The following is a 70690-nucleotide window of genomic DNA, read 5'->3' on the forward strand; positions in this document are numbered from 1 at the left end:
GCATGCGGAAGTGCAAGCCAAGAAAGCGGGGACAGCACAGGATGTATTGCTTACGCCCTGCGCCCTCACTAGCTCTAGTGCTCCCAACGTTCACCTTGAGGGAGCTGACTGTTTTGATTTTGGTGCTTGGCCTGACCAGCTGTATGAACTTAAGCAAGTCCCTTTTCTCTCTGGGTGCCACTTAACTGACCAATAGGAAAGCCTGGCTCCAACTGGTCCCCAGGCTAATCCTCTTCCTGCCACCCAGCACCTGTTGAAAGGCTGCTCTGAGCCTTGTCAAGCAGCTCTGCCCCTAGCGGGAGTTAGAAGCATGAAACTTGCTTTCAGAAAGACGGGGTTAGAGCCACACCACCTGCTCCCACAGCATCTGTCTGTCTTCAGCCTCCAGGAGCATCTTCACAGTCAGCCATGGGTGAGACCGGGGCCCAGCTGATGCACCTGTCAGGGCATTGGTGACATTGTGGCTTGGGGATTTCTGACGAGCAGGGCGGGGGGTGGGAGGGGAAATCCTTAGGCTTGGATCCAACCCTTATTGGAAGAAGGGGATTGTGTGTAGCAGTGTGGTTGTATATCTGTGTGTCTGTACCAGTACCCGTCCATGTGTATGTGTGTGTGTGTGTGTGTGTGCCATGCCCAGTATAACTCTGCATAAGAGTGTCTGTTAGTAGATTCATGTGTGGCACTGCTTCTGTGGGTGACTATATCAAGGCACAGGTCTGTCACGGTGTTGGTGTGGAGCAGTGTAGTAGCTGGTGGCAGAGCCCTGAGTGTGTAGGCAAGGAGGTAGTGCCAGTGTATTTGTCTGCAGGGTAGTGATTCCATGTGTAACTATTTCAGACAGTGTGTGTGCATAAGGATGTGTGTTTCAGTGTCTAGCTTGGCAGGGAACAGTGATCCAAGTGCGTCTGACTGTATATTGGTATCAGAGTGCTGCAAACTGTGTGGCAGTGTGTATACGTGTGCCTGTCACAGTGTCCCAGGTTGTTTCTGAGTGAGTGGGACAGAGCCCAGGGTGTGTGAGAGTCTGCGAAGCAGTGCTTCTGTGTGTTTGTATCAGACCGTGCGCCTGTCCCTGTGTGGTTGTATCTGAGTGAGTGTGGCGATGTGCTGCCTTGTGTGGTAGTGCGCAGTGTGGTGTGGCTACGTGTGTCTCGGTGTGAACGCCAATGCATTCTCCTGGTGTGTGTATTACAGCGAGTGAGGCTGTGTGTGTGCGTGCATGTGCGCGTATGAGACTGGGTGTCAGGGTCCTTGCTTGGCACGCGGCTTCGCGGTGGGCTCCTCCGGCGGGCCAGGGCAGGTTGTGGGCCCCAGCGCAGCGAGCCGCGACCTCTCCCACGCGCGGGCAGGAGGGCGGCGGCGCAGGCGCCTCTAGGACCCGGCGGCGGCCGGCCGCTGTCCCCAGGCCGCGCGAGTGAGCATGTGCAGAGCCGGGTGCCCGCTAGCCCTCCGCCCGCCCGCTCGCCGCCCGCTTGGCGCCCGCTGGCTCTGGGGCCGCGGCTGAGCGCAGACGTCCCCAGTCCCGCGGAGCCCCGCAGCGGCGCCGTGTGCCCGGGCCGCGTCAGGCCGCTCGCCGCGGACGGCCCGGAGGAGTGCGGGCGCCAGGGGCGCTTGGCTCCGGGCACTGCGGGGCTGCGGGCTCGCCGTCCCGGGGAGGCAGGCGCGTGGCCGCCAGAGCGGGCTCCGCAGCCGGCCGCGATCGCGGGTGAGTCCTATCTCCCGGGTGCCCCAGCCGGGACATCCGCGCGGGCTGCGGGCAGGGTTTTTCCCCGGCCGGCCGTGGGCGAACAAGTTTGTGCAGACGCGGAGGGAGCGCGGTGGGACTGCACCTGCTTCGGCTTCCGGGCGGGCTGGCAGGGGGCGCCGTTCGGGGGCACAGTGTGAGCGTGTGAGCGTGGCGGGAGCGCTCCAAAATGATCGGGCTGGGGCGGGTGCGCCAGGCAGTTGCCGATGCTGATTCCCTGTCCTGGAATACTGAGAAAACGTCCGCTTCCCCGGAGGGAGCTGCAGATCTGGTACCGGGAAGAGGGGCGAGGACATAATTTGGGGTGCGCCTCTCCTAAGAGGAGACGTTCACCCGGCAGCTGCCCCCTCTCGTTCCGCTACCGAGCCACGCTTCCGGTCAGCGGAGGGTTTTCTCCAGCTCTTGGTGAACTTGAGCAAAGGCAGAGGCAGAGGCTAAAACGAAACGTACGTATTTTGTCCCGAAATCTACCCCAAGTAGAGCTTTGCATCTTCCCAGTTGTGGACAGAAACTCGGGACTGAGGGCTGCTGGTCGCATTTTTCTTTTTTATAGAGACGCCTTCGGGAGCACCCTGCCTCTGGGTAAGCTCGGGGTTGTCTTTTCCTGGGCATCTGTGCCCTCGGATGATGCCTGCTCATTGCAGGCTCGCCCCGAGGAGGCGGGGGCAGAGAGGGGACCTCTGTCCCTTGGCTGAGCCTGAGCCTTGGGAAGGTTGGATGGAAGCGTTCCAGCCGCCACAGCCCTGCCCTGGGACCCAGCTGCTGCCCACACTCACCAGGTCCCCAGCTGCTCCCAAGATAGACAGACTCGGAACTCCACTGCACTTTTCTATCAACAGTAGATGTCATCGTCCCTCATGTCGTCCCTCCTGTCACTGGAACAGCATGGTTCAGGTTATGGAGGCACTTGAGTTGTCCCAGGTTGGGACACCAGAGATCGGGAGATGGGGTCTTTCATTTCCTTCTTTGAATTGCCTAGCTTATTAGGCACAGAAAGTGAGGGCTGGTGGGGAGTGAAGCACGAAGGGGAAACCTGGCTCCTGCTGCCCTGTCTGCAGCAGCTCCCCCACCTGATGCTCACAGGTGCTGAAAAGAGGGCAAGGGGGAGGGAGTGTCTCTCAATGATGTCTCTCACTACCTTATATACCCTTAGCTTGGCCCTCAGAGTCCTGTGGAGAAGGCACCCTGGTGGGCCATCAGAGCCTAGGGGTCCATTCTACAAGGAGGAGCAGCTATGCTGCTGTGTGGGAGGGCATGTTGGTCTCCCAAGCACACTGGCTAAAAGGAGCTTGGTGAGCTGGGCTGGTGGACTGGTGGGCTGAGCCTGGCAGCTTCCTCTTCTCCAGGAAGAACCCCCTGGTCCTTACCCGTGCTGCACCCTCCAGTCCTCGGCAGGACCATTTCCACAGCTCCTCTGAAAGGAAGAATGCCTTATTTGGGGATTTAGTGGGCGTGGGAACCCTGTGGAGTGCTGCCCTGTGGCCCACGGCATGTCTGCTGGAAGTAAGGAGAAGCATGGATTAGGTAGAAAGCTGGCCCCTGTCCCCTCCCTCCTGTCTGCCTACCAGTCAGAAGTGGCTATTCTGGGCCACCAGTTGGTCAGCTGCTAAAACCTGAGCCTCCAGCGGAGTCAGCTAAGGCCCAGCACTGAGCAGTAAGTCTCAGAGCTGGTTCCTTAGAGAGTCGCCTGAACAGGCAACCCCGAGCCTGTAGGCCAGATCGAATCATGTCTAAACAGGACCTCTAGGGAATGGGTACTTCCCTTTGTAGACCCTCCTGGTTTGTGCTCCCGTCTGGCTCAGGTCCTGGTCCCCTGACTCTCCCTCTGGCACTACACTGAGGTCAAGGCCAAGGACTTGGGAGCAGATCAGTGTTTAGGCCTTCAGAGTCTTTACCTGTAAGATGTGCTTGATTATTAAACCCTCCAGCAGGAGCAGAGCTGGGCTAGAGGCAGGCCCTGCTCATCTGGGGAGCGAGTGCATGAACATGGCCTTTGGCTACCTTTTCCTTGGGGCTCAATGTCTTGTTTTCACACTGGTTCTTCTAATCTCTCCACGTGGCTTTAATAATCCATGTTGACATATTGCCTGCGAAATTCTCAGAAGTGTGGCGCTTCTGGAGAACGTGGTTAGGGCAGAGCTCTGCCTCCCAGTATGGATGTGAGAAGTAGAGGAAAGAATGAACTAGATTAATTCTATAAGCTATAAAATACTGTACAGCTATTGGTGGCTGCTAAGGTCTCTCCCCTCCACTTCTCTTGCTGCTGGAAGCCAGAGGGTAGCTGTCTTGGCATGAGGGTGCCAAGAGGGAGGGTTCTGATGATAGGAATGCCAAAGGTGTCTTGGGTGCCCTCCCCAAGCATGAGTCCCTCATCCCAGTGACTGTAGGCACCGCAGGCAGAGGGCAAGGCTGACTTTGGTTGGGTACTCCACTCACTTGCCCAGGTTTGTCCAGATCACTCAATGGGGTCTAGGCAACCCGCAAGAGTTCACCACTGAGTGGGAGGAACATACAGACAAAACAGGGTTCTATAGAAGGGGTGACCTAGAGGTGGCCCCGAAGAGGATATGACTAGCTCTTTCAAGATCAACCAATTAAAAAAGGAAAATCGCCAGTCCCCAGAGTGGTATTCTGTCATTCTTTGCAGCCCTGGGCCCTGGCATGGTTCCTCGAAGAACCGACATCTCTGGTGTTGAACAACAAAAGGCTGTGTGATATGGTACATGATACCACAGATTTAGAATCAGAAAACTTGAGATCAGTCTAGCAATAGCTATTTGTCTTTTGTCAAGTTTACTGGCCCTCTTTCAGCCTCGAATACTGCATCTCTAAAGTGGGGATGATAATGATTGTGAATTCACAAGTTTATGGACGGTCCCTCATTTGTTTGTTGATTTGTTCATTTGTTCAACACAAGGCCCTCCCCTTCCTCCCCATTCCCTCCCCTCCCTCCCTTCCTCTCGTCTCCTCTCCTTCTCCTTTCCCCTTTTATCGCTTCCTCTCCCCTTCCCTTCCCTTCCTCTCTTTCCCTCCCCTCCTCTCCTCTCCTCTCCCTGCTGCTGCCATCTGCCCCCCCTCACCTGCTCAGTTTCCCAGACCCCCAAACCTAGGTGAGAGGCAGGTGCCACCTGCCCAATACTCCCTCTTCTTCATGTTCAGCATCCATCTAGCACCCAGATAACAACGAGGTAACAGAAGAAGGCTCAGGTTGTCTGAGTCCCTACCTGAGCTAGGCCCCTGCTCCCACCTGAGGCCGCCAGAAGCCCCTTTGCCCTATTATTCTTCTCTCGTTCCTGAGAGGGAACTCAAGGTCTTCATCCCTCAGGCCCTGCCTTCTCTGGGTTGACACTTGGTCTCAGAAGGTGTCCAACTTTGTCCAGCCTGAGACTCTACTCAGCCCTGGCACCCACTTCCAGCAAGGCCTGAGCCTCAGTGACAGGTGGAGCCCCCCACCCCCAGCACCCCCCTGACGCCCTTCCCATGGTTCCAAGAAGGGCAGTACCACAAGAGAAGCACGGCTTAGGGAGAAATGATCCAGACTTCCAGAAGGGGTGGGCCCCAGGGGGCCGGAGCACTTACCCAGGTGGCAGTGTCTGGGAGGTGCTGCACCATCTCTGGGAGCTCTGGCCTGGCATGTCTCCACAAAGGCGCCGACGGAGGCACACTGTACCACTTTCGAGAATAAATCCTGCCTTGTGTGAAGCCGGAGCTGGTGTGGGGAGACAGGAAGCGCAGTGGGCCCAGGGTCGGCTCTGAAGCCGTTGGCCTCAGTCTGAGTGCTGGCCCTGTTCTTCTGACCGTGAGCAATGTACTCCACCCAGCTGCCTGTCAGAGGCCCCGGCTCTCAGTGGGGTAACCAGGGCACCTGCCTCAGTGGGTTGAGTGAACAAGGCGGTGCAGGTAATGTATCCAGGGCAGTCTTGCCCGTTTATTAACACTGCAACTGCTTAATAAACAGTGATGAGGAAAAATGAGGCAATTGCTCACAGCCATCTTAGCATGGGACCAGCTCCAAGTAAGAATGGGTACTAGGTGCAGCCCAGGGCGTGGCGGGCTAAGAGAAGGTGAGGGTGACTGATCCCCCGCAGGGCACAGCCGCTGCAGGCCTGCCCTCCAGTGTTTCCCTGTTTGCCTCTCTGCTTCATGACCGATGTGTAGGTAGAGGAAGTTTTGCTCCCTGACTCAACCCCACAGCAATGCCGACTTACCCCGTTTGACAGATCAGGAGCCTGAGGCTCTGCCCTGGGCAACGATTTTCCCAAGTCAGATTTGCTTTCATGGAGAGCCCCTGGCTTTGGGCGCAGTGGGCACCGCTGATGGGCTCCCGACCCAGGCGTTGGCAAGTTCTGAGTACGATTGACCTCAGGCTAGGCTGTGAGCCCTCGTGTGGATGCTTCCTGTTACCCTGCCCCGTCAGGTTCAGTCACTCAACAAACAGTTGCCAACCCTGCCTTGCAGGATGTGTGCTGGGATCTGGCAATCAATTGTGTGTGATCTGTGCCCTAGAGGGGCTGCCAGCTGAGAGGAGAGGTGGGCATGGCAGAGAGTGGGGGGCAATTGCAAATATAATATTGGTGGGAAGTGTGGTAAAAGTCCTGGGCAGGGGGGCAAGTTCCTAATGCTTTGGGAAGGCAGCCCCCAGCAGCCCATGGCAGGCATTCTGGGCTTTGTGACTTTAAGAGTTTGGAGTGGCAGCCTGCTTTATAGGCAGCCTGGGTCATTGAGTTCTGGCCTGAAAGTGGCTGATCCCTGCCTTCATGCCCAGTATTGCCCTCCCCAGACCAGGGGAAGCCCCTCGGGGGACTTTGGAAGGCCTTGGGGACCTTGGGTGTGATCCATCCCATCCTCACTGGAGCCCTGACCGTGGCCCACCCACTATCGGCCACCCCAGCTTGTAGCGCATGTCCAAACCCCATAATAAAACGTGCGTGGGATCTATGCTGCGTCCTCAAAGCTCTGAACTGTTCATCCATTGCCCACATTTCTGCTCTATCTTATCAGGACCTTTCTTTCCACAGCAGGAGTCCTTCCTTCTCCCCTTTTACTTAATTTTATAGAACTTTTTGCTGATAGAATCCTAGTGTTGTGACCAGAAGCCCTTTGTGGGCAGCCCTGAAACCACCTCTTTGTGGAATTAAGTTGAGAAGGGGTAGCATATAAACCTCATGTGTCCATGTGTCCAGAAGCCCTCGGCTGTGTTAAGCTGCTGTCCTTAATTGCGCCCAGGCCTTGCCCTGCGCCGCCTACTTGTCAGGCTGAGCTCCCACGGCGCGGGATGAGTGGAATGGGAGAGCTCACTGCCTGAAGACCCCACAGGAGCCGGTTTCTGATATCACGATTTTCCTGTCAATTTATCTTATCACTCATCTTTAAAAATGTATTCAGAAATGCATCACTGGGCATCTGCACTGCCGGGCCTCACACGGGGCCAGAGCTACCGAAACAAATAGGGTTTGACCTCTAGCCTTGAGTCGATCGCAGTCCTCCCAGGATGATTGACAAGGAGACGGACAATCAAAGTCCTCCAGAATGTGAGTGCTGGGTTAGGGGTCAGCTGTGAGCTGTGGGAAGACAGAGGGCTCTAGGCCAGTGGGTGGCTGGTGGTCAGGGGAAGCTTCTCACAGGAAGTAACTCCCAGGCTGAGTCTTGGAGGAAACATAGGGATTCCTTAGGCAAAGGGGGAGGAAAAGACATGAAGGGCAGTGTGTGCAAAGGCTCCAAGACAGATGTGCTGTGGTAGTTGTGCTGGACCATGGTGTGTGTTTTTGTCTCTGTGTGTTTATGTATGTGTATGTATACACATGTGTGTGCACACACAAGAATGCATGATAGGGGAGCTGAAGGCAAGGGCCTGGAAAGAGGTGAGTGGGATGGGCAGAATCACGGAGGGGCCTTGCGTGCTGTGCTAAGGAGCTTGGAGTTGATCCCGAAAGCCACGGGGAGCTATTGAAAGGGGTTTTAAGCAGGGGAGTGCTGTGATCAGATTTGCATGTTAGGAGGATCACCCTGGCAGCCCTGTGGAGGATGGATTGGAGGGGCCAAAGCCGGAGACAGGGAGATCAGTCAGGATTTCTTGGGATTTTCTCCATGGTTTTACACATCTGACGAGCCAGCTGGGGTGGGCCTGGCACACGCAAGCTTAAAAAATAAAAGCTCTGGAAGCCCATCTGACATGGCTTCCCGGCTCAGAGTTTAATTCCACCTTCATTTGCTAATTAATTACCCGGCCTTCCACCCCCACTCCAGCCTAAAGGACCAGCTGCCCTGTACTCCCAGACCCCTGTCCTCCCCAGAGGCCTCAGGACCTGGCAGCTGTCGGCGTTTAATCAGAAAGGGTCATGCTGGTCTGGGCTCCTCTGGACCTTCGCTCCCGGAATGCCAGGCCACAGAGCCCAAACATTGTCTTTCCTCTCACACCCGGCCGGCAGCTCCCAGCACACAGAGCAGCCATTGAGGGGCCGTGCAGGTCTGGCGGGGGTCCCGGGCCATGTTAGTTACAGGCAGCGGCTTAGTCACGCTTCTCAGAGCCTTTCTTCTTGGGACAAGCGTGTCCTTGTGCTAAGGGCCTTCCTCATGCAGGAGCCTGGCTCGAGGCAGCTGCAGAACCCTCTGCCAGCCCCTAGAGCACACTTCAGAGGCCCCGCTAATGGGAACCAAAGCTCAGCCTGAGAGCCGAGCCCTGGAAGTAGAGGGCCACCCTGGAAGGCTGCTCCAAGAGCCCTCCTGCCTTCTCTGCGTCAGGGGCCCCAGCCTCCGTTCGCGGGGGGCAGGGCCTGGGGCTGTCCCGTCCTTCTGGCCTGTAGTCTTCAGGACACCTGCGAACACTGTGCAGGTCCTCTCCTTCCCCATACCCACTCCTGTGTTCAAGCTGACCAGCCTCTGCAAAGCAGTTTCCGAAGCGCAGTCTGCAGTGCCAGTGTGCCCTGGGAGCTGGCAGATTGCACACCTGTGTTGGGCACCCACTGTGTCCTGATGCCCTGGTGCACTCACATGGGGCAGTGTCCCGCTGTAGGCTGGGCCATCTGTGTGGTTCAGAGTACAGGGCTCTGAGTGCAGACTGCTCCAAACCTCAGCCCCTCTGTTTACCAGCCGTGCAGCTGGGAAAGTTTCTTTGCCTCCTTTTGCCCCAGGTCCTTCACCTGTAGTGTGGGGATATTATAGTATCTACCCCGCTGGTTCGGTGGGAAGCTTAAATGAGAAAATACATAGAGCGTTTAGCAGAGTGCCTGACACTGAGTAAAGGTTCAGTCCAGAGCTGCTGCTGCTCTCCCTCTTCCATGCCTCTGTCCTTACTGCCTCTTCACTACTGTTCAGGGGCAGTGTCATTTCCATTTAATAGTTGAGGAAGCTGAGGCCCAGGTAGTTAAGTTGCTTGCCCAATGTCACACAGCTGGCCAGGGGCAGAGCTGAGATTTGAACCCGGGTCTGTCTAGAGCGGCTGCCACACAGCAGTCCCTTTGGTAAACAGAGCCAGCCGTGAGGGGCTCCTGCCCCTGGAGCAGTGGGAGAGGTGGACCCTCCTATCCCCTCTAAGTGCCTTTCCTCTGCTTTTCCAGATCTCTGAGCCAGGAGATGAGGGTCAACAGAGCTCTGGGATGGCGAAGGTTGTGACGCTTGGCCCCGGTGGCTGGAGATAAGTGATGGTGTCATCTGAGCACCTACCAGCTGCGGGGCAGGAGGGGCAGTCACCCCAGGAGCGCGCAGGCTGGCTCCACAATGCAGAGATGACGCCTCCGGAGGCCCAGGCCTCCCTCCCGCCCGGGCGCTAGGAGCCGTCCCCAGGCTCCAGCCAGGAGCCCTGCCTCCCAGGGGCATGGCCAAACCTCTCTTCCGACTCCAGAAGTTTCTCCGCCGAACACAGTTTCTGCTGTTCTTTCTCACGGCTGCCTACCTGATGACCGGCAGCCTCCTGCTGCTGCAGCGGGCCCGAGTGGCCATGCCACAGGGTCCCCGGGCACCTGGTCCCCTGCAGGCCTTGCCCGTGGCCGCCATGGCTCTGGGCGTGGGCCTGCTGGACAGCAGAGCCCTGCAGGACCCTCGTGTCAGCTCGGAGCTGCTGCTCGGTGTGGACATGCTGCAGAGTCCCCTGGCCCGGCCCCGGCCTGGACCCCGCTGGCTCCGGAGCCGCAACTCGGAGCTGCGCCAGCTGCGGCGCCGCTGGTTCCACCACTTCATGGGTGACCCCCAGGGGCTGCCTGCCCTGGGCCCCGAGGCTCCCAGGCCAGCGGCCAGCAGCAGAGGTAGGTGCTCAGCCCCGGCTCCCCTGGTGTGCTTCAGAGCTGCTCTCAGAAGCCCTGCTCAGGGTCACAGAACCGGTGGCCCCTTTCTCTGGCCCTTGGGGCAGCTGACAAGCAGGCACTGAAGGCCCATGGCCTTCACAGACTGTTTGTTCCCTCCTGCTCTGCAGGACACAGGAAGGGCCTGTGGTGGGAAGCCCTTTGGAGTTTGCTCATTCACCAGCTGGACTTCCACATGGCTCAAGGTCAAGGTGTGTGAGTAGGTCACTGAGAGCTCAGGCTTTGGGTTCAGACAATTCTCATCTTGAATCTTGGCTTAGCCACAAACTTGGTGGGTAACCTTGAACATGCTGTGTAGTTTCTCCAGGTCCCTCTGAAATGGAGAGAGAGATACCTACCCCATGGTTACGATAAGGATTAAACATGATCATGCAGAGCAGTGGTTTGCAAAGTGGGGGCCCAGACCAGCAGCTCCAGCATCGATGGCGAGCTGGCTACAAATGCAGGTTCTCAGGTTCTCCCAGACCTGCTGAGCCTGAACTCTGGGGCAGGGGCCACAGTCTGTGCAGCGGCACTCTGCCGGAGATGCTGATGCACATCTAAGCTGAGGACCCCTGGGCTAGAAGAGTTAGTATATTATTTGACATTCAGTGACTGACAGCTCTTATTATTTGGTAACAGTAGCTAACTCATATGACATTTACTGTGCACCTGTAAATGTGCTACTTACGTGCACAATTATTATATTCCAATACTACAGATGAAGAAAATGAGGCACAAAGAAGTTCAGTGAATTCCCAAGGTCGTTCTTTTAGTTTGGGTTTCTACAAGCAAACCCTGAAGCCAGGATTCTGATGCACGTGGTATATTTGTGATGTGATCCCAGGGACATTGCTGGGGAGTGAGAGGAAGATGGGGAAAAGAGGACAGCCAACAAAAGATGTGTTATGGAGTAGGTGGGGTCTCAGAACATGGGTAGAGCATGTATCTCAGTGCAGCCTGGAAGCAGCAAGGCCTGGGGGACATGGGCAGGCACTGATTACACCTGCCATAGTTGCCCTGCTGAGATTCCAGCATGGGGACAGCCCAGCTTCAGGTCGGGACTCTTCACACTGAGTTCTATAGGCTCTGTGCAGGGCCCACTCATGGAGGCTACATCTGATGAGCACGCAGAAAGTGTCTGGCTGTTGTTGGGTGGTGACAGCTCAGTCAGCATCTCAGCATCCCTGTCACCACCCCATGTGGTCCTGTACCCTGGATAACAAGGGGAATTGCTCTCTTAACTATAAAAAGCATGGTTGGAGAATAGAGCACTCAGTGCAGGATATAGAAAGAGAAGAGACAAGAAGCGTATCTTAGAGCTTGGGCTCTGGGCGCAGGTCTGGCACTTGGGTCGGGGAAGGTGTGAGGGCCATGCCTAGGATCTTGGCTTTATTCCGAGGATACTGAGACGGTTTCAGGGAAGGGAAAGAGCCCAAGCTTCCCTCGCCTTAAGAGGATGACCGTAGTGACTCAGTAAAATGTAAACTGGAGGACTGGGCATTGTGGTCTGCATGGAAGGAAGTTTCTTCTAAAATCATCTTGGTCAAAGCCGTCATTGTGGGATTCCTCAGCAAGGCTTTCATGGGAGAAATGAGGAACTGATTCTGCAGCTCATTTTATAGATAGGATTTCTGTGAACTCTCCTCAACATACCTGGAAATGAAGTCTCTCTATGCAGGTTGCACCAGTGCAACTCATTTAGGCTAAAGTATAAATGACTGGCAAGGTCAACATGGATTTCTTGAGAGGAAGCCATAGGAAGAGTACAAGTTTGAAAACAGACCTGAGTTCCTCTCTTGGTATTGCCAGTCCTGGGCTCTGGGACCTTGGACAAATGGGCTGCAATTCCTCTCTCTTAATCTGCACTTATTGAGGATTCATGTCTGGATCTCCATATATGCTATTCACTTCAGTATCTCAGCTTGGTGGCAGAATCAGATATGCAGCCAAATGATCACTGCATAGCACAACGGGGACGTGGTACAGGCACGTGCTAAAGGCTTTGGGCTTATTAGACAGAGCAACTAGTTCTTTATAACCTGACTTCAGTGTGACTGGCCAGCAGAGGGGAAGGTTCAGGGTGACCTAGTTATGGCCCTGGGTGTAGAATATGGATGTCCAGGAGAACCAGTGGTACCCCTTTGCTTTAAGTCATCTCCCATGACTTAGCAAAGTGATGGAATGGGCTCCAGAGAAGACAGAAGGACTGTGGTTATTTCAACCATTAAACACCAGTATGGCCTTATCAGTTGTTAAAATATTGGAATGGTTATTGTCCTGAACCCTTAGAGTGCCCTATACATTCTGGTGCCCTCCCCAGTGACCCCTCAGGCCTCCCCATGGCCCAGCAAGTGAAGGGTTAATGCTTGGTACAGCAGGAACATCAGGATCCAGTTCTAGTATTGAATGGTGGCAATTCCGAATGGCCAGTACCACACATAGGTTATTAAATATTTTTAATATCCCCCAAGATTTCAGGAACGATTTGTACTCTGGGAGAGGCAGTGGTGTCACATGGCTGGAAATCTTCAGAGAAAGAGGGGAGAAGTGGGGCACTTGCCTGAAAACCCTCTGGGAGTGCCCTTCCCCTTGGGGGCCCTGGGAGCCCTGCACAGCCAGGCAGGCCTCATTGGTGGAGAGTAGCCCCCAGTGCAGCCCTCAGGACAGCTGTCGGGGCTGCACACAAAGAGGGCATCTCTTTGAGGCGCGGGCAGCCTGCCATCCTCCTGAAAAGGGTTCCTGCGAGCCGCGGAAGCTGCGGGAGGCTCCATCAATCACGGAGCATTTCATTATACCTTGGACAACATCCATAATGGAATAAAATGTCAGTAAGTTTACTAGGGGAAAAATAGTAACTTCTCCATAGCCCGTTTGTTTTTTATTGATAGTAATTTCCAAAGACATTCCAATATCTCCAAAGCCATCATTAATAGCTGCACGGCATGTCCATTTTGATGTGCAAATGAACAGATGTGGAGTCACAGACAATAATGCGTTACCTCCATTTCTGCCGAAAGTAAGTAATAAATCCGCCTCAGAATGTGTCCCAATGTATCCCTCGGAAGTCCTTTTCTTTCTGCACATTCTCACCCCTGTCAGGGAGTTAGAAAGGCCATTCATTATCTTTCCAGAAGAAAGGGCTCACCTCCTCCTTGCAGAAAGATGGGCCATCTGCCCCTCAGGCCCCTGCTACAAACCTAGCCGGGGCCAGCCAGGCGAGGGCTCCCCTCCAGACTGGTCAGTGCCAGCAACTGGCCAGCTGCTGACCACTTAGCCACTCCTTGCTTTCTGAAGAACCCGAGCCTGACTGATTGAAACCATTTCTTTCTTTTATTAATGTGTTAATATTTCAGCTGATATTCAATGATCCATCATCACCCCAGGTCCCAGGTTAGAGTGTAGGATCAGAATAATGATAGCTGTTATTTATTCGAACATCTGTTAATGGCCAAGCATTGTTCTGAGTAGATGTACATCTGTCATCTCATTTAATTTCAGACAGCCTTATATGTACATGGTGCTATTACCATTTTAATGATGAAGAATTTGAGTTTCAGGGAAGTAATTTCTAAATGTTTATGATTAATCACGATATATTAACAATAAAAGCAATTGCGACTGAGCACATGCTCCACGCCACACCTTGCATCAGTCATTTCCCATGTGCAATGGAATTCTCACCACGGCCCCATGAATTGCATGGGAGCATAGCCTCATTTCACAGACGGGAAAGCTGTGGCTCAGGGAGGGGAAGCTACACGTGCCAGGCCATACAGCCAGATCATGGTGGAGCTTGGATTTGCACCTATGTCAGCCCATTCCCAAAGCTGCTCTCTACTCCCCCAGATACATGTACATGCCATTCTCAGCCTTCAGGGGTCTTGAGCCCAGGCACCCTCACGACCTTTAGGTTCATTTCTCACCAACAGTGAAAACTGTTTAACAACCCCTGAGCTTGTGTTTTGGATGTTTAATTGAAAGCTATAATAGAATTTCTTCTCCGTTGAGCAACACATGAGAAATTTCTGAAACATTAGTTTTGTTATACTAAGCAGGCAGGCTGAGGAGGCAAGCAGTTTGTCCTCGCTGACTGGGGGGAAATCTCCCTACAGTGGTCCATTCTGGTCTCTGGGGTTCTGAGACTTTCCATAAAGGGACAGAAAAGCCTTCAGGGCCTGGGGGTCTGGGAGTACTGAGTGGAGGGGTGTAGCCTGTGCCTATGGGTGGGCACTGGGTGTGGCCATGTGTGTGCTGATGGAATCGCAAGAGGTTCATTGCCTGGAAGGGGGCAAGATACCTCCCTCTCAGGGTGACAGGGCAGGGCAGTTGCAGATTTCCACTAGCATGTGCGTGGTAGGGTCAGCACCGCCACTGCTTAGTGGTGTCCTGTTCTCCCTCCAGGGACATGCCAGAGGTGCCTGGATTGGCGAGGACCCAGCAATCCTTGGTCTTGTTGAGTCCATACAGGGCAGCTCTCTTACATGCTAATTGACTCTGCATATACACCTCCAGGGATGGGGCTTGCTCTCTCCTGAGATGGCAGATTTTTTTTTTCTTGAAATAGCTCTATCTGTTTGCAAGATCTGGTTTATGTTAGCTAAGATCAGAGTTTCCACAATTAATTTCTTCCCTCTGGATTACAAGGAGGTGACAGAACCTGCCCATGGGGACATTTGTGGAGCTAGGGAGACCTCTCCAAGCCTAGGAAAGGTAGGGATCAGGGAAGGAGGGGGTACCGGGGAGGTGTTGGTTAGTCAAAAAGTCTGTTATGTTGTTTTCTGTACGATGGCTCTAATAGTGCTTAGTTGTCTTTAACTTAGTTTGAAACAATTTTGTTAGAGTGTATCGTGAGACCTGTCATTATCAATGTGCATTAAAACAAAAAAACACTATCAAAATTGGTGAATTTTTGTGCAACCATTTTAATATAGAAGATAGAAGGAGATATGCAACATTTTTGGCATATTATGCTTTATTATTTCAAAAATGCAACTGAAATGCAAGAAAAAAAAGATTTGTGCAGTGTATGGAGGAAGTGCTGTGACTGATCGAACATGTCAAAAGTGGTTTGTGAAGTTTCTTGGTACTGTTGACATTTCGGCCAAATAATTCTTTGCTGTGGGGCTGGAAGATGTGTAGCAGCACCCCTGGCTTCTACCCACTAGAGGTCAATAGCGGCAGATAGTCGACATACGCAAAATATCCAAATCAATCAAGTTATTGGTGATAATGAAAAACGTGTCTTTTATTTTATGGAAAAAAGTAAGGAACAGGCTTTTTGGCCAACCCATTATTTAAACCAGCCACACTCGCTGGATTGGGGTGGAAGAAAGTGGTATCCAGACTGACACCAGGTTCCTGGCAGGGTGTCTAGGGGCCAATGGGCCATCAACTAAGAAAAGGGGCAGGAAGGGAGCAGGGTTGGGGTATCCAGAGGCACTGCAGGGAAAGTTGGACCACAGCTTGGTCCCCTGAGAGGTCCCTTGGCCAGGAAGGGCTGGGGATGACCTTGGCATTTCCTCAGGGTGGGCCGCGATTAAGACCCCTCCCTCTCTCTGGGGCCTCTGAATCTCTGCTCTGCTCCTCTGCCCACAGGCACCTATGTCGGCTGCTTCAGTGACAATGGCCAGGAGAGGACACTGAAGGGCACTGTGTTTTTTGACTTGAGAAAGATGACCGTCTCCCACTGCCAGGATGCCTGCGCCGAACGGTAAGTGGGGGGCTCCGGATCTTCTACTCCACTGGCAATGAGGTTGAGGGACAGTCCCCACAAGGAGGGGATACTCTGGCTGCCAGTTGGCTGTCAGAGTGTAAGCAAGCAGGACTTGACTGATCAGGCCCCCATTGATGAGGTGGCCAGGATTTGTGGAAAGAGCCCTGGGCTTGATGCCAGGAGACCAGGGTTCTAGTCCAGCTGTGCCAAGGACTTACTGTGAGACTTAGTTCTGGGTCCTTTTCCTTTCTGGGCCTCAGTTTACTTATATGTTTAAAATAGAATAAAAGGCTTTAACCCAGATTCTTCTGAGGACTTCTCTAGCTCTGTAGGAAAAGTTATTGTGTTTACAACAACATTTGCTCTTTCTGCTACTGCCAGCTCACCCAGTTGTCACCAGACACTGATTATATGCCAGGAAATGGTCCCTACCCTCAGAGCTCTCACAGTTCACTCTGAACGTGTGCATGTGTGCATGTGTGTACATGTGTGTGTGTGCATGCTCGCACACAGCAGACAGGTAACACAGCATGAACAGATGGTACTCTTGATTTATTCAGTCACATAGGTTCTTTCCTATTTGTTGTGTCATAAATCCTCACCACTATCTGCTACATAACCACTAATTATGCCCATTTTATAGGTAGGAAAACTGAGGCCAGAGAAGGAAAAGCAGGGTCCCTGTCAAGTGTGCTTTATAGTCTAGCTAAAGCTAACGCTAAATAGCTAAAGCTATTCTCCTAACAGTGAGGGAAACGGAGACTCAGAGGTAGTAAGCGGTACTCAGGGCCAAGCAGCTAGCAAGGGGCCCATTGAAGGTTAGGAGCTCCTGTTTGGGTTTTCAATTGGGGATTTTTATCCCTGGGTCCACTGAGGTGAGAGTTTGAAAATGTTGGCCTCTTTTCATAGTTCCATTTGCTGTCTTTCTCTACCTACAGCATCACAACTGGGTAGAGGCGGGTAAGGGCTGTCTTTGGGGGAAGGAGGCTGCTGTGGGGCCTGTGTGTAGCATGTGGAGGGCAATTTGGACTGGTGGTGTGCTGGCTCACAGGAGCAAGCAGTTAAATTTTAGATATGTGGTTAGCGCATTACTAAACCATTGGCAGCTTGACATCATCTACAGCAATTGGCAAATGCCACCAGTTAGGGCTCCTTCCCTCCCATCCTGAGAACCAGTTAACAGCTCACTACTGCTGTAGACAGACGGTAACCTGTTCCCATGGATAGATAGCACCTTGAGGGTCAAAGGTCAGGGCTGACACGAGAAACCCATGGGGCTGATTCAGTTAGCTTATCGCGAAGGAAAGCCTGTCCCCTAAACCGAGGCAGATGACCCTGAAGGCTGGCTGAGACCGACTGCTGAAGCCGGCCACCCGCTGAGGGCCATGGCCCCGCCCCCTCACCCAGACCCAACCCCCACTTCAAGCCCAGCCCTCATCCTGGCCCTGGACGCAGCTGTCACTCTTTCATCCAGATCTCAGTGCTTCTAGGGCCCAGCCCCAGCTCTGGGCCCAGGGCAGCTCACCCCAGGCCTCACTCCCCCTGCAGGTCCTATGTCTACGCCGGCTTGGAGGCCGGGGCAGAGTGCTACTGCGGGAACCGGCTGCCGGTGACGAGCGTCGGGCCGGAGGAGTGCAAGCATGAGTGCAAGGGCGAGAAGGGCTCCGTGTGCGGAGGCGTGGGCCGCCTCTCTGTGTACCGAGTGGAGGAGCTGCAGCCGAGCTCCCGGAAGCGTGAGTGTGGCAGCCTTCCCCCGAGCTCTCCAACTGCGCCCCGCACCCCGGCCTGGAGTCCCCACCCCAAATTACTTGGAACAGAAACTCTGCCCTCCCTTTCCTATCGCCTTCCCTTGCCAGGCTCCTCACAGAGGGGAGCGAGGTCAGAGCGCGCCGGAGGCTGCTGGAGGTCATAACTGAGGCGCATCTTTCTGTGTCCTCTGCAGGAGAGAAGCCGAGCAGAAGGCGTGGGGCCTAGGCCGAGGCCTGCGAGTGTGTCAGACGCGTTGTGTGGCCTCGGCAGCTCTCATTCCCTCCCTGGGTTCCAGTCTAGTTTGTAAAGTGCAGATGCAGGCCTAGATTTTTAGTGATGGGTGGACCAGATAATCTGAAAGTTTCTTAGCTATTAAACACCTAGAAATGGTGGATAAAATTGAACAAACACCATTTTACATGCATAGCTGAACTAGCAAGAAAGTAAGGAAATCCCTTGCTCCAGAAATGCAGAGGGAACAAAAAAATCACAGCGGTAAGATGAGAGTCAGGAAGGTGCTCCGCAGCTCTGGGTCCCCACAGAAGGAGGTTGCTGGTCTTGGTGGCCTCGGGCTGAGGTTTCTGTGTCCGCGTGGGAGAGAGAAGGAGGCTTTGAGCTGGTCAGGATAGGGAAGTAGATGGAAACCTCTGCATAAGGTGGGATTCAATTTCACTGAGGTATAAATCAATACAATTTAGTGTTTTTTAAAAAAATATCACCAGGTAGTTTGGGGAGATAGAAAGAAAAGTTGTCTATTTTGACCTGAGCTTCAGATGAAAATAAAAATCTTCCTGAGTGTTTGTATTGCAATTGTGGGCCTGCATATGTATGAGTGAGGTTTGAGGTTGAGATTTATACGATCTGCCTGGTCCTGAAAGCGCCAACGTAAAAATTGGCTCTGGACCACCTGGGAGTGCTGACAGAGGCAAATTCAACACCTTTCAGGACTGTGCCACCAACCCAGGGGTAAAGAGTTCCCATAGATAAATTCTTACCGAGATAAGCTTACAATTTCAGTACAGGACTCAGGAAGAAATAATCAGCCATGAGGGAGAGTCAACTGATGCTTCAGACAGCAAAACTGAACCCCCAAGAATTTCAATGGCAAGTGCTTTCAAGTAGAGATCACAATTGAGGAGGCCTGCTAGATGCTCCTGAAACTCAGGTTTGTCCCAGTTGCAAGATGATGAACCCCAGATCCGCTTAATCTCATTGTAAAAGGCTCTTTTATACAATAAATATGATTGCACACATTTGCACATGCGGGGCCACCCTTTTCATAACTGGCAGGGGCCTGGCTGGGAAGGAGCCAGAGCGTGGGAGACTGCCCCCCACCACTGGCAGGGGTCAGGCAGTAGGTGATGGGGGCCCAGCCTAGTGTCCAGGTGCACTGGCTCATGGACACAGCCACCTCTGTCTGTCCACCTAGTGACAAGGCTCCAGGAAAGGAAGTGAATAAATTCCAGGATGGGGCAAGCTCCGGGAAAGAGGGGTTAGGTCAGAAGCTGGGGCTGCAGAGGCATGTCTGGGAGAGCTCCCCTGGCAATGAACGTTTGCCACGCAGCACAGAGCCTGGCTCTGAGAACCATGGTGACTATATATGGGGTCAGAGTGACGGTAGAGTGGTTTCGTGCTCAGGCCAGGCCAACTGAGACTGCTTTAGCGCTTATAGTCAGATAGGATGTATGTGGGCACAAGGGCTCCAGACTGGGGAATGGGGCAGGGGTTGTAACCCTGGCAACACATTCTTTATGGACTCACTAATGAGACCATTAATGCAACAGATAGTCATTGACCCCTACTGTGTGCCCTGTCCTGGCACAGAGGTTGCCATGGTGCGTGGATCTATCAAGTTCTGCTCTATCACCTGGACATCCAAAGGAGCTTCCTGAGGACCAGAATGTTCCTGACTGGCTCCTTGGATCTTTGATTTCCCTGGGTTCCAACAACAATAGCCCCCCTGACCCCTCTCTTCTGCCTGCCTGCAGGACCAGGTCTGTGTGTGGGCTCTGGGCTGTCCTGCCAATTCCTCCTGCCTGCTCAGCCACTGACTCTTAGAGATAATTTGCTTAGGTTGCCCATTGGTTAAGGATGAGATGGCCCAGTAATTCAAGCCAGCTTCAGGTCTTGAGTTGGCTAGACTTGATGCCATGGTTAATGTTGAAAGCAGTGTAGTAGCTGCCCCTTTGGATGGGCTGTGGAGCTCATGTGGCTGACTTTTGCCTGCCCGCTGCCTTCGCAAGGGGATGAGCCAACAGGATCTCTGTCCAGAGGCAGCCAGGTGACCACACATGTTAAATCTCAGCTTCTCATTAGCAAGGAACATTCACAAGGAATAACAGCCATGATGTACTTCCCAGGTTGAGGTCAGAGGTAGGAACAGAGCAGCTCATGAATGACTTCATCTTGAAGGTGCCTTTCTGCCCTAAGCGGCCCTGGAGCTGTCACCTGGGAAGGGAGGGAGAGGGTGTGGATAGACTGCACTAGCTGGCAGCCTATTCCTCGACAGGCACTCAGTGATGTCCAGAGGCTGTGGCTGCTGCCATCCCCAGCAGCTCTGGCACTGCAGTGCATGCTGGGGCCCCATGCCCTGTGGTGTATCAGGCACCTGTTGTGTGTCAGAGTCAGGGCTGGGTGTGGGGAGCACAGGGGCGACCCAGATGCATCCTCCCCCTGGAGCTGTCCCTGTGGCCTGGGACACCCATAACCCTGGTCACTCTGTGCCCTGCCTGCACTACTCACCCTCCCTGTCACGTGTCCCGGAGCCTGTCTCTCAGTGTCCGTCCCACCCCAGAGCAGCTGGGTGAGGACTACAGCCCAGTCCATCTAGCTATTTTGGTCTTTTGGGGCCTAGTCATGCCACAGGACAGGAAGGAATTCTGTGAGCCCAGCATAAGCCACCCCCCACCCCAGGCGTTTACCCCAAAGGCTGGGCAGCCACATCAGGGCTGGCATGTGGGTGCATGTTGCCCCTCAGAACAACTCTAGTTGCCAGGCATTATGTAGGTGAGGAAACAGAGTCTCGGAGTCCATGACATGCCCAGGTTTCAGAGCAAGTCACCAGCAGGGCCAGGACTTGACCTCCAACCAGTAGGATGCTCAGCCTGGACTGTTTTCCTGGGACAAGGGTGCTTTCCTTCATTGGCGCCCAAGTAGGTCGGTGTCCTGATGTCCAGACTACGGTGTGTGGTTGATCAGATGGGCCTCCAGACCCAGGGCTGGGTCCTGCTTCGCAGTTTTGCATGGAGAGCCCTCCAGACACGGAGCTGCCTGGTGAGGTTTCTGCTGCTGGCCAAAGGTGCGGCAGGCGGGGGCGGGACCCAGGAGAGCTGGTATGCGGAGGAGCCTGGGGTGAGAATCAGGGTGCCTTCTGGAGAAACTCTGATGACTCAGGAAGAAATATGAGCAGTTGGTGCTGGAACATTCCAGGAGGTTTGTTCAGCACCAAGGAAGCCAACTAGGGGTCTGCAGTTTTCTGCCAGAAGGTCTGGAGCACAGTGTGGCCAGAAGCTTCCTCTGTGACACAGGTTTAAGGCGTATTCCTAGAACTTGGTGGGAGTTCAAGACTGGAAGCAGAACAGTGGTAGACAGACTCAGTGGCACAGTGGGAGGGGATGTGGCAGGACTTCAGGTTTCCAGATCTACTTTTCTCCCCACACGTTCACGGGGAAGTCCTAGACTTTTCCAGAATATCAGCCTGTCGGGTCACCTCATGCAGAATCTGGCACATGGCAGGTGTACAATCCAGATTTGTTGAAGGAAGGAAGGACACCATTCCCTGAGAGCTGGCAGGAATAGTGAGACCTGCAGGTTTCAGACATGGGGCCCTTTGTCAGTGACCCTGGGTGACCACGGTTCTGGTGCCTGATTTCTCTCAGGAGCTTGGCTTGACCACACCCCATTTAAGGCAGTTTGCCTTCTCCGGTGTGAACTCTGCCCCCGCTGAGGGTAGTTACACCTGTTTCAGGATCTGAAGCCACCAGTTTCCATGGGGACAGATGCCAACCACCAGGAGCACCATTTCTCACCGGAATCCCTTTTTTTTCCCCTAGGGAGGACAGTCACGTACCGAGGGTGCTTCAGATTGCCGGAGAATGTCACACACACCTTCCCCGACTTTCTGATACAGGCCAATGTGACAGTGGAGACGTGTTCGGGATTTTGTGCCCAGAAAGTAAGAACAATTATAATTCCACCACAGTCCAACGTGTGCGGTGGTCTCAGAGAGGGGGCAGGTGCTGGTGCTGGGTTGCAGACGTCTGTCCGCTCTCGCTTTCAGCATTGGGGGCCCTGCTGCAGACACCTCTGAGGGTGCAGACGTCCCTTTGGTCTCATAGTGGGGGCCCTGCTGCAGACACCCGTGAAGGTACCTGCAGGGAGCCCTTGGCTAAGGCCAGTGATTCCAGGCTGGGTGGGGAATTATCAGCAAAGGTTGTAAAAGCCGAAAGGATCATGCCTTTCTCAATGTGAGTGCTCTTGGCATAAGAGTCGGGTGTTAAATTTTAAGACTTAGCTTGGAAACAAGAAGATGCTGGCTTGGGGCTCAGGGACAGCAGATGGATTTTCTGGTGTGTGTGCTGACAGCCTTGGACATGAACTTGACTTCAGGGACTGTAGTCACATGGGCACCTTCGGCTCAGCTTGGGCCAAGGAGTGGAGCGTGACTCTATGCAAGGGCTGGGCTGGGCACCAAAGGCTATGGTCCCCACATCATGTCTTGGGTCTGGGGTGGGAACATCGGCCAAGGCCAGAAAGGGCTTGCAAAAGGCAACCCCCAGGAATTGTGAAGTGAGGTTGCTGAGACCAGCGGGCTGTCCAAAGAGCATTAAGGTCTGGGGGTGGAGTCCCGCAGTCTCCAGATTGATCTGGATGCTGCAGGCTGAGGAATGGCCCTCAGTGGCAGTAGGCTGGGGTTTGGGACTGCTGCTATGTGCAGAGCTTCAGTAGCCTTGATGGGATGGTGATACCTCGCAGTGTAACAAAGTGGGGCTGTGAGAGAGGAGGTCCTTGGCGATGATGATGATGATGATGATGATGATGATGATGATAGTTATCAACTGTAGCTAACATATATTAATCATTTATTCCATGCCAAGTACTGTTCCAAGCCCAAACATGTTAACCCATTTACTCCTTATAACAATCCTATGGGATAGTTGCTACGATTAGCTGCATTTTGCAGGTGAGGAAACTGAGGCATGGAGAGCTTGAGCATTCTGCCCAAGGTCACACAAACAGTAAGGGGGAGCCAGGATTTGAACTCAGTGTAGCTCCATAGTGTGCTGGTAGCTTCAACAGGACAGGAAGTGGGCCTCAGGGAAGGCAGATGTGGGGGACATGAAGAAGCCTGCCCTCCACAGGTACCCCCTCCCAACCCCCGTCCCTGGGAGCTACCTGTCCTCCGCTAATGGCTAACATGCTCTCAGCGCTCTTGAGATGCTTCCCCTGGAGGTGGGTGGAGACAAAGCCTTTCATGGGCGCTTTCCCCTTGCACACACACAGCCTTTGAAGTGTCTCTTGCATGACCAGCACTTCCGAAGCCTCTGCTAAAGACGTCTTAGGCATCAGGGAATCACTAGACACATGTAGTAAGCCAAGAACAGTTTGTTGATTTGCAGACATCTGGCCTGGGGATCTCTACTCCCCCTACCCCCACCTCATGGGAGCAGAGCCCCAGATACAGAGAGTAGGGACACCTGCTTCTGTGCACACAAGGAAACAAGCTGCTTCCCAGGGCCGCCTTCACACCTGCAGCTAGAGCAGGTCCCTGGAGAGCACCCCCTGGAATCAGAGGAGCTCAGCTGGGCCCAGCAGGCTACAGGCCCATGGAGGCGTCCTGTGTGCTGGGCGCAGTGCTAGGGGCCTGCCCACCGGTGCCCTGCTTGAACCCTCCCCACTCCCCCTTAGGGGAGATGCTCTGACCCCCACTTGGTGCAGAGCCAGCGCAGGCTCACACATAGGCATGGAGCTGCTGGCTGTGCAGCCCACTCGTGACGCGTGCCCCTCTGCTCGAGCGCTGCTCCCTCTATGTGGCATTGCGGGGAGGGGGACCAGTAGGGTGAGCGCAACAAGGAGGCAACGGGAGAGAGAAGAAACAGGGAAGGCAGGAGACAGACGTCACTGCTGCGTGTGTTTAGTGCTGTGAATTATTTTTAATAGGTAATAGGCTCTCGTGGAACACAATAAAAAGATACCCAAGTGCTCAGAGGGGAGAGTCTTCCTCTCCCCTCTCCCCGGTGTCGCACTCGCCTAGCGTCTGTCCTTCCTCGGAGGCAGCCTATGGCTCTGACTTCCTGTGTCCACTTTCAGAGAAAATCTATGACTATTCAAGCAGTTGCTTCTTTCTAAGTCATTATTCCTTTACAAACCCCCAGATGGTAACGAGCTACTCACACTACCCTGTACCGGACTCCTTTTCCTGGGCCATCTGTCTTAGCGATTGCTCCCTATTGGCAAGGAAAGTGCTTTCCCAATCTTTTATTCCATTACATGGAGGTCCTATAATTTATTTAACCAATCCCCTGCTGTTTCACATTTAGCTTGTTTCCAGCCTTTTGCTTTTATAAATAAGGCTGCAGTGACTCTCCTTGTGGGTGGCTTGTTTTGTTTCGGTGGATCGGTGAGATAGAGTTCCCGGGAGATGCTGGGTCACAGGCTGTGTGTCCTCGTTGTGTTGGTAAATGTTGCCATATTGCCCTTGGCCAAAGTTATATTAATTTTACACCCCCATGGCGATGTCTGAGAGGGAAACGAGGCGCCCTGTGACTCTTCTTTTAGGGACAGTGCCTTCAAAGCAGCATCCTAGGTAGATAGCCCAGTATTCTGGGGGCGCCTCCTCTGGGGCAGCCCATGAGGGCCCAGGGATTTCTGCCTGTGATTACAGACACACAGCTTTAAGATTTAAAACTCTTTAACTTCTATTTTCAGCCTTCTTCATTCTCACTGGCACCAATCCACATTGCTGCAATTTCACATCGGCGCTTGTGCCAATGGTACCTGCAGGCGCTTGATCTGTTCTGCCGTTTTGCACTTTAGCACCTTGAACGTCTCTCCTCGTTGTGTGTTTCAAGGACAAGCTACCTGCTCAGCTCTGGCTAGTGCTGGTGGGAACTGTTGAGGTCAGAGCCGGGAAGAGAGGGCATCCAGGGTGCTCAGACGTGAACTTTGCCCTCAGGGCTTGTTTCTTTTCCTGGCCTCCCCTGTGCTGTGGGCTCGGAGGGCACGTGTTTCCGCCAGTCCCATTGTTTAGATGCTCAGAAGTTTGCAGCTGTGAGGAACAGAGTCATCGTTTCCGGCTGTAATGCGGAAAGCGGGTCTTGGCAGGATGCATTCTGTGAGATGTGGACAAACACCTAGGCTGACACCAATGGGGGGTGGGGGGTGCCAGCAGAGCTCAGACGCGGGGGAGTCCAGGCCCCTACTCATGAGGTAGAGCTCACCCCTGCGGAGGGACTAGGACAGGACCCTGCAGAGCGAAGTCCATGCCTGACGGGGGCGAGGGGGGCTTGGCAGCGGGCTTGGGGAGGAGGACTGCACCTCTATGGAAGGGTTAGATGCGGGGCAGTGTCCACAGGTGGACGAGGCGTGTGCGGGGCAGGTTGTAAGACTAGGCAACCGTTGAGCAGTAAGCGGCTGGTGGAAAACAGCCCAGCTTGCCCAGAGCGGAGGGCTGCACCGTGGGGTGGACGGTGGGGTGGGGACAAGCTGCAGTGGGCCTTGGACGCCTGCCTCAAAGTCCAGATGTTTGCCGGCGGGTACGAGGGAGCAACTGATGGTGTGCCCGGCGTGACCCTTCACAGCTGCAGGGAGGATGCTGGGAGGGGAAGGGCAGGGGTGTTCTCTGTGGATCCCTTTGTTTTAGGATCTGTCTGTGCATGGAAGGATATTTAGCAGCATTTTTACCCACACTGTCTCCAAACAAGACCAATGTCCCCTGCAGGATGAAATTGTCTTCTCCTCCCCAGTCAGAACCACAGCCCTAGAGGGTAGCTTGAATGTGTTGATTCAGCAATGCCCAGCCATGGCCCACATTCCCCATGAGTCTGAATCCTGCTGAACAATTGTCTTTTCAACTCTTTGGTGAGGATGAAGAAGGAAATGCTGCCTCTGAGGTCTGGTGAATGTGACATCAGCTGGAAGTTCAGCTGACCCTGGCCAGCAGTGACCAGCGACCTCTTTGCAGGAATGGTTTTTTCTCTTCTATCCTGGATGCTGAGGGTGGGTGAGAGAGGTGAATTCAGAGATGTCTGGTTGCACTTTCCTGTCTGAAGTGCCAAGCACTTTCTCTCCCGAAAGCTCAGCAGCACCGAGGCTGCAGGGCTGACCCAGTGGAAGCTTCGTCTCATTCTAGTTTGGCTGAAAGACAAGCTCAGGTGTTCTATGATGTGGGAATGGTTACATAAAGCCACAGCCACACAGTGGACTATAATACAGCCACTGAAAATGTTTTCAGAGACTTTTATGATGGAAAATGCTCACAGCAGAATTTTAAATGGGGCAGCGCAAAGTCTGGGGCAAGGGGCAAGGGCGGAATTAGGTTTGGCTGGGTCTTGGCCCCCCTTCCCTCCTGCAGCAGCAGATGTGAGAGGTGGGGCTTGGAAACAGGAAGAGAGGGGGTGCTCCCCTTGCAGTGCCCCAATTTTAAGCAACCATCTGGGGTTTATTTGTAGCCCCAAATAAAAATCTCTATTCTTTGCTAGTTAGTTGAAATGGATTTGGGGAGCTCCAAGGGTGTAGTTTGACAGAAAAAGAACATTTTGGGGAATATCAGCATCTTAATGATCTGACTCTCTGCCAGCAAGAGGGACTTGACCAATGTAATGTGTTTTTAAACACAGTAAAATGAACTTGTCTAATTGTCTGTGATCGTAGCAGAGATGGAAGGAAACCTGCTCGCTCTCAGTACTCAAGAACCCATCACCTCCTTCATTTGGACAGGGGTGAGGATGAGGAGGGAGGGGGCAGCTCAGAGATTTACATTGCCACCAATTCCGAATGGGGGGGTGATTAATTTTGGAAGCCCAATGTTTGTGTGCAGACAAATAGACCATTTGTGGGAGTGTGCAGCCCCACAGTGGGGCTGAGGAGTGAAATCTAATACCATCTGTAAATAGGTTACTACCATGTGAAGCTTCCCCCACCATTACGCCTGTGATCCGAGGTTTTATCTGCCAGCCACGGCGGCGGGTCTACCGACAAAGGAACCAGAGGGACAGGAGGGAGCCTTTCTTTTTGCCTCTTTTACCCTCTTTTGAGTTTATAAGTTCTTCATAGAGAATATTAATCTCCTAGATGCCTTCCCATTGACTTTCTTCTAGGGTTTTTTCTCTGGCTATTTAATGGCAGCACTAACCCAGCTGCCTGTGAAATGGAAAAGGGTGTGTTGATCTGGAGCCTGCTTGTTCTCTGCTGGGCGGCCGCGCGGCCTAAATCCACCTGGGCCCCAATAGGTGCCATCTATCCCGGGGGGCTCAATACCTCCATGGGACACGCAATTTCACGCTCTGCCGCGGTTGGGTCTGTAAGAGTCTGGGTTTCGTGACTTGCTGCCTTTACAGTAAGAATTTTTTTTCTTTGCCAACATGCTATACAGTCAGTCTAGTCGGCACTTGTTAGGGTGTTGCTTTGGATTTCTTATAACAATTCTATAGTAAACCTGTTGGTGTTTTCTGTGTGTCTTTAAAGAACATGTATTGTTTTCTTTGGTGGTGGTGGGGTTACATAGCTCTTATTTTAGAAAATTTTAGAAATTTTTGGAAATGTGGAAATAAAAGTAAAACTCACTTATAACCTTACCACATCAGAGAAAATAACTAGTAACATTTTGCACACTTTAGGTCTTTTATTCTAGGGATACACATGCACACACACATCTCTCTGGAGGGAGAGAGAGAGAGAGAGAGAGATGGATCTGTTTTTAATAAATTGAATCTGTCCTCGCATTTGTTTCCTTTTCTCACTTAGTGTTTCGTGAACTTCCTTTGGCCATACTATGCCCTTCCTGGCTGTAAGGTATTCCATCCTCTACTGTTGGACATTTAGGCTTTTTTATTTATTTATTTATTTATTTATTATAAACAGTACTGACAGGCATGAACATCCTATGGGCAAACCTTTGAGCATGTTCATGCTTATTTCCTGGGGCTATATTATCAGACACAGAATTGCTGGGGCACAGCGTATATACATTTCCTATGTGCACTTATTACACTTCCAGTATACTTTGAGCAGTGAGTCACCTGGCCTCTCATTCTGAAGATGGTAGGAAGGCAGCTCTAGAGTCATAGGTTTGGCTGGGTCCTGGGTTCATAGCCCTGCTCTGCCTCTTTTTCACTTTGTGATTCTGGCCAATCATGTAGCCCTGAACCTTTGCGTCCTCATGCTCTGAGCAGGGTTGGCGATGGTAGAAATGCCTCACCAGACTGTGAGGGGGACTCAGTGACTTTGTGTACATGAAAGAGTTCTGTGATTTGGGTGTCTTTTGTGTAGCGAGTATTCCAGATGATGGGATGATGATCGCTATTATTCAGCTTCCCCTGGCTCCTTTGCTGTGCATGGGGTGTTTGGGAAACTGCCCGAGACCAAGGTCTATCCCCGTTCCTTGTCAGCAGAAATTCAGGTGACTTGGGATCCCAAGCATTTGGTGGTTCTGAGCCAGAGTGTTTAATGGACTCTTCTTTCTGATGTGTGTTTGGCTTTGACAGGAGGGTGTTGCATGGAGAGGGCTTAGTGGGTCGACTGTCTGGTGCTCAGTGTCTGCAGAGAGCCACTGCCCGAGGGAACATCCCATGGAGGCCCCTGGAGACACTGACATTTGCCCCAAAGAATCTTGGAGAAGCTTCTGGACACATGCAAGTGGACTATGAGCGAGCTCTTCTTATGGAGAAGGCCCTGCCCCCACCCCACAGCTTTGCCCTCCCCCAGACTCAGGCCAACCAGGTGGCCGAGTGTCTCCGCTCTGACAGGCACCTCACAGGTATTTCATTCCATCCTCAAATCCCCCTTACAGATGCGGAAATCGAAACTCAGTCCATCTTCCCTGAATCTCACACCTGCTGACTCCAAAGCCTATAATCATTAAGCTACGCCCCTATCATAGGTGATAAAACCAAGGCTCAGAGAGGCTCTGTATCTTGTCAACACCCCTGTAAGCTGACACCAAGCCTCGGTCTGCGCCCCCCCCTCCCCGAAGCCGCCTCTCCAAACCACAGAACGCCCCGCTCTGCAGTCAGACCCCAGGCTCTCAATCACAGTTCCAGTTGACGGGTTTTCCTTCAACTTGACGTTTGCCGAAAGCACCGAAAGCAAAGCTGGGCCCCTCATCGCCTGCACGCAACCACCTTGGAGAACGTCTTCATTCCCTTTTCGCTTCTTGAATGTCAGACTTGCCTCTGGAGTGAAGGGAGCTGCCTTGGAGGAAAAGACTGGTCAAAACTAACCTCTAGTTGACAGAATCTGCTAGTTTGCAGATTTCATCAAAAAATCCCTGCATTCATGCGTTCACCTCCAAGGAGTTGAGTGTGGGGTGTGCCGAAGCCCTGGACTGGACTCCAGGAAGCTGGCTTGTTCCACTCCCCCAATGGTCTGAGCTCCGGGGCTGCTCACCGCCTGTCTCCAGGCCTCAGTTTCCCTTCTGAAACTTGAAGTTCTGATCTCTGAAGTTTCTGGAATTCTGTGTAAGCACGGAGATCCCAAGAAAGGTCTCAAGGAGGAATGAAGAGGGAGGAGATGAGACCCAGATGGGCCAGTTTGTAGAGGGGCACTATTTGCGGCCTTACTCCCTGCCCGTTGGAATGACCATTCCTTGACCCCTTGGCCACGACCAAGCCTTTGCACATGGATCCCTACCACCCAGAGAGCACAGCTCAGCTGTATCATGATCTGGCTCCAGGCTGGACACCCAGGCTAGGGCTGGAGGGGAAGTGTCAGGATTAGGATGTGTTTCCACCCTGCTTTCCAACACAGGCTTGGTGGCTCCCTCTTTAACCCTTTGTCTATTGTACTGAAATGCTTCCACATCCGTGTTCGGGCTTCTGTCCTATTTCTGCCTTGCTTTTTCTAATCATTTTCTCCTTTCTCTCTGTTTTCTCTCTCTCTCTCTCGCTGAAGTCTGGGTTGGGGGGAGGAGTGGATAAGTTGGCAGAGAGATAAGATTCATCAATACTTAATTTTTATGGAAATCATGTCCTAGAAATCCTCAAGAGGCTGAAAATTGTTCTATGTTTTCAGAATCCAGTGATGTCGCTGAAGTGGTTATGTTGTAAATAAAACCACATTACTGTCTGCAGCTCTCCCGTTGCTCTGCAAATACCCAGAAAGTTGACAGTTTAATCCACTCAAGGAAGTGAAAAAGTTCAGGTCACTGGTAGGGGGCAACCTGTCCTCAGCCCTGGGATGTAGGACTGTGAGGCCTCAGCATTGGCAGCAGCATTACAGCCAGGGAGGGAGACAGAGCCAGGTGCCCTTAGTAGAGCTATCGTGGTGGTGAAGTCTTCTCTGAACAGGAATCCCAGGAGAACCCAGCCCTCTGCGGTCCCTGATGTTGGGGAAGGTTTGCTTAGATACTGCAGCTTTCTTCTCCTCCCTCATACCCTGGGAAAAAGTGACCAACAGAAGGTTCATGCCCATGTCCATTGCCAGTTGAGGGGAATTGGGATCTGTAAAGGAATTCATTCATTCGTTCATCCATTTGTTCATTGGTTTGCCCATCAAGCATTGATTAAGCATCCGCCACGCTCTGGAGGATGCAGCAAAGCTCACCAGACACACAGAGATCCCTGTGTAAGTTCTCGGCACAGTGGCAAGCAATGAACAAGTCAGTAAGTTGCATGTTGGCTGCTGACAAGTTATGTGGAGAAAAAATGAAGCAGGAACCTTAGGTATTAACCTATGAGAAATGAAAATATTTATTGATTGGAGGTCTTGTCCATGAAGCATTCATAGCAACTTTATTCGTAACAGGTAGAAACCAGAAATAGCCCATGTGTCCCTCAAGTGTCTGAATTAACAAACTGGTACATCCACACACAGGATAATAACAATAAAAAGGAACAATCTACTAACAGATAAAACGACATAGGTGGATTTAACAAATGTGTTTCTGAATGAAAGAAGGCAGACACACAAAAATAGATGTTGGGTGACTCTATTTATAGGACGTTCTAGAATAGACGAAATGATCTGTGGTGATAGAAATCAGGATAGCAGTTGCTTTGAGGGAGGGAGGGCTGACTGGGAAGGGCTGGAGGAACCTGGTGTGAGGGAAATGCAGTGTGTCTTCATTCATCAAGACTGGCTGAATGGCACACTTAGGGTCAGTGTCTTTCATTGCTGTTACACTTCAATGAAACAAAATTAGAAAGCACAGCCAGGGAATAAATAGGGTTCATTGGGGTGGTCGGAGGAGTGTTACAGCTTGAAATAGAGAAGCTAGAGAAAGCCTCATGGCTGAAAAAAGTGAAGGAGAAAGCCATGAGGGTGTCTGGGGAAAGAACACTCATTCTAGGCAGAAAGAACAGCAAGTGCAAAGGCCCTGAGGTTGGTATGAGACTACAGTGGCCAGGACCCGAAAGAAAGCTAGTGTGTTAGTTTACCATGGCTGCTGTCACAAAGTACTGCAGACTGATGGGTGACTTAAACAACAGAAATGTATTTCCTTACAGTTCTGAAAGCCAAAGTCTGAGATCAAGGTGTAGGCAGGGTTGGTTCCTTCTGTCTTGGGCTTGTGGATGGCACCTTGTCCCTCTGTCTTCATGTGGTTGTCCCTTGGTCTGTGTGTATTTGTGTTCTAATCTCTTCTAATAACCACACCAGTCGGATTGCGTGGGGGCCTACCCTAATGGCCCCACTTAAACGTAAGTACTTCTTTAAAGACCTTATCTCTAAATGCAGTCACTTCTGAGGTATAGGGGTTAGGATTTCAACATATGAAATTTAGGGAACACAGTTCAGCCCACAACAGCCAGTGACACAGTCAGGCGGCTGCGTGTTCTCCCCCATTGCTGCTTTGGGGGCCCCAGCTGCTGGTTTCTGCTTGCTGCGATGCAGGTGTTGGTCTGGGACAAGGTGACAGGATGGCTTTGTGGAAGAGGATGGATGGTGATGGTGGAGGCCGGAGGCTACGATTCGCTAACTCCCGTTAGCAGAGCTTCCAGAAAGCCAGTGGTGCTCTGATTGAGGGTCAGGCCTCAGATTTCACTTTCTATGCAGCAATGGCCTGGCGGCCCTGGGTGGTTGGAGTCTAGCTGGACATGCTGACAGGGTTTATCAGCCTTTGTACACTCACTGCCAAGTCCAGTTGCCTCGGCTCTGCACTGTGACAGTGGCCCTGGCTGCTCATGCTGGACTGTCACTGCTGCTGACACTGAGGGCAGCTGTGGTTGGAGGTGTGGCAGGTCCCAAAGTTGGAGCCTCGCTGTGGCCTCTGAGTCGTCACAGCAATTCCTTTCTGTTTGTGCCTGATCAAGACTAAAGGCCCACAAGTGCCAAGTGGGGGAGGGCCTTCTGATCTTTGCTTGGTCCTGAGCGTTTGGGGCCTTGGCGGGGGAGCCAAAGTGAGGAGCTCAAGGAAGCAAACTCGTGGTACTGACTGTCAGTGGTCTGGGGCCCACCTCCAGCAGAGTCAAAGGCCTTAGGACATAAAAATATTGGAGCACCTACTATGTGCTGGACACTGGGCTGGGTCCTTCTCGTGCATTCTCCCAGCATCCTGTGAGGTGGATATCATTACCCCCATGTCACAGATGAGAAAATCGAGGTTCAGAAGGGCAGTTACTTGCCAAGGTCACACAGATACCGAATCATGACACCGGAACTTGAGTCCAAGTCTTATGGATTATGAGCCTGGTGCTTTCTCTACTACATGGTGCTTCCTCCCTCTGACGTAAAAGTCCATGGACACCCAGACAGCTGCTCACCCCCACCCCCACCCCCATCCCCACCCCGGTTCCAGCCTCTCCCAGGAAGGGCTTGCGGACAGCGTGCCAGTCTCACTGCCCTCAGGGTGGGCCAGGGGAAGCTAGTGAGAAACAACACCCTCCAGCTCTTCCAGGCAGGCAGATTCATGGAATGTGTCCATCTTACAGATAGAAAAACTAAGGTTCCAAAGGGGACGTGACTTGCTTGTGGTCGTGTAGAATGTTGTCAGGGTTTTTCCAATGCAAAACAAAGCTCGGAGCTCTGGAAGCAGCGAGTGCAGCAAGACAGTGTTTGTGTGGGTAGGGGGGCAGGTGTGTAATGTGACAGCAGGGAAAGCGTCTGCCCCCCTCCCCCCAGTCCCTTAAGCGGCACCTCAGCTTGGAGAGACAGACGGTGGACCTGGGCCCTGGTGAAAGCCCTGGCAGAGGCGAAGCTGCCCCTCAGCCTTGACGAAGGACGAGGGACGCAGGGAGAGGCTCCCACCCCGGAGAGCATCCGCCTGTGCCTGGAACAGCAGCCCTGCGTGGGGGCAGTGCCCCCAGCACCTCCTCCCCTCCCTGCTGAAGCCTGTCCCCGCCCCCAGGCTCTGCCTCGCCCGCCCGCCCTTGGCTGGGACCCCACCTCCATTGTCTTCTCTGAGATCCTCCGCCAGGCGTTGCCAGCACCCCACCCCCACCCCCCCAACCCCCGCTCAGAGGGCCCTATTGATTTGCTTTTATTTATTTACTTATTTATGAGATTTCGCCATGGGCAAAAAATAAAGAGGTTTGCGCAGCGTTTCCTTTCGCTGCGATGTCTTCTCCGCCCACAGCCTCCCTCCCGCGGGCACGCCAACTCCTGCCTCCTCTCCTCTCTGCACACTCCAGCCGGCTCGGGTGTCCTGTGTTCAAGATGCCGAGATGAAGTGTGTCTGCGGGGCCAACCTAGTGCCCGGGGCACAGTAGCTGCTCAAAAAATAGCTGTGAGAGAGGTGGGCAGGGAATGTCTGAGGGAAGCCGAGGATGACCTACTCTTGCGTGCGAGCGCTGAGTGGGCGCCCAGCGCGGTGCCCGGCAGTGAGGGCCCTTCTCATCTAGTCCGCATAAGAAATGTGCAAGGTGGATTGGGTTACCTTTGTTCAATGGTGAAGTTCAGAGAGGTTCAGCACCTTGCCCAAGGATACCCAGCCCAGGGACCCAAATTCACATCCAGGCCTTCCAGATGCCCTCACCCCCGCTCTCTTCATCTTCGTATAGGGTGCCCTCCTCAGGGGAACAAGAAACCGTGTAAAAGACCGCCAGGAGCAGGCTTGGCGAGTCCCAGCAGGACCCCTTCATTCTCAGGAAGCTCCCCCTGGGCTCAGTGCCTTGGCGGATTGAGTCTGCTCCCATTCACCCTTCCTGTCATGGAAAGATGGGTGTGTGTGATCTGTCCTTGGCCCTGAACCCCACCCTGCAGGCACCTCAGGTGTAAGCGTAGGGAAGGGTCTCTTCCCCAGGGAGAGCTAGCGGGAATTCCAGAAGTTACTCAGGGCTCTCAGTCTGTTGGTTAAACACGTGGCATGTGGAGCCCTAACTGCTCCATGTGGGCTTATCTGACCCACACGTGCATGTTCTCGCATGGATCCCACTGTCCAGAGGGCCCGCTGACAACCTCCGAGTCCAGTTCCAGGCTCTGCTCCCTGCTGTCCACACGTGCCTCGCCCTCCATCATAGCTCCGCTCTCACTGTGCTGTGACTGTTGACTTGTCACCGGCCAGCTGAGGGCTACAGGGGGGCAGAAGTCACATCTCATGGAGTTGGTCTCCCTGGGCTTGGGCACAGAACCTGGAGCTGGAAGGACAGATGGACGGATATCCCTGTGGATCCCCTGTAGTTGGCAATACACCCACGTGTTCATCCTGCACCTGAGCTGCAGGAGGTGTGGCCCTTGCATTCCCTGAAGATGCTTCTCTTTCTCTCCTTGTCTGGCAGGAGTTCCCTTTGGCCGTCCTCAGAGGCTGGGAGTGCTACTGCACTTACCCCACCCCCCAATTTAACCTGCGAGATGCAGTGGACAGCTCGCGCTGTGGCCAGGAGCCTGAGGCCCAGAGGCTGGCAGAGTACTGCGAGGTCTACCAGACCCCCGTGCAAGGTGAGCACCCCTCCCCCACCTAGAGGTGGACAGGGCGTGAAGGGCCCTCCTCCCTATGCCTGCCTCTGGTTGTGGCATTTGGCCTGGGGGATTGGGAATGCTGCCCATGGCTGAATGTGCAGCCCTGGGGAAAGAAGGGCATCTGTGTAAAAACCCTGGCACCTTTGTGGGTGGTCTTACCTTGGGATAGTGGGATGGAGGGGTCCTTCACCATCCCTGGAGCCGGGACACGGATGCAGGGCTCAGTTTAAAGAGCACCTGACCTCTACCTGCATCTCTCTGTGGTGAAGGTGTTCTGAGGAAGAAGGGAAGAGCAGAGAGGCAGGCCCAGAGGGATTGCCATGGCAAGGTGGTGGTGTTGGGTGACATGGGAGCTTAGTGGCCACAGGGGCCTCAGAAGCTTCCATGAGCCAGCCCAGGACCTGGAGACCGTAAGGCTCCTGGGCTATGATGTGTGAGCTTCCAGTCTGCTGCAGCTGACCTTAGGGGCTGATGGAGGAAGATCAGACAGGGGGGATGCTGCTGCCTTTATAGAGCACCTACTATGTGTGACCCAGCACAGCCCGGGCTTTGGGCTTTCACATGATTTCATGCAGCCCTGGGGGGAAGGAAGAGCAGACTCAGAGAGGTTGCTTGCCTGAAATTAGTCCAGCTGGCTCATTGCTGGCTATACCCGGGTGTGGGGCATCGGTCAGCCCAGCCATGACCCCAGATACCTCCTCTGGAATCATCTCTGCTGTGCTGGTAGCCATGACACTGGCCATGGAGACAAGCAGGGGCTGAGGGTCCACAGGGTGCCCATTTGTACCACGCTCTTGCATGAGCTTTGGAGACCCCATTGTAATTGGGGCTTTCTCTGGCCAGCCACAGAACTGTGCGGCCCTTCCCCTCTCTGGGCCTCAGTTCACACTGCTATTAAGTGGGAGTCTCCATCAGCAGTTTCTGCCTAGGAGTCTGGGGGCGAGTCTGTGAGTCACTGTGGGGTTGAGTAACCCTGAGACAACGTCTGGCTTTCAGACACTCGGTGCACAGACAGACGGTTCCTGCCCACCAAGTCCAAAGTGTTTGTGGCTTTGTCGAGCTTCCCGGGAGCCGGGAACACCTGGGCCCGGCACCTCATCGAGCACGCCACCGGCTTCTACACAGGGAGCTATTACTTCGACGGAACTCTCTACAACAAAGGTGAGTGGGGCTGCAGAGAGTGGGGCAAGGCAGCTCCGTGGCCAGACGGGCCACTCGGAGCGCCGGAGCAGGGCTTCGCACTCTGCGGTGCGTGTCAGCATCTCCCGGGGGACTTGTTAAATTCAGCAGGTTGCTGGGCCGGACCCTCGGAGAGTCTGGTTCAGCTGATCTGACATGGAGACTAGGAACTGCCGTTGGTGACAGACTCCTGCGTGATGATGCGGCCAGGCCCAGGACCACACGTGGAATGAAAATTCATGAGATGTATTCTGGATTCAAAGTAGCTTGTATCCCTCTCTAGAAACATTTCTTGGATTTCTCTTACCTTTCAGAACCCTCAATAATTAGGTGGGACTATATCTGCTCATTCCTTTGGGGTAGGTGAGGGACAAGGTGTAGCTTATCAAAATGCTATTTTTAAAAAACAGGTCCAAAAATCTTCAAGAGTTTTATGATTTCTAATCTTGTAGAAATAAGAGGCCTTATTAGGTCAAGTAAGTGGCCTAATCTTAAGGACTAAGAACCTCAGGTAAGTCAAGTGGCACTTAAATTTGGTGAAACACATTTCTCTGTTGACAAGTGTTGCAACAGCTGGTCTTCTTCTCTACACTTGGGCTTAGGAAAAGGATACTCTCAGTAACATCCTAGAGAAAACAGAAACTTCCTGAGCTTGGCAGTGGCTTCAGGAATCGCCCCCAGCAACCTTGGTCTGGCTGGGGGAAAGCCAACATTGTTCATCTAACCCAGACCCATTGTCCTGGGACACCTGCAGGTGGAACAGCCAGGGAAAGCGTGAGATCCTACCACTCTGGCCTAGTCCCCTGGGAAGCAGCCACTGTGTGCAGGCTGCAGTCACCCACTTTGTTCATCTAGAAGCCTGTGCCTTTCTGATAGAGCTAGTTAGTTTGGTCCACAAATGGCTACGTGGCCAGCAGTTCACATAGCCACGTACAAGGGTTGGGTGGCCCAGCTGCAAAATGGCTCTAGGGACATCAGCACATCTCTGAGCCTTACGGGGCCAGTCAGATGTGGCCGCTGGCCTCAGAGCACCTACAGAGCAATGACACACGCAGATGCGAAATTCCCAAGGCAGCTCCAGTGCCAAAATGCCAAGCCTGTCCTGGGTGAGTGTGTTTGGAGTTACAAGGGAAAGTGGCCGCTGCTGAAATAGGCTGAAGGAGCGGGAAAGGTGCCCTCAGGTGTCAAAGACCAGATCTCACGTCGACTCGGTCCATGGTTGGACTCCTCTTTCCTGGAAACTCCCAAGCATTTGACAGAATGAATCAAAGTAAAGACTTTTAGTGTTTGGCCCATAGCAGAGATGAGCTTGAAACCTTTTGAGTTTCAGTAGGAGATCCCAGACTTCCAGATCCAAAAGAGGCTTGAGAATTTCCAGGCATTTGTAGATACAAATGCTTCCCAGACATTCTTGGAAGGGGTAGGGGCTTACTGATGTTTCAGAGAGCCCAAGATAAGCTCATGCACATGTGTGGAGCCTGTCCCCAGAGCTGGCTAGCATAGCTATGCTGGAATATGGTCAGGGGACAAGGTTCAGGGGACATCTTTCCCGGAAGCCTTCTATGCCATCCCACTGCTCCCTCTAAGTAGCCCTCCCTAATCTTTGTTCCCCTACGCCCCTATGCTCTGTAGTATACTTGGGCTATTTCCCTACTGGACTGTAAGCTGAAAAACAGGGTCTGAGTCTTGATCCCCAACATAAAGTCCAACAGAGAATGAGCACTCAATAATCATTATTGATAAATATGTGGCTGTGTGTATGAATGGGTAGAGCTTGACCTTCTCAGCCAGAAGTCACTTGGGCTTGAGGCCCAGTACTAGCCCCAGGGACCCAGGAAGAAGGCAGGCCCCCCAGCCCAGAGAGATTGTTCCATGGGAGCAGGGGTCTGTTCATAGAAACTGGGCCCTGGGTTCTGCAGAGCCGGGCTCCAACGTCGTGGATGAGACCTTGGCCAGACCTGCTCTGGGGTCCCAGGTAGAGAACCTCCATAGATGCAAGGCTGGGGCCCTGTTACAGGATCATGGCATAAGGTCAGAGGGCGGGGTGATAGCTGCTTACAGCCCTTGAGTGTGATGATGGGGCTCCTGCTCCTGCTGTGGGGAGGTGGGTGGAAGCTGGGAGCCTCTCAGGGAAACACACAGCCATGTAAAGAGAGGCCTGGCTCTGTTGCCATGGTGCTATGTAATCTTGGGCAAGTCCCACACCCACTCTGAACCTCAGTCTCTTCAACCAGTTACGCCTACAGCGATAGTTGACTCACAGGAGTACTGGCGATGTTTATGTGAAATTGCCAAGAAAATGCCCAAACGTATGCATCTCCAATGTTTAGAGATGGGGCGTGGTCAGGCCCTCTGACTCCTGACTCCTGGGGATCTGCAGGAGGTGCCTTATCTCCCTGGTCTAGCAGATGCCATCTTTCCCAATTTGTAGATATCTCCTGTCATCTTGGGCAGGGTCAGTCTTGAGAAGGCCACTCCTGTCAACCAGCCATGAGCCCTCCCAGTGCCCTCTGCTCTGCCATCCACGAGCCTCTCTTATGCCCCTATTGTCAGCTTTCCCTCAAGGGTGCAGATTAGCATTCGGATTTGCCCGCTGCCTGCCAGCGGGGTCCCCACCACGCCTTCCTCCAAAGTGGCTGCCTCCTTTCTCTGCGGCAGGGTTTAAGGGCGAGAAGGACCACTGGCGGAGCCGGCGCACCATCTGTGTGAAGACCCACGAGAGTGGTAGGAGGGAGATTGAAATGTTCGACTCCGCCATCCTGCTGATCCGGAACCCGTACCGGTCCCTGGTGGCCGAGTTCAACAGGAAGTGTGCCGGGCACCTGGGCTATGCCGCTGACCGCAACTGGAAGAGCAAAGGTACAGAAGGGGCCAGCAGGCAGGGGTTCACTGCAACTTTATTCATGGAGTCAGCCTGCTGACACACACTTGCTGAAGCCCTACTGTGTACCAGGCACCAGGCAAGGCACCAGGGGCCCAGGGAGCGGGATCACAGTCTCTGCCCTCAGGGTACTCACAGTCAGCCTTTAGGCAGTGAATTACAGGGGTACAAGTCCAGGTGGTGAGTGATATGAAATCAAGCTGTCAGAAATAAAGCTGTGCTCAGCAGGGTGGGTGGCATGGTGAGGTGCAGGGCCACAGGCCAGGCAGGTTGTGCTTGTGTCCCTGCATGACTTCCCAGTGACTCCAGGCAGGGGGCATCCCTCTGAGCCTCAGTTTCCTCATCTGAAAAACAAGGTGGTCCCCATCTTATAGGGGCATGTTGAAGATGAGAGAAAACAAATGCTTTCTGTAGCCCAGTTACAGCAACTGTTTTTGTTGGGGTGATTCTTAACATTTGCATGCTCCGCTCCCCCACCCAAAACAAAACACCTAATTTCTTCATTTGCTGGAAGAGAAATCTCATGAAGTAGGTCATCTGCAGAAGTTTGCAGTTGCCCCTGTCCATGGCTTCACTGTACGTCCTCCCGCCCTGCTGGGCCAGAGCTGAAGCTGGGCTCACGCCCACCAGCCGCGGTGAGCGTCGGCCTGGTGCCGCACTCACTCAGATTTACAGGAGGGCACGGGAGAGCGAGTCTGGCCTGTGTGGCTTCTTCCTCTCAGCAGGAGGCCCAGGAGCTGCCCCCCGCCCCATGCCTGCTCAGTCCCTGTCACCCACATTAGGTGCACATAGTTGCCAGGAATGAGATCAAGATGAACGAGGGCCATCTCGGAGAGATGCCCTGCCTCAGTCTCCCATCTGTCTTTAATACACAGCCCGGCCCAGCTCTCCCTGGCCAGGTACCCTCCCTAAGGTCAAGGAATTCATAGCACACAAGAGAGAGAACCAGTTCTTGGTACACACAGTCTGCATTTGTTTTAACTTGATGTGTTTGCTGCGGGACTGGCAGACTCAGGGTCACATCTTCCCGGCTTAGGACTCTCCAGAGCCCAGCCTGATACTAACTAACCCTATTCACAGCAAGTCACGAAGAAGGCCTTTCACGTAGGCGATTCGGGCAGGTGGACCCCAGGCAGTGGGTGGTAGAAGGTCCTGGCCGCCCCGCTGGGCAGGCCGGGCCCTGACGTGGCACCCCTCCCCTCCCCAGAGTGGCCGGACTTCGTCAACAGCTACGCGTCGTGGTGGTCCTCGCACGTCCTGGACTGGCTCAAGTACGGCAAGCGGCTGCTGGTGGTGCACTACGAGGAGCTGCGGCGCAGCCTGGTGCCCACGCTGCGGGACATGGTGGCCTTCCTCAACGTGTCCGTGAGCGAGGAGCGGCTGCTCTGCGTGGAGAACAACAAGGAAGGCAGCTTCCGGCGGCACGGCCGGCGCCCACATGACCCCGAGCCCTTCACCCCAGAGATGAAGGACTTGATCAACGGCTACATCCAGACGGTGGACAAGGCCCTGCGTGACCACAACTGGGCTGGGCTGCCCAGGGAGTATGTGCCCAGATGATAGGCTGGTGCGCTCTGCCCACCCTGTTGAGAGCCGGGGCTGCGCCAACGCTCAGGTGGCGGCCTCGCTGGGACACACGGCTGCTTGTGCGGCCAGCAGGGAGGCTCGCCCAGTGCTGCCTCCCTCCCGGGCAGGGAGGCCAGACACAAGCCCTTAGCCCACCCAGGTGGACACACACGCCTAGCCAGACACGCTTAGACACGCCGCTCCGTGCTCACAGTGCCCGTTTGGACAAGCCCAAAACACCCTGTGGGGCATGCCAGGCGCTCCCGGACTTGCAAACACAATCACACACAGATGCCAGGTTGTGTTCCCAGAGGCCGTCAGTCTGTCCGTCTCTCACACTTACAGACACACGTTTCCCAGGGCTCTCAGAGGCCCCGGTTTCCTCCTGCAGCCCCAGGCATGGGCATGCTGGTCGGGGTCCGTGACTGAGGGATGCTGGGCCGGGCGGGCATCCCTGCTCTGAGCAGCAAGGACTTGGGCGTGGAGGTGGGCTCGCGGACTGTTGCTGCTCGGCCACCGGCCCTGACATCCTATAAATGTGTGTGGTGTGACCACTGGGCACCACGAACTCCGTCGCCCTGCCTCCCCTTCTCTGTGGGTGGGCTGGCGGCTCCGTGGGCAGAGTGGAGCACCCCTAACACACACACCAACCTCGGGACCCACCACAGGCTCTGTGCACCCGCTGCCATCCCTTCCCACACGAGCGCTCCTTGGAGTGGGGCCTCCTGGCCTGGCTTCGTTCTCCAGCTGTCCCCAGGAAAGCTGGGTGAATGCCTCAGATAGAAGGTGGAGGGTGAGGGGACAGTGGGGCAGGGAAGGGGCTGGGCCTCGGGGACCGCTGCCACTGGCTGCCCGGCCCATCCTGACAGGCCTCTGCTCATTGTGGGTCCCGCCCTTGGGTCATAAGGAAGGGGCACTGCGTCGTCCCTCAACAGCACAAACCGGGACCCTTGGGGGAGAGGCTATGGCTACAGCTTCTGCTTGACCCCTGGTGGCCATGGCCGAGCACTCTCTGTCCCCCTGTTACCCGCCCCACCACTTCCTGTCACCGCCGCTCTGCCACGTCACCTGTCTCTATTTCTGCTACTCTGTCATTCTTCCCACTCGTTCAACCATTTCCTCAACAAAAGGGAAAGGACACCCAAAGGTGCTGAGACCTGCTGTGTGCTGGCCTCTGGGAGAAGACCTATATGAAAGGCACCCTTTTTGTACCCACAGGTCATTCTAGTGGGGCCAGGGGAGGGGTCACCACACATGGAGAGAGAAGCCCAGTAGCAGAGAAGCATGTGTGTGTGCCCGGGTCTTTGGGGAATGCACTACAGTAACTTTGACCTGGTCTTGACAAACCTGTAGGAATTATCCCAGCAGAGCAGAGGGGAAGGATAATTAAGGCAAAGAGAACAGCATGTGCAAAGGCTCAGAGGCTTGGAAAACCTGGTGTGTTTTTGCAAGCAGGTGAATGGGGCGTGGGGCATGTGTGTCTTTCCAAGTCTGCAGCAGAAGGAGGGGAGTGGGCGGGTGCGGACAGAGGTGGGACCCAGAAGGGGACTCTCTTCTTAACAACCACTTAGTGTTCAGCCTCGGAGGGCAGAAGTGCTGATGCCAATTACCTTCCTGGGTCACCCTTTCCCACATGTCTTGGGCTCAGGAATGAGGCCGTGAAGACCATGGGCTCAGGTATAGAGGTTGGAATGGACCCAGGAGCATGGCCCAGGGCAGCCAGAGGCAGGGAGGGCTGTAGAGAGCCTAAGTTGCACACTGATCCTGAGCAGATGAGTCTGAATTTGGGCAGTCCCTGAGCCCCTCTGCAGCTTGTCCAGGCCTGGGGTAACCCCAGCTGGGCCCATTCATCTGATGTCCCCCTCAGCCTGAGCCAAGCTGCATGCATCTCAAGGAGAAAATGGGGCAAGGGGTTTGAGGAAACTCGGCATGGGGACGCCCTGCCCCTCTGCTCCCTGGCCGGCGGTGGGAGCTGGAAGCCACCGCCGGTGACGGCAGGTGAGGCTAGAGGGTCCAGCGCAGCCACCCTTCCTTGGAGGCAAGATGCCCCAGCGTTTGGTTTTGCCAATGAGTGGGCTTGAGCATCTGTGCTCCTGTGGCCTCCCAGTTCTTCCTGGGGTTCCCCCAAACCCACACTGATGCTGAGGCTGTTCTAGCCCCTCCCACAGCATCGGCTGGCTCAGTTCCAAGCTGGAAACACCAAGGGCTTTGTAAATGTGTATTGGCTCAGCATGGCTCCACAGTCAAGGCTGCGAAGGCCCCCAGGAGGCTGTGTCTCCCAAGTTCTAGGAGCAGTTGAAACCCACCAGGAGTTTCCGCGTTGTCTTGGACACCTGCACCCCAGAGGCAACCCTGAGTCTCAGAGGAGACACAGTCCCAACTGATGGAGCGGAGGGAAGCTGGCCTCCTCCCGAGATTGGCTCCACGGCTGCGGCCCTCATTCCCTGGCTACCCACCCAGATGATCTTCAAGTAGAAGACTCGGAAGCCGTGGGAGCTGGAGAAGGCAGAGGTGTGGCTGGAGAGATGGCCAGGACCCCAGCTGAAGCTCAGTGCCCTGGGCTCCCCCCTTGCCCACCCTATGAGCCAGGAGAACAACAGCATGGCCTATTACTCCTGGTAGATAGGTGGGTACATCCCCAGCTGCAAGATGCTCAGAGACCTCTCCTTCCAGGTGCAGTGTCACCTGCTCCAATGATGCTATAGTTTACCTGCAGCTTAGCCAGGCAAGCAGATGAGCAGAATGATGGGGCCAGGGTGCATCCGGGTCACATGGAGTCCCTGTGCTTGGTGAAAGACTTAACACTTGGTAGGTGCTTCTGGATGCGGAGCCAAGAGGGGAGCGAAGAGGGGCAAAGGCCTCCCTGCTGCTGCAGGTTCTCAGTAGCCGTGGCCCGGGGCCTGCCTCTGCGGGAGAGAGGAGCACAGGAAGGGGGTCTGTCTGTCCTTTGGGGAAAGTGTTTGTGTCCAAGGTAGGTCTTACCTATAGCTCACAGTTTCTACATAAAGAAGATACTGTTCCCACCAGCCAAGGAGTAAAAGCAGATCAGTATTTAGGGGAGAAATGTGGTAAATGCATCAGGAGCCTATGAACAGTGAAACAGATTCCAACTGTAATAGCAAGGCCATGGAGTTACACAAACCTGTGTTAAATGTAATTTTCATGGACTTCATCTCCTGTTGTAGATCAATTTGGAAAAGCCAAAATATATAATTATAAGAAGCTAAAACACATTCTGATAATTCCAGTGATGTGGAAATGAGAGAAAAAGAATAGACAGGCTTTCAAACCCTGGGAAGAAAGCTGCTTAATTATGTGAGCATCTTGTAATGAAGTCTTTTGCAGCTAAAATTAGATTTTGAGAGCATGAATATGCAATAATGTTTGCATACCAGAATGCATTTTTTTCCCTTAAAAGTAGCAGGAGCTACTTGGTACTTAGAGGCCCCAAGAGGGGAGACGAAAGTTCTGGGGTTGATCTTTGTGGCTGCAAAAATCCCTGGAGCATCGGTTTGTTTTTTCTTTTGACTAGAAACTTGTTGGAGGTATTTGAAATGTGATACCTCCAGTTCGTTCAGGTGTAGGGAGAAATTGATTGGTCTGAACCCACACTGATCACCACTCAGTAGTGGGCAAGTTGACCTGAACAAGTAGAAGTAGAGTAGAAATAATACACGGTCTGTGATTGAAAGGCTAGATTGTGGTCTTATCCCTGCTCTGCTGTGATTGTGGTCTCAGTTCTCCATCCATAAAATGAGGGACATGATGGATGTTGTTGGTTGCATCCCCAGTGTTCATTCCCCCATTTCCTTTCCCAGCAGCCCCTGATTTCTGTTTGGGAATTTTATGATCTGGCTGAACTGACTATCATCATTTCCAGGGGAGAACACATGACCTAAACTAAGCCAACAGCACATTCCATTTCTCTGGCTACTATGACTGGTTCAGGTATGGTCATGTGACCTAAGGCAATGAAGCCAGAGGGAATTTCAAGACATTTTCTGGGAATGTTGAGTAGAGGCTTTTTTTTATCCAGCTTGCTAGATGTGAAAGAAGTAGTAGGTAATCTTGAGTCTTGATGGTGGCTGTCTTGGGACCATGAAGAAGTTTCACTCTTTCCCTGACTGGTGTGGCTCTGTTGGCTGGGCATCATCCTGCAAAACAAAAGGTCACCAGTTTGATTCCTGGTCAGGGCACATGCCTAGGTTGAGGGTTTGGTCTCCGATTAGGGCGCATACAAGAGGCAACCGATCGATGTTTCTCTCCCTCTTTCTCCCTCCCTTCTCCTCTCTCTAAAAATAAACAAGTAAAATCTTTAAATAAATAAATAGAAGAACAACTATCAGCCTGAAGTTGACATTATTGAAGGGAAAGTCAAGAGGCAGAACAAAGCCATGTCCTTGGTGACATTGTTTAAGTATAGCATCAAGCTTTGCCTGCAATTGGCCCTACCTCTGGGCATTTTTGGCCCATGAGCCAATAAATTCCTTTTATTGTTTAAGTTGGGTTGAGTTGGGTTTTTGTCACTTACAGCCCAGAGCAGTATCCAAAGGGCTTGGACTGAAAGCCCCTAGGGTCCTGACATTCTCTGTCTCTGGCTGATGTAGGTAAGGACCAAAACTCAGATCAGTATGAGCTAGTAGAATTAGAAAGTTGCTTTTTACAGGAATGGGGCTGGGTATGAGGCTGTGCTGGTCAGCCAGGACAAGATGCAGTTTTAAGTCATTACACTCTGAAGTCACCTATATAGCCTTAGAAGATTATTCCTCTTGATTGTCCAGACCAGACCATCAATTGGCTCATTTAATCTTTAACCAATATTTTGTTATGATCTCCACTTGACAGACGAGAGGACTAGGACACCAGTCCTTAACGATTATAAAGGTATGGCCCTGTTGCATTTACCATAATTCTTCATGAAGAAAATGATGTGGTCTTGGAAGGAATTCTTTGATAAACTATTCGGATTGAAGGTGAGATTTCCTTCAAGAGACATTTTTGAGTAACAACTGATGGATAGCAAGCTGCCTTTTAAGGAGGGGAGGTATGGTTAATCATACAGCTTTGGTTTTGCTGAGTGGGACATGCAAGCCTGGGGCAGGGCAGAATTGCTGCCATTAGAGGAGAGGTGAGGTGATAAACTGAGAGTTCCCCTTGTCTGTCCTCCCCTCATTAGCCCTGCTGTGTGATAAAAATGAGAGGAACAGAGGGAGTTATGGTCCCTATATTCAGACTCTCCTTTGGATGCCAACTCTAATGCAGTATGCCAGGATGGAGGTCTGTAAAACCAGTAGAGAAAGCCAAGTATCCCAGGTAACTGATGTGAGTATATTTGCCCTCAGTGCTCCCTTTTGTGAGAGAAGATAGATATGGATGCCTCCTCGGAACTCTTACATGCAAAACATTGCAGAAATGTGGTCCCCCGCCAAGGGATACATGAGCAGGTCCATCCTAAGTAACAAGCACAATTGCTTATATAAAATGAAGAATCTTATTAGCAACAAAAATAAAAACAATTCCAGTTGGTGCTATAAGCATAAGCATGAGCTGAATGAATTAACTTTCCAAGGTGTCTACAGTACCTGAGACATTTTTAGATTCAGACATCAGCAGTGACAGATACACAGCTTGATGGTGTGGCCAATGGTGATGATTCATAACACAAACAGTGTTGCTACAAGTCATGAAGTTTGACAAACATCATTCCACATATGCCTCAATGAAGTGGACATTATCATTTCCATGGGGGGGGGGCAGCAGTGGTAGAAATTTAGTTTCTGAGAATGTTGCCCAAACTTCAAATCCTTTACTGTACAGATGAGAAAAATGAGCCTCACAATGGAAAGGGGTTTCCCCCGAGGTCATCCCCTGAGGAATGAGCAGTGGAGATAGGGCTGGAAAGAGGGCTCTTCCACGAAACCACCTGATTACCCTCGTGTTACATTCCTGTAACTCCTCAAGAAATTGTTGGAAATGAGGCAAGTGTGCCATTAGGCTCATTTGAAAGTGACCCCATTAATTTTACTGCTAATACTTTTGGTGGGCACCTGAGTTCAATTTTAAGAGCCATTTATCAAACATCCCCAGTACTTAAAAGTTTGCTCAGGTGATGCAGACCTTTCCACAGGAGTGCAGTCAGAGAGATGGACCATAACTTGCCATAAGAAAGGAGTCCAGGGTTTTCATCCCGAGTCACAAACATCCCAGACAGCAGAAAAACCCTGTTCCCAAATGCTAGTCACATACAGGCGTCTTTGGTGGGCCTGAGCCGAGCAGTGTGCATGCATTTATGAGTACATGTGCATGCAGGTGTGAGCTCCAGCTGCAGACAGACAAGTGTCCCTTGGAACCCCATGCCAGTCTACCTGAGCATTACAAGTGACAAGAGCCTGGTCACCTGACTTTGGCATCAACTCACACAGGTAACTCTTCCTCCCTCAGGCAGAGCTACTGCATCCAGACAATACAGCAATACAGGCCCTCTTTGGAAGGCAGGGCACACATTCAGCATGTCTGAGAGGATACCTGGGAATGCAGAGTGGAGGTACCAGGTACAGATACGTCCTTCTCTACTCAGCCTTCAGCCATCCGCATTGTACCATCAGACACACCAAAGGTTGAGATCACAGCTCACCAGAATTAGTGATTAGTTTTATATTGCTGTGTAACAAATTACCACAAACTGAGCAGCTAAAAACAACACATATTTCATCCCACAGCTTCTGGAGGTAAGGAGTCTGGGCACACTCAGATGGATCCTCTGCTTCAGGATCTCACTGGACTACAATCAAGGTATTAGCCAGGTGTTAGCCAGGCTGTGTTCTCATCTGGAAGTTTGACTGGGGAAGCATCCATGCCCAATTCACTCAGATTGTTGGCAGAATTAAGTCACTTGTGGTTATGGGATTGAGGCTCTCAGTCTCACCTGCCCCTCCACAGTTCTTAATAAGGGGGCCTCTCATTGGTAGTTCACAACACGGCTGTTGGCTTCTTCGAGGCTGGCTGCAGGGTGAGGTAGAGCCTTCTATACATTGCACATCTCTTCACCTTTGCTATAGCCAGGATAGAAGAAACAAGTCACAGACCCTACCCACACTCAAGGGTAGGAGATATACAAGGACGTGAATGCCAGGAATTGGGGACCATAGGGGACCATCTTTGGGTCTGTTCATCACAATACCAATATGGAAAAAGTCCAGAAATGAATACATTCCCTATGGTCCGTAGAGCACTGCTGACCACTGGATTACATTGAATGTAGTGGGTGTTCTGAAAAGTCATCCAGGAGGATTAGGTCTAATGTCCCTAATCCACTACCTTGACATTAATACTCATTAGGAATATTCCCGACTCCTACTGGCCACCTCTATACTCACTTCTATTTTATCTCCACACTTAGTGGGACTTTCCTTTTGTTAATTTTAGGACATTATTAACTATTCTTGATTTGAGTATTGCCACCTCTTTCTTTCTCTGATCCGTCATTCTGGCATTCCTTCAAACTGACGTCAGAATTCGAAAATCTAGTTTCCACATCTCAGCTCTTTTTCCATACTTTCTGTCTCAATCCCACTGTGCTGGGTCTGGGAGAATTCTTCACTTTGAGAATCAAAACTAATAAGCTGCTTTTCACTGTGTGCATTCTTCTCTTCAATCAACCTGTTGATTTCTAAATGTAAATATGTTTTTTATTCCTGAGATGGCTAAGTGATTAAAACTTGTTTTATTGATGATTCCCCTTCATTGCTGAGGGTAGTAAACATACATATGTAAATGTTCTCGAACGATTACTCCATTAATTCTGTTTTCTTGGGCATGAGTTTTTCCATTTGTCGATTTTGTTGTCTGTTTCATGGTTTCAGTTTCCATCAAAATTTTAGCAATTGTGTGTCCATAAAAGGGGGAGAGAATTGCACACGGAGCAACCATCCTGGCTGTCCCAGGTTTGATACCTTGGCTCGTGGCTACATAAATGACCCCAGGTCACCTCCAGCCCTTCAATTCCAGTTCTTACTGGGAGCACCCATCTTTCTGAGGCACAGCTCCCAGCAAGGACCTGGGTGCCAATTTCCTTATCTTTCCATTTCCTGCCTTTCATCGTTTGTTCAGTTTGGGATCCACTCTGTTTCTCTTCTTGTTTGCAGGCACAGCTAAGTTATCATATACATTAAATTCAGGGAGGAAAATCCAGAATGGGAGCTTGCTTAATCTACCAAGATCATGAAGACCAGATTCTTGATCACGAAAACAAAATCTGTCTTTGATCTCTTCAGGTGACCTAAAAGCATCACACACAAAAAAAACAAAACAAAACAAAAATACTGACTTGGAGTGAGAGACCCGAATTTCATTCTAGGAGCATAGTTTGCTCACTATGTGACTTTTGACAAGTGTCTTCCTCTCTCTGAATATCAATTTCTTCATTAAAATAACAAAGTGCTTGAAATAAAAATTGTCTAAGGCGTCACCCAGCTCCCGCATTGTGAATTCTGTTTATCGCATCTGCGTAAGTGGGTGAAAAGGAACAGTCTCCATCCCCGCTCAAAGCACAGGCCCTCGCCGACGTATTATATGAGACTGAACTTCACTTGAGAAGCCAGCCTTTGTCCAGCCTCCCCCCCAAAATAAAACACCCTTGAATAATTTTTGTTCATTTGTTCCGTTCTGCATTTTCAAAATTTTGATGAACAATTCAGCAACATTTTTCATAACTTGAAAACTATATTCACATATTTCCTTCACTAGATTTTAAATCATTGGAGGCAGAGACAGTATTGTAGTTGGTATTCATCTCTGTGAGCTCTGCCTCTAGCACAGAGCAGGTAAGCAGGAGGCAAAGGAAGTATCAGTGAACGGGAAGGAGGGATGCGTGAAGGCCCTAAATCACCTGGCTTTTAACGTTTTCAGGAAAATAAAACACCTTCCTCAAATATAATATCTTGCTTTTCTTATCTGTGAGTTGAGAGGGTGTTGCTGAGTTTTTCCCTGTTGAGAAGCTTGGGAACTGAGTTCAGCCATAACTGTTTAGTGCTACAGGTTAAAAAAACAAACAAAAAAAAAAAAGGTAAAGAAATATGGCAACCCCCAAATCCCCCCGGGGGTGGTTTTGAACTGCTGTACCGGCTCCTGGTCACCCATCCGTTCCTGACTCTTGGAGAAGGACAGGAAAAGAATCGGCAGGATCCTCCTCCAAAGCCCGGTTCATGGATGCTCAGGAAGGTGGTCTAATGGTGTGAGCTTCCCCTTTGCTCCACAGAGGAGCCTCCACTGCGGGCAGGCTCCGTTCTTGTCCACCCTGGGGCAGGTGGGCTTCACCTCCTCACCTCTGCAGCTCGTTCCCTAAAGATAATCATTACTGTAGCAAAGCATTTTTGCTTCTAAATCAAAAACCTCCCTTCTCTTTTATGCCCCAACGTGAACCCCAGAGACCTCTGCTCCATTTTCTTCTGCGAGCGACAGAGGAGGGCTAGAGTGTTTGGATAAGGGGCAGAGAGGAAGGCTGGGGGCTCTTTCCGTGGAGCTGCCCCCGCACCCTGGCTCAGGCAGGGAAGAAGAAAGGTCTCTCTCCCAGCCCCACCTGTGAGGTTAGGGCAGATCTTTTCTCTCCTTGGGACGGGGCAAGGGCGAGAAGTGCAGAGGCAGAGAAAGGAGGGCCTGCTTGCCAGGCAGCCAAGCGCCTCCCACCCGCATCATCATAGACGGAAGCTCACGGCATTAGTTATGTGTCATCATATAAGAAATCACACCCAGCACTGAGGCATCCCTTAAACCCACAACTCAAACCAAATGTGCATTAACTCAGAGTTTCTGTGGGTCAGAAAACCAGCACAGCTTAACTGGGTCCTCCAGCTCAAGGACTCTCGTGAGGCTCCAATCAAGAAGCTGACCAGAGGCATGGTGACAAGGACAGATGGACCGTGACCAGAGGGGAGAGGGGAGGGGGACAAGGAAGGGGAAGGGCCTAATCAAGGAACATGTACAGATGGCCCATGGACATGGACGACAGGGTGGGGACTGGCTGTGGGAGTGGGGCGTGCGCTGGGAGAGCAATGGGGGGGAAATTGGGACAACTAAAAGAACAACAATTTAAGAAAGGCAAAAGAAGAAGAAGAAGGAGAAGAAGAAGAAAGAGGAGGAGAAGAAGAAGAAGAAGAAGGAGGAGGAGGAGGAGGAGGAGGAGGAGGAGGAGGAGGAGGAGGAGGAAGAGGAGGAGGAGGAGGAAGAGGAAGGAGGAGGAGGAGGGGGAGGAGGAGGGGGAGGAAGAGAAGGAGGAGGAGGAAAGAAGAAGAAGCAGCAGGAGGAGGAAAGAAGAAGCAGCAGCAGACCAGGCTGCAGTCTCACCTGAAGGTTCAGCTGGGAGGGGTCACGGCCAAGCTCACTCCCCTTGTCACTGACAGCACCCAGGTCCCAGTGGGCTGTGGACTGAGGGCCTCTCCCTAAGGTGTCCCCAGCGTGGCAGCTTTCTCATCAGAGTGAGGGGGGGAAATAAGCTAAAAGGGTCACCGAGATGGAAGTTACAGTTTTCTGTAACCTAATCTTTCTGTCACATCACATCACTCTTACTGGATTGTATCTGTGAGAAGCGAGTCACTAGGTTGAGCCCACATCCAGGGGAGGGGATCATACCGGAAGGTGGGCTCCTTGGGGGCCACTGTGGTAGCCGCTCACTGTGCTCCAGGCAGCCGGGGCCCTCACAGCCTCCCTGCTGCTGCTTGCCCTTGGCCTCCCCACCCCACGGAGCCACGTCACAGCCATCAGCGTCTCCGCAGTGTTTCTCCAGACCCTGAGGCTGGCGGGGCTCTTGCCTACGTCATTGTTGAGGGTGGGGGCTCATTTCCAGCAGTCTTCTCCCTGAGAGCTGTGGCCATTGCTTCTTTCCACCAAGGAGAACTGTCTTGGTCCCCACATTCATCCTGGCAGGGAGCCACCAGGGCAGGGGAACTCTGGGCAGAAGCTGGTGGGGTGGTCCACCCCATGGGCTCACCCGTGAGACCTGCTCTTAGCATAATGCATTAGTCCGTCACGCCCAGGCTTCCCCTGTCCCGCAGGCACATTAACCTCCATCAGAGAGTTAAAGACTTGGCTTTCTATGAGAGACCTTAAATGTCACCTTCCTGCCACCCAATACATCTTTGAGTGACACAAATTCTAATGATATGTGCAAATATAGAGAACTGAACGACTCCTGGCTTTCATTGCGACATTTATTCGGCCGGACTGATCTGACTATATCACTACATTACTTACCATTTCCACCTGACCTCGGGTGGTGGCATGTAATCTTTAGGGAAACTATCCATTGACTGTTACACCTTATTAGCATTTCATCACTGTGACAAACTTCTAGATGTACAAAGGATGTTAAGATTATAATTTAATTTTCCCCTCAAATAGCCCAGTAGCCAAAGGTAGTAGCCCCACATCTGACACCATTGAGTTCTGATCAAGGAATGGTCCCAGACCCGGTTCTGTCTTCTGCCCCTCAGAGCACCGAGCAGGGCTCACCCAGCCACAGCTCCCCAGGTCCCGGCAAGCCGTCTGCCGGGACACAGTCTCTGTCCCCCTCACGCTCGCTCTCTCACTGTCATCAGTGGGCTGAGCTTTGTTACACCGCTCAGGGCCAGGCCAAGTCACTGGGCCCGGGACAGGCTATTTGAGGCCCAGGATGCCAGCAAACCTTCGGATCTCAGAGCTGCACTGGACAGTGACTTCCGTAAGCGAACTGTTTTAGGCAGAGTTGTGATTATTGACGAACAACCAATGAAATAACCCAGCAACGCCCTCATCTATTCTACTCCTTTAAAAGCCATATTCTGCTCTGTGGGTTACTCTGCCATTTTCCCACAGAAACGCCCCTTTCTGACACCTCTTGCCTGTCCTAGCCCCATGAGTTGAGTCACTGAGCAAACCATGCCTAGAGTCATCGGTCTGTGGATGTGGAGAGTGAGATGACCCTGAGGAGTGGAGAGATCACCGGACCTAGGATTCTGGGAGAACCTGGGCTCTAGAACTGGCTCTGCCATTAACTGTCCAAGCACCTGTGGGAGACTCCGACCTTTCTCTATCGCTCAAGCCTGGCGGTGGAGCTGGCATCTGGCTTTGACCCCATGACCTTGTCTTCCTGGCCAGCATTCACAGGGGCCCCCTAACTTTGAGTTTGATCTCCTCTCTTTAACATTCCCACTTTGTATTTGCTTATCCTACACTTGGGATATTCATAGATGCAAACAAGTATCCATATTTTGGAGGTGCCTGTGATCATTAAAAGAGAAGTCAAGAATACTCAAAGATCCCCAGTCTGCAGAATCAGGAACGATTTGTTCACACATTTCCATTCTGGTGGAGGCCCAGGCTGTTTCTAGTTGGGGCCACTACAAACTGGGCTGCGACAAGCATCACTCTACATGTACATCTGTCGTCGTCGGCAGCCGTCCGTCTCGAGAGACGATGGTGTAGCTTCTTAAGAGTCTATCTGCACCGCCGGGAATGGCTGTGCAGTCTGACTTGGGAGTGACACGGTATCTGTCTCCTCCCGTGTTGAATCGACATCTTACGATGACGCTGGAGTGTCCTCTCCAGTGAAGCTGAAGCTCCAGAGCCTGGGCAGGGTGATATGGAGGGTCTGCTGTTGCCCATGCAGCAGACCCCCCCTCTCTTCGCAGCTGAAGGGTCCAAGGGAAGACGGAGTCAATACAGCTTGGCTTCAGGTGCGCCACAGGAGTTGCCGGTGTTGACTGCAACGTCAAACCGCCTTAGGGACTCCGGCTCCGGATTTTCTGTCGGGGTTTACTCCCTTAGCCTTTCCCCTGAAGAGGTATGCCGCAAGGCAGCGGAGGTTTTTTTTTTTTTTTTGGAGTCAGAGTTTTCCTTCTCTGATGTGCGAGTGCTTTTAGCTTTATAGGATAGAGGGCCCCAAAGCAAAATTGCTCATTCCAAGGGTATGTGGCATTTTAATTTGAAATGAGATATTGATGACCTGCTCTCCCAAAAGTCTGTAAGCATCATAGTCCCACCGGAATGTACGAAATGCTTTTTTCCCTGCATCTTCGTGGACCTTGGGAGTTACCCGTCTTCCACTTCCTCCAATCTAATGGGTGGGCTGAGAAACGGCATCCAGTCTTTAAGAGCACTTTCCTGTGGAAGTGAGGGCATCAACAGGGTGACCGCTAAGCTCCTTCTAGCTCGTCTTCTTGAGTCTGTCATTATGTGTTTTTAGAGCTCACCTGTTACAGGTGTGTCTTTAGATCACCTTCATTATCTGCTGTAAACCCCAGAAGACACGTATACAACAGTTGCCAGAAACCAGCAAATCAAGGGCTGGGAAGAAAGCAAGTTGAATGTAGTCCAGAAGCTCATCTTGCCAAGACCGTTCAGCTTGTGAAAACCATCTAGGCCAAACCTCTGCACTTTCATCCAGAACAAATAATAAAAAGCAGTGTGTAATATTTCTAGGATGAGCATATTCGTAGTAAATATTTTAAGATCAATGGCTGCACAAAATGCATTTTCCATGGAGCTTCACTTTTCAAATGGCTTTGTATTAAAAGTGCTACTTCAATAAATATTCATGGGAAAATTCATTGATGTGCTTTATCGTTCATAGCAAAAATTTCAAAGGTCCTGGAAAAAAAGATATATGATATGTATTTTACCCTCTTCGGAGAGAAGCGGTAAAAAATGCATGATATGGTTTGGTTTTATCCGACTCTGAAGCCTCCGAGGCAGGTTGCTTCTCTCTTCATTCCTGCTCCTGTCTAGCCAGACCTGGGACGGAGCGATCACCGCCTGGGCAGGGCGCAGCTGGCGAGGGCGGCCGAGGGATGGCGGGGTGGAAGGAGGGAGGAAAGGCTGGTTGCTGAGCCTTTTCAAAGCCTCCGAAGCCCCTCCTAACAGCCTCCATTTGATGAGCACATACTGCACGCCTGGCAGTATGCCCCAAACGTTCAGTTCATACGTTCTCCCCCTGAGTCCTCATCACGACCCTGTGAAATATAATTCCCATTATATAAATGAGGAAAACTGAGCCTCAGAAAAGTATAATTTGTCTCCAAAGTCACAGAGCTAGTTAAGTGGCAGAATGAACACTCAGATTCAGGTTCACCTGGCTCCAATTCGCCTTGTTAGTGGTCTCGTCTGCCTCAGTGTCCCACCTACAAATGATTTCCCTGGATCCCTAGAGGCCCACTGAGGCTCCCCGGGTTGGGGCAAGTCCAGTGTGGTGCCGAATGCCTTCTACACGTCCCCTGCCTTGTGGCCCGGTGGGTGCAAGTTGGCTGCCTGCTCTGGGCACGGGGCATCCCACGGCCCCCGTGACATCATTTTTCTTGGCCCCTTTGCCTGTGGCAGGAAGCAAACTCACACAGGCACAGCCCTGAAAGTCTGGCCACTTATTCCTGCCAATCTTCTCAGAGTCTTAGGTAAACGTATTTACTTTTATGATGGCAAGTTGTACCCCTGGCATTGATCGGATCCCAGTGCTCCCTTGGCTTAAGACACTGAATCACTCTCTGCAGACAATAGAATAAACCCCAAGTGCCCCACTGGGTTTGGCAGTCAAGGCCCTCTGCAGTCTGGCCACAGGACCGTCCTCGTGGCTGCTGTCTTCCATTCACGCTCAGCCACCCTGTCCTTTGCCCATGCTCGCACTCGTCCATCTTCTTGGTGTGTCCACCTTCCCTCTCTCTATTAAAGTCTTAAATGTCCTTCAAGGCCCACCTCGAATGGACCCGCCTCCTCCTCCGAGGCTCCTCTGTTCCCTGAAGCAGAATGAGTGGGTCTGTCCCCTGGGCCCCCAGTTCCATTTTCATCATTCTGCTTCTAACCACCCGCCTTTGCAGCTGCACAGCGAGGGTCCGCAGGACGGAGGCGGTGCTGTTTGTCTCTGTTTCGCCAGCACCCCACTCGACACCTGGCTCAGAGCAGTAGTAACAGTGACGACATCAACACCTGCGACAGGAGCTAACGTGTACAGAGGGTTTAAAATGTGCTGTTTTTGGATCCCCCAGGACAGTCACATGACAGATAAGGAAATGGGGGTTCAAAGTGATTGAGACATGCTGGAGCTGGGATTTGAACACCAGGGTGCTGAGTTCCAGAGCTAATCACTTTGGCCCATTGGCTTCATTAGGTGCTCATTAAATGTTTGTTATGGGAACAATCAAATGCATTCATGAGCAAATGAATAAGGAAAGTCACACAAATATAAAAAAGTATCCACCTCATTGACTCAAGCAAGGCATTTTCTAGAACCCGATCAATGAACGTGAGTGTTTTCTCCTTCCCTCTGTGGTTGCCCTCCTCCCACTCAGGATGGTTCCACAAACACACATTATGGAAACCACAGCAGGGTCATTCCAAACACACTCCCAAAGGCTATGGAGAAGAACAACTCATCCCTTTGGGCCCAGGACAATGCTCTGATGATCCCAGGCCAGCAGGGGTGCGTGGCTCTGGCTCATCCACACCCCCACAACTGATCCAACAGCGACAATCACTGGTTCCAAGGCTGCTGCATAGTGTCAGAGCAGCGACAAGGCAGGAAATGTGTGGAGAGAAGAGAGCCGAGCAGGATATAAGAAACGAGAGAAGGGGCAGATGGAGGGCCAGCTACACCAGGCTGCAGCTGTGGCTTTGCCTGTGGGGAACTGCAGGTGCCACAGAGCAGAGGTTCCTGATACAAGAACATGGGAGCAATAACCTGTCCCTCCGGCCCAGAGAATGTGTGGGCTCTGGAGAGCATGCGGCAGACACGCTGAGCTCAGGGAGAGGCAACCTTCACCTCGGGCTCAGTCAGGAGCAGCCCACCTGCCTGCTGGTGTCCACCAAGCCCTGCCTGATGCTCCAAAGGAGAGAGGGGGCAAGCCCTGGGGTGTTCCCTGTCTGCCCTTCTCCCCACTGGCCCCACACAGGGAGGGTTCTGGAGAAATGGGAACACACCTACATTCGTCACACATACACACACAGACACACGCACACTCAGACTTGTCAGGCTCCCCTGCACTTCAAAGCACAATTCAATTGATGGACTTATTTCTGAAGAGAAATCAGCATGTCCTGCAGGCTGGAGAACTGGGTTCCTCCTTCTGGGAGGCTGCCAATGAGCTCCTCGGTCTCCAGTTTCAGCCTTGATGATTTTCTGGCCTTGGCACAGGATTGGAAAGTAGACCTTGGGGCCAAGGGTCAGTCTGAGGCCAGAAGACAGAGCTGCGTAGCCAAAGGATCAAGAAAGAAAAGAAAACCCATTTTATATGGAGGATTTAATTTCCACTTAGGAAGATTGAAATCATTTCCTAAGGTGGTTTTGAAAACATATGAAAGCATTTTCCTTTCTGAACTTGAGAAGCGGGTCTGAGGCTATAATCACCTCCCTGGGAGCTCAAGAGTCTGGTCCTCTGTCCAGGAGAACTGGGAACCAGTGGCAGTGGGTTGCATAGTCTCTGCCAGACCCTCAGGGGATGGGACCTGGAACATCTCATTCAATTCAGCATCACCTACCCATCCAGCAAACACTCAGCCAGTCAGACAGCCTAAGGCCATTCTCTCTTTATCACCGGCTTTGTATCTCCCTTGACCTGGCCCTGGGGTTCAAGTCCTCAAAAGGAACCTAAAGCCCCCCTATGATTATCTGTAAAAGGGAAGGGGATACTGTTCTCTAGGGCTCTGCCTGCTCTGATTCAAGTGCAAACCAGAGGATAAATCCTCTCTGGTGTGGACACTCCCTTGGTGTCAGGACAATGCCGTCCTTAGCACTGGCCAGGCCAGCATCTGTGAGAGACCTGCTGATTCAGGAGCCCTTGTACCACCTGCTTACAAGCCCTCCATGAACTCCTCCTTTGTCTTTGAAAGACTTTCATTTCGGCTTTATGATGGATGTGAGAGTGAACAATTGTGTAAGAGTGGTTTTTGCAACAAGTTTATGGGTATATTTTGAAGGAAACAAACATATGCCTATTAAGCATGGGAGAATTATCAGTGCATGTTTTTAAATGACCAATAAAAATGAAATTGTCATTGCTCGTTGTTTTTTATGGATCATAATGTGGTTTTCTTTCTGATGGAAATATCCAATGAAAACCCCTCCTAGACATCGGCCGCTAATTACATAGTTAGCACACAGTAATCCGTGCAAGTGGGTTCTCGCCTGTTGCAATTCATCTTCATAAACATAATTGGCTCAATGAAAGAGACCACAAAATAATTCTGCAAAGAGGAGATGGAGTCAATAAAAACAAATTTTACTCTTTTTTGAAGAACACATCAGATTTCTTCCAGATTGCCACTTCCACCTCAATTTTTTATTACTCAGCTATTTGTTGAAGATCTACTCTATTCAAAACATTAGCTAAATACTGGGGAAAAGCCAAACTTGAAACAAACTCCCCACTGCAAGGGACTGGCAATCAGATGGGGACGTATGCAAGAAGCAGCCGAAGTAAGGGTGGTACAAAGTGGATGGTAATAAATGCTCTAGAAGAGTTGCAGAGAAAGGGCTGCAGGAGTTCAGAAGCAAAGTAGTAGCTTCCTACTGGGTCATCAGCGAGGGCTTCCTGGAAGAAGTGGCATCTGAGCTGAACTGTGAACGATGAAGGGATGCGGGCAGGGTGGGGAAGTAAATAGCCATTTTGAGGAGCTAAGGCAGAGGTGGGCTCATTCAGACTAACTTGGTAGCAATTTTAGGGGAGTGCAGGCAGGTGAAGGGTTCTAAGAAATGGAGCGGAATGGTAGGTTGAAGGTTGTTGTGAAGTGGGAGAAGCCTATTTTTTAACCTTATGTCTCAAGGCTGTGCTTCCCTCACTCTGTATATTCAATAAATATTAACTTGAGGCAATTAAGAGAGCACACCTACTACTTGCCAAACCCTGTGCTGGAGCTGCATGGAAGACATGGATGATTTAGGTACAAAGCCTACTCCAGAAACTTCCTTCAGAAGGAAGTAGAAATGACAGTGGGGCCAATACAGGATTGAGCTCGTGTCTGCGTTTATTATTGGAGGTGAGGGGGCGGGTCACTGTTCCCATGAGGCCTTGGCCCTTGAGCTCACCATCCTCCCAATTCCACACCAGAGCAGGCACTGTTAGCACCTGGTACAAGATGCTGGGACCATTTACTGCCAAACACTTCTTTTCTCTAACCCTGTCACCAAAATTCTCTTCCTTGAAAATTTGAATGAGCCTGGAAGAGACACTGAGAAGAAATGTTCAGGGAGCTAAGAGGAAAATGGAAATGAGAAGCAGCAAGTAGAATCCAGGGGCATGGGGAATTGCAGGAAGGAAATGGCTGACAGTGTCACATGCTACAGAGAATTAAAATAAGAGGGCTGGCACATGTCCATTGGATCTGGCATGGAGAAATTCATTGACGGCCTGCTGAGAGCCATGTCAGAAAAGTGGGCCCAACTGCAGAGGCCAGGTGGTATTGGGTGAGGGGAGGGCTGGCCTGGCGTGGAGAAGGGGCCACACATCTGGTGCTGTCACCAGCCATCCAGCCGGCTGCCTGCCACCCACAGCTCCACTTCACTCGTTAGGTCTCTGCTGTCGTCAACAGATCTAACGACTCTCAGGAACTTGTATTTACTGCTTTTTTACAGAGTAAGTTATGTGCTACTGTGACATTTTACATTGAAGGATCTTCGAGATACCTTAAGATCTGTCCCTCAGGAATGCCCAGAATCTACTGTGGTGACTCTTACCCTTCCATGGGATGAAATTTTTGACTCCGTATCCTAAATGTGTCACAGAGGTTTCCCCTCTTCTCTGTCCACTCATCTGCTCCCAGCTCCTGTTTTGTCTCTCTGCTCATCCCGTTTACCTGTTTCCTCCTCTTTACCAACGTGGGCTCGCTGTGGTAGACTGAACTTTTGCTTCCAGTTCTTTCAGCGCTTTGGAATAAAGTTTACTTGCATACACTTTCCATGGCCAGATGCTCCTCCCCACTCCGTGACTTCTGGGTTGACCACATGACTGGTTCGGGCCCTGAGATGTTAGTAGGTATAATACCATTTGAGACATTAAACGTCCTTGTGCAGTTGAGTTTGCTTTTTTGTGCACTGCAATGCACTATCTGAAAAGATTGTGTGCCAGGTAGACGCTGCCACTTGAGACTGGGCCTCAGAAGAAGCATGTGTGAAACAGACCTGATTCTACAGTGGGCCTGAAACCAGACCCTGCTGGCCCGTGGCCCGAAGAGCGCCGCCCAGCTGGGCCCAGCCTAGGTCAGCCACACTGCAATCAGCCAGCAGATCCCTGATTATGAGGATAAATATTTATTGTTTTAGGCCAGTGAGTTTTGGTGGGGAGGGGGTGTTATGTAACACCTGAGGTAATGGATATAGAAGCTGGAAGGAACTTGACTTCCAAGTGACATTTTTGGGCACCTACCTAAACTCTATTCCACTTACTTCTAGACTGTTCATACGGGAAGAAGAGTTCTTGATTAAGTCAACCTTTGGCAGGTTTCTGTTTTATTAGTGCAGAACTAACTGACTGATATGACCTTGCTGGTTCAGGTTTGCTACTCTCACCCCTCAAGTTCAACTGCTAATACAGACTGTTAGATGACCTCAAGCATCATTATATAAAAGAAAAACTTCCCCTTTGAGGTTTTTCAGTTTCTTTTTTTCCCAGAAGGTTTATTCCTTTGTTCATTCATTTGTTCATACCCTCAACAGAGAGCCAAACATGCAAGCAAATAATTATATCTCAAGGTGTCTACCATATTTCTTCTCCTAAAGTAAACTAAGTGGAGATGAAATAATCATTCTTGCAAATGCCCTTGTTTATACTTAAAGGCAATTATCTGTGGGTATTTTTAAAAAATAAAATCTATAGTAATTGCCTTTTTCTTTTTCACGTATCACATGAGCCAGTGAGGAAGTGGAATGCGAGATAGTCTTAACATATGTCAATATAAAATACGTTTTCCTTTAAAGTGTGTTTTGTGCATCCTTCTGGAAGATGGGAAATGAGATGTAAACAGACAGAAATGATTCACGGGATCATGATTGCTTTTCATCAGCTGCATCAATTATATACAGCAATGGGACTTGGTGAAATACACTTACAACTTGTTAAAAACACTCCTTGAAACAATTCAGACCTTGTTAACTTTTATTAAGCATGGCTGGGCTGCCAGTTGGCAGAACTAAGTCCTTGCACCAAATCCAAGCTGACCTTCGTTAAGAGGAATCACTTGCCAGGGTGAGACTCTTCTTAGCTTCTCTTTCCATTGTTATGAGATGGAAGACAGCTATGAGATGAGTAAAGATTTTTATTAGGTTGTCAATAAAGCACCCAGTCAGTCATCAAGCCCATTAATACTATGCCAGGTGATGAGAATATGCCAATACAAGTAAAAGAATAAATAATACATGGCCCTGCCCTTAGGTCACTTACGGCCTCCTAGAAGATATAGGTTAACATGCCATTCCCAGCTCCTCCATCTATTAACTATGTAACCTTTAAAAAATTACTTAACTTCTCTATTCCTCAGTTCCTTAATTCATAAAATTATAATAACTATCCTGATTTTGGGGGAGTGGCAATGCATCCTGACAAAATACTCACCCTCCCAGACTCCGTTGCAGCTATGATGGTCACATGTCTCGGTTCTGGCCAGTGAAAAGTAGATGGAAATCTTGGTTAGGATATCCCTTTCCAAATTAAAAGGGGAAAAAAGGACAAACTTTATGAGAGGAACTTTTTGTTTATCTTCTTGCCAAGAACACATATGTGGAACATCGAGCCACCTTGAGACCATAAGAATAAAACAACATGTCTGAGGTAATGGAAATAGAAGCCGGAAGGAACTTGACTTCCAAGTGCATTTTGGGGCACCTACCTAAACTCTATTCCACTTACTTCTAGACTGCTCATATGGAAAGAAAAGTTCTTGATTAATCCAGTCTTTTGCAGGTTTCTGTTTTATACACATGAACATATCCCTAACTGAAAGCAAGTGCCTGACATGCAGAAAGCATTCAGTAAATGCCATCAGTGTTGGTGTAATAACCACGTGGTGTGATGGTGGTATGATGAGGGAAACACAGGGAGCGTTCAGACCACTTAGGAGGGGCTCTAATTCAGATGGAACTTCTTGGAGAAAGAGACCTGGAAGGTTGGGTGGAAGTGCTGTCAACTCTGACATTGAAAGGTCTTTCCAAGTGGACTCTTCTTTTTATCCCCACTGTCCTCTTTTTCCATGGAACCTCTATTTTTGACATTCCAACACTGAATAGGCCTCCTGCTTTTAGCCTTACCCAGACCTTTGTCCACACTTGTTTACAGAAAAGCCTTCCTAAAATGGATTTGGCTGCATCCCAACCCCAGATGTAAACATCCTGACAGCAACCCCTTAACTCCACAGTTTCTCAAAGTTTCCACTGAAGGGCCCCTAAGCTACAAAACTGTACTTTCACAGAGGCTTCAGCAAAATTAGGATGAATGGTCTAATTTAATCTTAAGAAATCGTGTAGATTTTACATTTTATTTTCTAATATACTTTTGCTGGTTTTAATATGAAAATGCTTTAACTTACTTCCTAAGGGCTTAATTCATATTCTAGGATGATGTACTGTCTTAAAGCAGGAGTTCAGAGTACCCCGTTGTATGCTGCTCTCCAGCTCAGGGGCCATGCCGGAGCCCCCTGTCCTGGCTTCAGGATGGGAGTTTTGGGCCTCCTGTGATACCTCCTTGCCTTTCCATATGTCAGGCCTTCCTCACTGAACGTCCTTCCTCCCTGGCTTCCTGGAAAACTCCAATGTATGCCTCTGTGTGAAAGCACTTACCATGTCATGGTTTGGGCAGTGGTTAAGGGTCTTCAATCTCTGATTAAACTGTAAATCTGTCAAGTGCAAGGGCTGAATTATATTCACCATTGAGTTTTCCATGTACTATCATATAACAAATTACCCCAATAACCTAGAAGCCTACAACAATTGTTTTATATGCTCACAGTTTTGTGTGTCAAGAATTCCCAAAGGGGTCAGCTGGGTAGTTCTTGCTTAGAGTCCCCCTCGCGCAGTTTGCAGGCACATAGTAGCTGGGGCTGCAGGCATCTTGAAGGGTAAACTGGGCTTGATGTCCAAGTCCAAGATGGCTACCACACATGGCTGGCAGTTCATGTTGGCTGTCAGCTGGGAGCTGTTGACCGGAGTCTCCAGTCAGACTTGCAAGGTAGCTGGCTTCCCCAGAGTAAGGGTCCCAAGAGACCAGGTAGAAGCTGCGTATGGCCTCACAAGTCATGCAGTGTCACATCCAACCACATCCAATTGATTGCAAGTTAGTCACAGGCCAACAGAGCATCAAAGAGTAGAGAATTAGGATCTGCTTCTTGATGGGGCTACATTGTAGAAGGGCAAGTGGGCCGAGAGCTTTCATGCAGTCATCTTTGGAAAATACTGTCTGTCACAGTAAGCCTCTCAGCATTTAGCCCAGTTTATGGTGAGTGAGTCAGTGAATGAATGCATGAATGAATGAATGCAGATCTAAGTGTTCTGCCGTCATTTCCAGGATAAGATCTCTCTACTTTCCTTTTCAAAACTTTCTTTTGTCTACTAGGACCCACTCTGCCTCTCTCTACCTGAGGGTACGGGTTAAGCCCAGAGATGCTGAAAGAACAATAGAGGGAGGAAGAAAGGGAGGGAAGGTAGAGGGAAGGGAGATTTCAAACTCTTGGGAAGGAGAGGAATAAATTCTCCTCCCCTGAGGTATTTCCTACTCCCACACACTTCAGTTTTTCTTCTCTGCTCCAAATAATGAATAGAGTGTTTGGCATTCGTTTTCAACATAGATCAATGGCTGGTAAGAAGTAACATAAATCAAGCTGATATTCCATGTTTCCCCATTAGAATCGTTTCTGTCCCCCTCTGTCAGGGCCTTAGCTTCCCCCACTCTGCCCATTAGAACAGAGAGGGCTTTGGGCCAGCCCATCTCTTAGAGTCCTTCCTGAGGTTAGATCCTCTGATTTCACACTAGCCACTCCCACCCAACCTAGCAAGGCATCAGCCTCCTGGGGAGAGGCAGCCTGTCATTCAGAGAATTCTCCTTCTCCAAAACCTAATATCCCCTCATCTCCCATTATGAGTTCAGTTATGGGAGCCTTCAGAGCAGGTGTCATTAAATAGACATTAAGACCCAATAGGGCATGTTTCACGGGACCATTAGGATATGCCTGATGTTTGCTGTGACAAATGGAGATCCAGCCAACCTCCCCACGTGATAATGGGCCAGGAAATACCCCTGGGGTGAAGTAATGTGATTAGAAGATGAGGCTCTTGGTGTTTAATGCCATTCAGCCCCTCAGAAGGGGATTGACTCCTTTTTGCTGACTCATCTGGAAGTTAGGCTTCACCCGGCACTCTGGCCAGAAGAGGTGAGCGCCACCATCTGCCAACATGGCCAGTCTGATGAGCACACTCCAAAAATGTGTGCTTCATGATTAAAGGACAAAGGACTATGCTGCCTCAGTTTTCCCTAAGCAGATTGGTCTTTGGGAAGCAGAAGCCTGTCAGTCAAAATGAGATGAGCTCATTCATCCTGCCCTTCAGTGAGTGGGGAGCTGGCCCTCTCTGGGCACAGAGAACTCACCCACATTCAAGCCTCCTGTCATCTCTCGGGTAACAGAGATTTGCTAAAGTGCTCTATTAGCTGGAGCCCTTGTGACCTGGAGGCAGTACAAAGGGAACTGCACCTGAGCTTTGGTTCTGGCTTCCCTGGGTCTGACTCCCAGCTCTGCCATTTGACCTCAGGAAGACGACTTTTCCCGTCTCCCTTGCAGAGATGTTATGAGGATTACATGGGATGACTCACAGGAAGTGTTTAGCACAGAACCTAATTTCGCAAACATAGTTTTCCTAACAACCCCACCCCACCCCAATTTCTTCTTATTCTGGGTCTCCCATTCCTGGCTTTTCAGAGCATGAAGAGTCTGGGGACCCAGGATCTAGGATCTGCTTGTGCCAGCTGCTTCCTGGGGAGTGGAGAGACTGCAAGCCAGACACTCTCAGGTGATGACTGTGACAACCTCTCCCTAATCTCCACTGTGTCTGCCACCTCTGGACCATACCTTAATGGCAGAGCATTGCTGGAGACAGTCCTCAAACCTACCAGCCTGCTGACTGAGCAAGCCTCTCACTCGCCCTGCTAACATGTCCAGCTCCCGGCCAGAGCCTGGTGAAGATTCTGTCCCCGGTAGATGTCCTACTTGACCTGAAAGGCTTTGGCGCTTTGCTAGCTTATTCACTCTCTCCCCAGTGCCCACACAGTATCCACCCCCTCCTGTGGCCCTGCACATACCCTGCTTTAAGGCCAGCCCAACCGTCTTCTCCCCACATTTATCCTCACCCCACCCTCGTCCCTACGCTGGCCCTCTCCCCGGCTGCCTCCACTCAGCTGACACACACTCAGATTCCTTCCATCCCAAAGGGTCCCTTTCCCAACCAACTGCCATCCCCTCCTGCATAGCGCTTGCCGTCCCTGTCTCACTTCTTCTCACCCCGTTCCTTCCCCCATTCCTTAAAGTCTCGGTTCCACCACCATCACTGCTCTCATATGTGTCCCGATGTCCAATAGCAAGTGTCACTGCCTTGTCTGCACCCTCGTCCACCCTCATGCCTTGGGGATGTCTCAGGGCACCAGGTGCCTCCATCGCCTTTGGATCCTGGACCGCCGATGTCTGATGCCCTTCCTACCTGTCTTCATGGGCTGCCTCTGTTCCCTTTACCAGCTTTCTTCTCCCTTAGGCACCAAAGTCTAGGCACTTCCCAAATTTCTACCTCATAGCTTTTCTTTCTTTCTCTGAAGTTTCCATTCCATGGCCTCAGCCATCATTCTAGGCCGCTGACTTCTCCACTCTCTTGCTGTCCCTCACTGCTTTCTCTAACTCCAACCTCACAATCCCGGTGGCCTGCAGGGCCAGGTGTCTCACTGGTATCTCAGAGTCTGGATGTCCCCCACTGAGGTCATCTCATTTCTCCTCCAGATCTGTTCCTCCCCCTTGATGATATTCCTGTCCCAGCAAGGGGGCAGGTGCCAGGATGGTTTCTTGGCCTCCCCACTTTTCCATTCCTCTCCCTTATTCTTCCAACGAGGCCGCTATTGAAAGGGCCTCTCTCTTGGCCCCTGTCCTGAGCCTCTCCGTGCACAGATGGTGGAGAGAAGGTGGCACCAGGAGGATGAACGCAGGTGCTCTGCCTTGTCCTCGGGCATTGCCTACATTCCTGCTGTCTTGCACCAGAACTTTCTGTTGAAATGCAGAGCATCCCAATGCCTCACCTCAGTCTCTCGGGCTTTGAGGATATAGTCTCTGTCTGCCTCCTCTCCCCTACCTTGCTTTCTTCTTCCTGGAACTTTCCTGGTCCAGCCATACCATTCATCCAGTGTCACAATAGAGCCAAATTTGTGCCCATCACAGGGCCTTCTCCCAGGCTGTTTTCTCTCTGGAGATCCTCCCCCACTGCACCTCCCACTGCTCGTGTGCATCTGGCTAACTCCCACTCCCCTTCCCTTGCTGGGTCTCCCAATCTAAACCAGATCCCCTCAGCTGTTCTCAATGGTAACCCCAGATTCATTTCTTCATTGCACATGTTACAACTTAACATTACATGCTCAATGTTTACTTATTGCCAGTCTCTCCCACTTGACTATAGGCTCTACAAGGTCAGGGCAAGGTCATGTTCTTGCTAGAACCCCAATGCCTAGCACAGGGCCTGAAACACAGTACACATATAAGAAATGCTTGATGAATTAATGAAGTAGTGAAGGAGAGACACTACCATTGGTTGATCCTAACTGTACCATTCTAGGAGGAGAACTTTTTTCCCTGTTGATGGCCCCTAAGGACCTTCCCTGCAGTATTTTACCCACAGGCTGTGGAGTGAGATGACATGAGTTCAAATCCCAGCTCTACCGCTTACCATCTGGGTGACCCGGAGGAGCTTAATCTTTCTAACTCTCTGTTTCTATAGCTGTAAAATAGAGATATAATAGTATTTAACATGTAGGGTTGTTCATGAAGATCAACTGATATGTATAAATAAAGAGTTTGGTACCATGACTGGCACAATTGAATGGAGTCATTATTATTGCTACCATTTTTCTCACTCTGTTAAAAGAACCAATAGACCTGTAGGTGAGACTGGTTAGGAGGATAAAGAAGCCAGAGTAGGTGGTTAGGGAAGGCTTCTGGACTGTGGATTAGGCAGGGATATGGAGAGCGAGGGAGGGAGGTGGGACTTGGGGAACAGAGCAAAGAGGTGATGGGAACGAGGGAAGTCTGCAGCTCTCCTTATGTCTGAGCTCCTGCACATCCCAAGCACCTGTGCTATTAATTACTGCTCATTATTGCTTTTCTCCCTATACTTAATTTTTTAAATTGAGGTAAAATTTGCATAACATAAAATCCATTTTAAAGAGTGCAATTCACTGGCACTTAGTACATTTCATGATATTGTACAAGCAATAACGCTATCTAGTTCTAGAACAGTTTCATCATCCCCAAAGGAATCACCATACCAATTAAGCAGTGAGAGATTATTTTCAAAACTTTTTATTTGGATATAATTTTAGATTTATAGAAGAATTACAAAGACAGTGCAGAGAGTTTCCTTCACACAGCTTCCCTGATGTTAATAGTATCTTATGTAATCGGGTACATTTATCAAAACTGAGACACTGGTAGAAAACTAAACATTGGTAGAAAACTAAAGTACAGACGTTTGGATCTCTCCAGGGTCTCTACTTATTTCTTTTTTTCCGTTCCACAATCAAATCCAGGATATTACACTGCATTGGGAAGATTATTTCTGATACCCACAGTCCAATCAAGTCCACGATGCACTGGTCTTGGAATCCATCCTCATGCAACTTTGGCACATTCCCCCCCTGAGGTCCCCTGAGACTCACCTTGACCCAAAGGAGAGGTTTCCATTGGGCCCATGAGCCCTTACCACCGACAGCCTGGAGGGGAGCAGAGCGTGGCATATCCTCTAAGAGTCAACTCTCATTCAGAGTCCCTAATGGGGTCAGTGCTTCCTTCCCCTGTGCTGACTCCTGGGCACCTTCTAGCCTATTCTTCTCTCCTGTCCTCGGAGTGTCAGTGTGGAGAAGCTGGCGACACTGTGGCTACAGACAACCTGGGCATCTCAGTGGCTTTGGACCACCTACATTCTGTCCACCGAGGCTCATCTAGCCATCTTGCTCCATACTCTCATCCCTTGAGACTTAAGCTGCTGGGGCAGCCACTTCTGGAGCATTGCACGTATGAAAGACACCTCTTAAGGTTCTTGTACCCACATTTAAATGTCCCAACCCCAAACTGAAACACATTATGTCCCTTTAAACCCATAGGTCAGAACTGGTCACACGGCTGTACCCAATCAAAGGGAGCCAGGAAGTGCAGCCACCCTGCCGCATGCCCGGCACATGGAGAACCAGACCGCTGAGTAAATGGGGCTGATGGCCACCATTCTTAAGGATGGTATTGAAAGGCAGGTTTGCAAACCTTGGGCCCTGAGGAGTCTGTGTGCCTACCTTGGGGTCTTGGAATCACTCACAGCGTGGGTGGAGTGCTGGGCTAGGAAAGATATAAGTAGACAGAGCCAAGGCAAAGCATGAGGAAGCCACATGAACTTGTAACCTTAGACACTTGGCTGAAGCAAGATATCACAAACAAAATCAAATGATCAGGACCCACTGAATAAAACCATGAGGACTCCTGTCACGCCACTGGGAGAGGGTGTAGCTACACCATTCTTGCAGTTTCTTCCACAGTAATTAACAAGTCCCTACCACATGTTAAGTCTTATCCCTCTTAGAGTCACATGTATGATTTACTATCCACAGTGTTTGGTGCTTTTACATTATCATCCCATTCAAAGATGGAGGCATAAGTCTGTATAGTGGGTTGAATTGTGACCCCCAAAAGATGTCTGCATCCACCCTGGCTGCTGTGGCTCAGTGGATTGAGCATCGGCCTGCGAACCAAGTGTTGCTGGTTCGATTCCCAGTCAGGGCATATGACTAGGTTGCACGCCAGGTCCCAAGTTGGGGGTGCATGAGGTAACCACACAAGGATGTTTCTTTCCCTCTTTCTCCTTTCCCCTTTCTCTCTCTAAAAAAAAACAAAAACAAAAACAAATAAATAAATAAATAAGATATCTGCATCCGAATTCCCAGAACTTGTGAATGTGACCTTATTTGGGGGAATAAAGGGGGAGGGGCTGGTTCTGGCATATGGATTAAATTAAGGATCTCAACATGAGATCATGCTGGATCACCCCTAAGTCCAATGACAAGAGACAGAAGATGCACAAAGAGGAGAAGTCTGTGGAAGATGAAGGCAGAGAGGGGAATAATGAAGCCACAGCCAAGGAAAGCCCAGAGCCACCAGAAGCAGAAAGAGGAAAGGAATGAGTCTCCCCTAGAGTCTTTGAAGAGAACACAGCCCTCACAACACCTTGACTTTGGATTTCTGGTCTCCAGGCTGTGAGGGAAGCCGTTTCGGTTGTTGGAAGCCATCGCATGCATGGCCATTTGTATGACAGCCCTAGGAAGCAAACGCAGGCTCTCTAGTAAACAGTTGAGGAAACTGAGTCTCAGAACAGTTGGCCACTTGCTGAAGTCCTATGGAGATTAAGGGTCAGAGCCAGGGCTGGAACTTGGTCTGCAGCATCTCCAAAGTCTGGGCCATGCGGCTCTCAGAGGCTCGGCGGGAGCCAGGCTACCTGGTTCCAATCGCACCTCTGCAACTCATAAGCTATGTGATTTGGGGCAAATAGCCTAACCTCTCAGCACCACCCAATTCTTGTTCTATAAAGTGAAGATGCTAAAAACAATCCTTTCCTCCCAGAGCTGTTTGGGAGTTAAAGGAGTGGGTGAGTGGACCCATGAGAGTGCTCAGAGCTGGGCCTAGAACACAGGGAACACGAGAAAAGCACTTGTTATAGCGCTTTTATATTTTGCAGAATACTTCGGTTGCGCCTGTTCTGATCACACCCTGTCTCCAGCGCTGCCCCTAGGCCAGGGCTTCCCAGCTTCAATGCCACTGACATTTGGAATCTATAATTCTTTCTTGTGAGGGCTGCCTGTGTGCTGTAGGATTTGAGCAACGTCCTTGGCTTCTACCTACCAGATCCCAGCGGCTCCCCTACCCCAAATCATGAAAAAGGAAATGGTCTCCCTCTTGCCAAATCTGGGAGACAACCCTGCCCCCCCGCCCTCCCCTCACCCCACCCCACCCCACCCCCACACACACACTGGTTGAGAACCGCTGTCTAATGCCTAAGTGGAGACAGGCCTTTAGGACTTGGGCCTCTTGACTGAGTGTCCTGAGTGCAGTTGGGTTTTGAATGGAAGCCTGGTCCTTAGGCCTGAGGTTGTGAGACTCTCAGGCAGGTGACCTTAGCAAAGGGCTCCAAGACCCTTGTCCCTGGGGGCAGAAGGCAGCACATTCGGAAAACGGACATTTGGAGCTACAGAGCCTGCACTGGAGCCCCAGCTCTATCACTGAACTTTTCGGAACCTCCATTTCTACAATCATAAAGTGGGGATAATAATATGATAGCATAGACCTCATGAAGTGATTATTGTCATTAAATGAAGTATTAGGTGTAGAGATTAGCAGAGCGCTGGGCACAGAGTCAGCGCTCAGTCAGTATTGGTTATTACTATTTTCATTATTATTATTATTATTATTATTATTATTATTATTATTATTATTATTATTCTAGTCTGGAAAGCCGACTCCTAAAGGGATACAGGAGGAAAGAATATATTTTTAATGGCTGCAAAGGCCCCAAATCAAATCAGAGTGTGTTTGATGGCCGCCATCAAATAAAACATACATGCCCAGGACGAGCGTGGGAGCAGGCGTGTAATGTAATTTAAAGGACTGTCTTTGCCAGGGCAGAAGGAAATTGTGAGAGATTTACATTGATGTGACAAAGGTTTCTGAAAGCAGCAGTTCTCCCACAGCCTGAAATGATGACATTTGCTGTTGGCAGACGGAGCTGAATTGAAAAACGAGAGAGACGGCACTCACAGATTGTCACTTCATTCTCTTCCCTTGGGGCCATCTCCAAAGGGTTGAAGTGGGGGCCCCTCCGTGGGCAGCTCTCAGCCCCTTTCCCCTCCTGCTTTCCCTCCCACGATATTGTAATTTATATATATATATATATTTGACCACCCAGGTGACTAAATCTATATTGCTCATGTACATTTGGTCTGCACCCACATTTCCTGGATCACAGCTCCCAAAACCCTTGGAATTTCCTAAGTGATGAAATCAATAAAAGTGCCTTTTGTTATGTAAATAAGGTGCCCTTTGGGCCTTACCTGAAGATGGGAGCATGTTGCCAAAGGAGCCAACCTTGGGATTAGAGGGTTCAAAGTTCTAGTCGCTGCCTCTGACCTCCAGCCTCTGGGGAGGGGAGAGAGGCCAAGGATTTAATCAATAGTGGCTGTGTAATAAAGCCTCCATAAAAGACCCCAAAATGGAGTTTAGGGAGCCTTCAGGCTGGTGAGCACATGGATATTTGG

The 70690-nt window shown here is 51.2% G+C and overlaps 1 protein-coding gene across 1 annotated transcript; it reads left to right on the forward strand.

Annotated features, from left to right (window-relative positions):
• Nucleotides 1-1641: 1641 nt before the first annotated feature.
• On the forward strand, nt 1642-40735 carry WSCD1 (WSC domain sialate O sulfotransferase 1). Its single transcript, XM_090292142.1, has 9 exons — nt 1642-1705; nt 9301-9984; nt 15619-15733; nt 17285-17469; nt 21538-21659; nt 34354-34513; nt 35531-35695; nt 38372-38572; nt 39802-40735. The coding sequence occupies exons 2-9, from the start codon at nt 9558-9560 to the stop codon at nt 40152-40154; spliced, it is 1728 nt and encodes a 575-aa protein (XP_090148268.1). The 5' UTR covers nt 1642-1705; nt 9301-9557; the 3' UTR covers nt 40155-40735.
• Nucleotides 40736-70690: the final 29955 nt, after the last annotated feature.

The sequence above is a fragment of the Furipterus horrens genome, unplaced genomic scaffold (genome assembly GCF_987537825.1).
Source record: "Furipterus horrens unplaced genomic scaffold, mFurHor1.1.pri manual_scaffold_11, whole genome shotgun sequence".
Classification (NCBI taxonomy): Eukaryota; Metazoa; Chordata; class Mammalia; order Chiroptera; family Furipteridae; genus Furipterus; species Furipterus horrens.

What these genes read in the sequence shown, in the direction of transcription:
- WSCD1 (XM_090292142.1), top strand. Translation starts at nt 9,558, where the DNA reads ATGGCCAAACCTCTCTTCCGACTCCAGAAGTTTCTCCGCCGAACACAG. An exon ending in GCCAGCGGCCAGCAGCAGAG is followed by an intron (nt 9,985 to 15,618) that starts GTAGGTGCTCAG and finishes CTCTGCCCACAG; the next exon opens with GCACCTATGTCGGCTGCTTC. An exon ending in CCGCAACTGGAAGAGCAAAG is followed by an intron (nt 38,573 to 39,801) that starts GTACAGAAGGGG and finishes TCCCCTCCCCAG; the next exon opens with AGTGGCCGGACTTCGTCAAC.